This window comes from Nicotiana tomentosiformis, chromosome 1 (genome assembly GCF_000390325.3).
Source record: "Nicotiana tomentosiformis chromosome 1, ASM39032v3, whole genome shotgun sequence".
NCBI lineage: Eukaryota > Viridiplantae > Streptophyta > Magnoliopsida > Solanales > Solanaceae > Nicotiana > Nicotiana tomentosiformis.
Genome location: NC_090812.1, coordinates 45,847,390 through 45,919,478, shown reverse-complemented (window position 1 = coordinate 45,919,478; position 72,089 = coordinate 45,847,390). Strand labels below are relative to the sequence as shown.

Below are 72,089 nucleotides of genomic sequence, written 5' to 3'. Positions count from 1 at the left end.
GTCCAATAGGAAGTGTTATTGTCTCACATAGTGTCCTAGGTCACTAACTCTATTTACTCTTACTTTTCTCATTCAGGTATGGATCCACTTACTAGAGCTTGAGCATGACAGATACCCCAGGACCATCCCAGCCATGACTGTCGCATTCGAGAGCTTGTTTGAGAAGACGTTTTATGTTTTGAGTCTGTTTTTGTGGTTTTTTTTTACTTTCTAGTCCTGTCTAGTAGCATTGAGGCTTTTAGGTGGTGTCAGGGTCTGTCTTAGTCAGGTTGAGTTTGTTGAGTTTTTTGTTACCGTACTTCCTATTTTGTATTTTTAAAAAAGAAAAAAGAATTTATAAATGAAAAATCCAAAAAGATTTTTATTTTTAGTTTATTTTGTCAATTGCTTTTCTAGAACTACGCTTGGTCTGATTCATGTGAAACATGATACGTAGGCAACGTACATCGAGTTCAATAGAATCATTTTAGAAATTAAAAGGAAAAAAAAGAAGAAAAAAAGGGGATGAAGTGAACGGATGTGAGAAATGAGATGAAAGAAAAGAGTGATAATCAAAAAGAAAAGAGAAAAAAAAAAAGAGCAAACCAAGGAGCGCAAGAAAAAAAATGAAGAGGAAAAGGGTCAAGAAGAATGAACTTGGGATGATGCCAATATGACCTTCGTACCCTCGAAGTCATTTTAGAACTGATAATTGTGACTAGGTGCATTACATATAATGTGAGATTACCTTATGTTAAATGCCCTAATGCTAACGTGATGACTTCATTTTGTTCCTCTTTGTTATCTTCAATATAGCAGAAGGGTGGTTGGTTTGTGGTTCCTAAATTGGTAACTCTTCCCTACAACATAAAGTCAAAAGGCAATGGCAGACAACAACGGAATTGAGTTAGTTGATACTGGCGCCCAAAAGCAATTGGTTGAACAAGATACTGAGTTGGTTGAAGAGGTAAGGATGTTAAGACAATATATGGCGGACGTGTATCAGGCTTGGATGACTGGGAAGGCACCACTCTCGCCACCACCTAGCTTCCTAGATGCTACCCTCACCCAAGCTCCAGTCATTGTGTCAGATGATCCACCATATTCTCCTGATTTTTCCGATTATCATAGCTTTCCCAACCTCCCTAGTAGCTCCATTGTTCGTCCTCCAACTACATTTTCCAAAAATAGCCCTCATGTCATATCCACTATCCCTACTATCATAACTTCTCAACAACCTTTCCTTCATAGGTCCAACTGGGAACACCCGTTCAAATCTCATGATACCCAATACTGCTCCCCATAGTTGGCCCACCAGGTCCCGGACTACTATAATCGTAACCCCCGGAATGATCCTTATATTGAAAATGAAAAGTCCGCATGAAAAGAAGGGCGGGATAAGATATCCAGAAAGCTGAAGGGTATAGGACAATCCTTAAAGAACATGCAAGGGATGGAAAATCAGATTGACATGTCTTACAGTGACTTGTGTATGTTTCCTGATATTCATATGCCCGCGGAGTTTAAAATGCCAAAGTTTAACTTGTATGACGGGAGTGAAGATCCAGTGGCACATATGAAGGGTTATTGCAGTGAAATGAGAAGTATTGGCGGGAAAGATGAGTTGTTGATGGCGTATTTCAGTGAGAGTTTGAGTCTTGCAGCCTTGGAATGGTATACTCGTCAAGATGTCAGTAAGTGGCATACATGGGATGACATGGCTTAAGATTTTGTTCGACACTTTCAGTACAATAGAGACATTATCCCAGACTGTTACTCCCTAACTAAGATGGAAAAGAAACCCGAGAAAAGTTTTAGGGAGTTTGGGCTTAGATGGAGGGAACAAGCTGCTCGGGTCAGTCCCCCGATTAACGATGAAGAAATGGTTGCACTTTTCCTACAAGCCCACAGACCCACCTACTTCAGTAATTTGATCCAGGCTTTAGGTAAACCTTTCAATGATGTGGTAAAAATGGGGGAGATGATAGAAGAAGGAATCAAGTCAGGAAAAATCATGAGCTATTTTGCATTGAAGGATACTACGGAAGACATTCAGAACATCTTAGTAAGTTTGGTTGGAAGAAAGAGAAATAGAAAAGATGTTGTTGAGCCTCGCCAGTGACAAGATCCAGTGGGCGTTCCTGCTCAACTCTTTCAGCCTAATATCGACCTCATGAATATCCTCGTACTTCAGATAATCCTCCCCAATGCTACTTATCTCCACAAAATCCCCAAAGTCATACCTCACCTTCCCAGTACTTTATCCATAATGCATTGCCATATGATGGCCTGCACCACCTCCACAAATGTCTTACCCACCTCTACAAGCATATCAATCACCTACCCGCAAGAGGTTCTAACCGAGGCCGGAGTACAAAATGAAAAGGCTGCAACAAAAGGAAAAGTCTTTCACTCTTATTGGAGAATCATATGCATTCTGTTCCACAGGTTGAGGAAATTGGACATGTTGAAGCTGATTTGGATAAAAATGTTGAATCCCCTCCCAAAAGATTTTTGATTATTTTCAAAGGTGCGCATATTGCTCTAATGCCCGGGGCAGAGTATAGAAAAGTGTTGGCATCTGAAAAGAGCAGTCCAGAAGCTTATTGATGCAGGTGACATTATCGTGTAAAATCCAGATGCAGCGGATACTAGCCAAAGTCCATTACCTGTTCATAATAAGATGCATATGGTGGACATGATTTGTGTTGAAAAGGAATATAAGAACTCTTCTAAATCCCTTGGATGGCCACTTACTGCAAAGTTTTCAGCGCTATTAGTATCGGTTCCAGAAGTTGATCTTAAGAACGAGTTGGCAAAAGGGACCCAAAAGCTATTTGCTAAGGCCAACGTGATGGAAACTTGTGAAGGTCATAGTAATGTTGATGCGCGACTCAGTGGCTAAGATGTCGAGCTTGGTAATTAGAAAGACACTCCTTTCTTGGCTAGCCAGGGAGGAGTTTTGGTGATTTATTTTGTTGTCATTTCTGTTGTCCGGGTTAATTCTGGGTTGTAATTCGGATATTATCTTGTGACTCAAACCTTTCTTACTTTTATTTTTGCCTAGTTCGTTTAGTCGTAGTTACTCGTTTAGTGTTACCGAGGATTGTTCCAAGGTTGTAACCCAAGTTTATTTTGCTTGTTTTGTTGTTCAAACCCTTTCACCGTGTGTCTAATGCAATATCCTGTTTTCTGTTATTTCTTGTCAGTTCTTGTTTAGTTCTCTTTTCCTTTTATAGTTCTTTTCATGGTGACTCTAATGTCATGACATACACGTGGAATTCTTAGCCTGGTCTTAAAGGTTAGTCTAATCATGAAATAGTGAAACAAGGCTTGAAGATGACAGGGACATTTGAGGAAAATAAGTAAAGATTGAGAGTTTTTGATCATTTAAAACCTGAATTGTGTGAAACTAGGGCAGCTAGTTTGGGAAGTTAATAGGACGAGAAGAATTTGTTACAAGAGAGTGTATCCCGGACAATTTGAAGTGAGGAACTTTGTGTTCAAGTGCATCTCCCGTGATAAGATAATGCCAAGGTAAACTTGCCCAAACTGACGGAGGATACTCATTGTGGAAAAGAATTACCCAATAAGATTTCAACACTCGACAAGGCACTAAAGAAAAGATTAAGGCATATTAGTGGTATCGATGCCGAAGCTGCAAAATAAATGTTGTTCATGATCTTTATTTTTCATCCTCAAGTTTCATGTGTTGTACTTGGCATTTTCACAGATTGAGAGGCCCTCTTTCAGCTACCCAAATACTTTATACCCTTCGGTACCCTTTTGAGCCTGTGCTGATTTTTTTTTACCTCCCCTATTTTGGAAACAAGTTAGAGTTATTAAAAAAAATCATTTCCCATAAGGTTTGTTGTAGAAAGTTCATTCCAAAAGAAAAATTCAAAAAAAAGAAGAAGAACAAGAAAAAAAGAGAAAAAGAAGAAAAGGAAAAGTAGAAACAACAAAAAGTATTCCTTTGAACTGCGTTTGACCTGATTCTTGTGTCAACAAGATATGTAGGCAACCTTACTCTAGGATTCGGTCACACCAAGTCAAAAATTCTAAAATTCCTCACTTCAAAAGAAATTGGGGCAGAAGTTTTATTTTCTATAAAAGACGGTTCCAAAAGTTGAAAAGTTATGCCCCATTTGGTCTTAATTTGAATTTGAGCCTTCATACCTTTCTTTCTAACCCTATCCAAAAGCCACATTACGGTCCAAAAAAGACCTCCCAGATAATCTTTGAGAGTGGCGAGTTAGACATGCCAGGAGCATATGATATTTTTACCATGGTTAATGCCTTGTCATCTGTAGAATCAGAGAAAATAAGAAGAAAAGAACAAAATGAGAGAGTCTTATTGGTGAAAACCCTCACGGGCACCATAAGGCGACAGTGAGTTGAGAGAAAGAACAAGATGAGAGAGGCTTGATAGTGAAAACCCTTCAGGGCACTACAAGTCGACTGAGGATCGTGAATTAGATAGAACAATTAGAGCATTGAAGCCTAGTTTCATAGCTTAGAGGTATGACAAGAATGGAAGATTAGACTTGCTTGACAGATGAGGCCACTTAATCCAAGATGCACGTCATGGACATTAGAGTTGGTGTCACATCATATAAGTTTCTACTTGATAATTTTCTTGTTATATATCATCTCTTTCCATTGTCCCCTTACTCTTTTCCTCTTGCTTTGTTTAAGTCCTCTTTTGAGTCTGTTTCGTCAAAACAAGTGAGAAATGACTTCAAAATTTGCTACCAGCTTTCCAATTACACAAAGCGGAGTCTGGCTAGCACATCAAAGTGGCATAAGTTAGGAAAGTGTTGTATGCACACTAAGTTGGTGACCATTGACGTGCTTTGGGATTCATATGAAATGCAAAGGTTCGGTAAATATCAATTCATGTGCACAATGCAACAAATAAATGGTATAGGGATCGAATAGATCAGAGGTGTTTTCTGTGGTAAGGTTTGACAGAAAAGTGGTTAGTCAATAACAAGCAGGGTCTTCCAAGTTGAAATCAAAGTTATCATGGCAAGTGTAGGAGCAATCGCCCTCAAGATCAAGGCCACAAACCAACCACCATGTTTTAAACTCACAAGTTTTCTTTGTTTGAAACAGGGAAGAAGACTATGTCCAAATCAATGCTTGGAAGCTTGAATCTTTTAGTTGTCGTGCCCAAACTTTGTCAGCACAAAGGTTGTTTGAGAAGGTTTTTACCTGCTAGGCATTCTCCCCAGTTGGAATAGTTTTTAGCATTCCTTAAGTTCAGGGGTCCCGCTTGGAGAATAGGGTCCGTTTTAGTTTCCTTAAGTCGTTAATCTTTAGCATTCCTTAAGTTCAGGGGTCTCGCCTGGAGAATAGGGTCAGTTTTAGTTTCCTTAAGTCATTAATATTTAGATTTTCTTAAGTTCAGGGGTCCCATCTAGAGAATAAGATCAGTTTTAGTTTCCTTAAGTCGTTAATCTTTAGCTTTTCTTAAGTTCAAGGGTCCCGCCTGGAGAATAGGGTCAGTTTTTAGTTTCTTTAAGTTTCTAATCTTTAGCTTTCCTTTAGTTCAGGGGTTCCACCTATAGAATAGGGTCAATTCTAGTTTTCTTAAGCTGTTAATCTTTAGATTTTCTTAAGTTCAGGGGGACGCCTGGAGAATAGGGTCAATTTTTAATTTTCTTAAGTTATTAATCTTTAGTATTCCTTGAGTTCAGGGGTCCCACCTGGAGAATAGGGTCAGTTTTAGTTTCCTTAATGTTATTAATATTTAGTTTTCATTGAGTTTAGGGGTCCCACCTGGAGAATATAGTCAGTTTTTTGTTTTCTTAAGTTGTTAATCTTCAGTTTTCTTGAGTTCAAGGGTCCCGCCTGGAGAATAGGGTCAATTTTTAAGTTTAGTCAAGCTTAGTTTATAGTTTTCCTGAAGTTCAATCTCATAGGAGACACACATCCTAGACGATTCTCTAGTTTTACTTTCATATTTCATCAATAGCATAGGTGATCTACAGTTTTGCTAAAATTCACAAATCTTCCTAGTGCAAACTGCGACAGAAAATTTTGTTCGTTTTGTTTGTTTTGATTGCAGGCACCCACCTGGAGAATGAGGTCAATATTTCAGAAATTGGTTTTAAGTTCAAATCAGAAAAGCACCAGGAGCCCGCCTAAAGAACAGGGTCAACTTTCAGTTTCTTTCAAGATCAAGCAGGAGGATCCCACCTGAAGAACAAGGTCAACTTTCAATTTTCGAGTTTAAGAAGCAGGAGCTCACCTGAAAATACAGGTTTACAAGCAAAAGACTACTTCAAATTCAAGCTTATTTCAAGTTCAAGTTAGAAGCACCAGGAGCCCGCCTGAAGAACAGGGTCAACATTCAGTTTTCAAGTTCAAGTTAGAGAAGAATCAGGAGCCCTCCTGAAGAATATGGTCAACATTCAGTTTTCAAGTTCAAGTCAGAGGCAGCAGGATCCCTCCTGAATAATAGGGTTAACCTCCAGTTGTTTTAGTTCAAATCAGAAGTAGCACGAGCCTGCCTGAAGAACAAGGTTTGCAAGCTCAAGTCTACTCCAAGTTCAAGTTTATTTCAAGTGCTAGCAACAGGATGCCCGCCTGAAAAATAGGGCCAGCTTTCAGTTTTCTTCAAGTTCAAGTTAGCAGGAGCCCACCTGAAGAATAGGGTTGATTTTTAGTTTCATGTTGAAGGATCAAGCAGAGATTCAAGGAAGATTCAAGACAAGAAGTAGATAGGATCATGTATTTTTCTTTTATTTTTGCTGTAATTTTTGCTTTTATTTTTTATGTAAATAGCAGGAACCGCAGACCGGAACCTCGATGGCACTTCATTCGACTCTCCACCTTGGTATCCTTCTTTATCTTTCCTACTTCTAAACTACATGTGGCCTGATTCCTTTATAGCCAAGGATATGTAGGCAGCTCAGATACCAGGGCTCGGTCACAATCTTATATCCACCTTAGTTTTCATTTGAATAAGTGTCGGGTCAGAACTCAATTACGTTGCTTACTTAATTCTTTGCTCAAAAAACACTTTGTGTCTTCAAGCGAAGGAGGGCAACTGTAAGCATGTAATTTTTTACCCGCACATTAGGATTATCTTGAGTAGTCTTAGTATTTTTAGAATATTTATTTGAGTTTATTTCTATATGATTTCACTCTATTATTAATTTTAATTCTAGTTTTAAAGCATAAAAATTGAAAACTACAAAAATAGTTTCATCCTTATAATATTTCTCATTTTTATACATATATTTATTTAATGTCCTTAGTTTTCTTTTTGGAAGTGAAATTATTTTAATTTCGCTATGATTTTAACCTACTTCTATTTTTATTTTTAGTATGATATTTGAAAAATACCAAAAACAGTTTTATTTTAGTATTTAGTTTTATTTTAATAGTTTACTCTACTTACATAGGACTAATTAATATTTTGATAGTATTTTAATAGTTTAGGCTCATTATTTTATCTTGCTTTGGGACAAAAGAAGCCCAAAATAGCCAGCCCAGTTCCATTAGCCCACTAGACCTGCCGACCTGCCCAACACCCCTTTAAATCCTACCCCTTCATTTCTTTTAATCTAATTGCCCATGTAAATTCTTACACATATATAAAAAATCAAATTAAAAACCTAATTCCTATAACCTAAGGCAGCTGCACACAGACATAGATAGGGGACGGGCACGAACAGAGAGAACGGGAATAGCTAAAATCCCTAGCACCGCTGCCTTTCGTCCTCACCACAGTTAGCTATATAATTTCCTTCTCGATTCAATTTCTCCTGGAAGGCTCACCCTTAAACCAACATCATCCAACCACCATCGTTGTCGTCTACATGTGTCTCGTCATCTTTGTTGAATCATCTACAGTCCACCAGGATCCATAGCCATCGCCATAGATCTCTGTCACACCTTCATCCCAACGTCGAAAATAATCGAGCTCCACTATCCTTTACCAAAGCTTTGTTCAATAACTTTGAATTACCAAATTCCACCTGTTTCAGTTGAGGTTTTCCCGTCGAGGTCTTGTTCGTGTTTCTGGCTGAGGTTCGAGGTTATTTTCATGGTCCGCGGATCAATCTCCTATTGTTGTTACATTTTTCAGTTAGATTTCAATCGCCGGGTTCACTGTAACCGAATTCTCGTTAATAGAAAGGAAAGCTTGCCGAGGTCCATTTCTCTTCACTGATCCTACTTGATTTCTATTTGTGTTTTCTTATTTCTAATACTATCCGTTTTATCTTAATTGCTCCATCGTAGTTGCTGCGTAAATAATTCGTGATTTCCACTTGAGTGAGTGCAAATGATTTCACAATTTCGCTAGGAATTCAATTTGTTTAGATTTGAAAGTACTATTGTATTAGATAAATGGACAATTGTAAATTGATTACAACTTTGGATGATAACTGGACCGTAAGTGGTTGGGGTTAAAATACACAGAATCCAACCTTGGATATTTTATTGTTTCTGTTATTTCCTTATTACTTTTTTTAACCGCTAGGAGCATGTTTAGGCCGACCATACTTGATATTAAGTTGTTTATTTGTTTTTCTCTTTTGAGGCTAGAGGTCGTCCCCTTAGTTATTATGATTTTATCATGAGAATGCCCCGAATCACATGTAATTGAAGACTAAAGGCGGACATCTTTCGAGGAAGCATTAGTATAGGGTAGTTTAGGACTTTTAATTCATTTCTTTTCCTTTTTAGGCAGGGGACAACTGTAACGACCCGGCCGGTCATTTTGAGAGTAATAGCCCCGATCCCCTATTTATAGTTTTTCCCATACTTTTTTCTGCTTATGTGACTTGCTGGGAGGTCTTATTTTTGGTTTCGGAGTGTCTTGGGACACTTAGTCCCTAAAAACAGAAGCTTAAGTCTTAGGATTTTGACCGTAGTCAGAACTATGTGAAGACGACTCCGAAATAGAGTTCCGTCGATTCTGTTAGCTCCGTTGGGTGATTTTGGACTTAGGAGCGTGTCCGGACTGTGAATTCGAGGTATGTAGCTGATTAAGGCTTGAATTGGCGAAAGTCGAATTTTTGGAGATTTTGACCGGTCCGATTCAAGAAGTTGGAGTAGGTCCTTAATGTCGAATATCACTTGTGTGCAAAATTTGAGGTCAATCGGATGTGGTTTGATAGGTTTAGTCATCGGTTGTAGAAGTTCTAAACTTTGAAGTTCATTAAGTTTGAATTAGAGGGTGATTCGTATTTTTAGCATTTTTTTTATCTGATTTGAGGGCTTGACTAAGTGCGTATGGTGATTTAGGACTAGTAGGTATGTTTGGTTGAGGTCCCGGGAGCCTCGGGTTGATTTTAGATGGTTAACGGATCAAATTTAGTTTTGGAAGAATAGCTGAAGCTACTGCACCTTGTGTAATCGCACCGGCGCAACATTGACTGCAAGTGCGAGCCTGCATAAGCGAGCCAATGGACACATGTGCGGTTTGGAAGGAAGAGGCCAGAGGTTGCAGGTACGGAGGTATAACCGCATCTACGCATCCGCAGATGCGGAAGATAGAGCACAGAAGTGGAAGGGGCCAGGGCGTGAGGGATCGCAGAAGCGGAAGAATTCCACAGGAGCGGGTGCGTAGGTGTGGCCCATTGCTAGCAAATGCGGGCCCAGTCCCTTTAAGTCATTTTCGCGCATGCGATGGAAATTGCGCAGGTGCGGCGTCGCAGGTGCGACTATGGGCCGCACGTGCGAGATTTCTGGACATAACACTTAAATGCAAGGGTTCGCAATTTTTGCTCATTTTTAACATTTTGAGCTCGGGTTTGGCGATTTCTTGAGAGCATTTTTGATGGATTTCTTGAGGTAAGTCCCTTGTGCTTATTTTTGATCAATAATCTTGCTTCCCCATTTATTTTTCCACCTAGTTAGTGTGTATTTAGGGTGGAATTTGGGAGTTGAGACTAGGGATTTGGAGAGTTTGATTTGAGAATTTAAAGGACCATTTGGTGTCGGATTTTAGTAAATTTGATATGGTTAGACTCGAGAGTGAAGGAGTGTTCATATTTTGTGACTTTTACCCGATTCCGAGACGTGGGACCAGGTTGACCTTTTAGGGCGAATTTCAGAATTTTTGTTAAAGTATTGATTTCATTAAATAAATGAGCCTATTATAGTTGTATTTATGATATGCAATTGTGTTTGGCTAGATTTGGGCAGTTCAGAGTCGGATAATCGAGGAAAGGGCATTCTTATAGATTGATTGAGCTTGGCTCGAGGTTAGTGGCTTGCCTAACCTTGTGTGGGGGAAATCCCCTTAGGATTTGGTACTGTTGTGATATGTGAGCATCGTGTACGTGAGGTGACAAGTACGTACAAGGGCTATTTGTTATAAAACCCGATTTATTTTACTGAGTAGTAATATATTTTTCCTTTCATTTGAGTTATACCGTTTAAATGAGTATTACTCTGTTTTCATTCTTAATTGAGCTATTGAAACATGTGTAGCTATCATGTTTAGTCTAATATCGCAAGTCTACCTGCTTTAATTGCTTATTTGAATTCCGTGAAGCATGCCTAGTTGATTTCCTATTTTTCCTTGTTCTTTATCAGTATAACTGTAGAAATCTTGCTGTTAACTATGGTATTTATCGGTTTGAGTTGTGTGTTTACTTTGAGACTACGAGGTGGTTCCTCGGGAGTTCTCCCTGTAAATTTACTTTTGAGACTACGAGGCAGTATCTCGGAAGTTCTTCCTGCACATTTACTTTTGAGACTACGAGGCGGTTCCTCGAGAGTTCTCCCTGCATATTTACTTTTGGGACTACGAGACGGTATCTCGGAAGATCCCCTATCGAGTATTTACATTTGGGACTATGAGACAGTATCTCGGGAGATCCCCTGTCGAGTATTTACTTTTGGGACTACGAGACGTTATTTCGGGAGCACCCCTGTTGTTATCACATTGTTTGTGTGTTGTTATTTCTCTGTGAATTCCTCCTGTTAAATTCTCTGTTTTACTTCATTTTATTTTATCATCTGCCTTGTTATTATATCCAGTAGGGCCCGGACCTGACCTCGTCACTACTCTACCGAGGTTAGGCTTGGCACTTACTGGGTACCGTTGTGGTGTACTCATGCTACTCTTCTGCACATGTTTTGTGTGCAGATCCCGGTACTTCTTATCAGCCCCGCTATTAGCTGAGAGTGCTTGATGGTGTACGGAGACTTCAAAGTACATCTGCCGCGTCCGTAGACCTCGAAGTCCCCCTATATTCTCTCATATGTCATTTACCTTCCATACTTCTTTTGTTAGACTCAGGTGTATAAAGATACTAGTCTCTTTCTGTAGCTTGTGACTTATGATGTTCCGGGTTTTGGGAAGATTATGTATTTATAGAGTATTGGTTATAGTACATGCCGAGAGGCATTGTTACTAGTTATTCAGTTATCTACTGCTATTAGTTGCCAAGTTTTACTTTTGTTTGTTATTTTCTACAATTTGTTAGGCTTACCTAGTCGTAGAGACTAGGTGACGTCACGACGTTATATTAAGGGAGTTTGGGTCCTGACAAGTTGGTATCAGAACTCTAGGTTCATAGGTGTCGTGAGTCACAAGTCGGTTTATTAGAGTCTCGCGGATCGGTACGGAGACGTCTGTACTTAAATTCGGGAGGCTATGGAACTGTTAGGAAAAACTATACTTCTTTGATTCCTTGTCGTGCAAAATTGTTGACTTCGAAATTCTAAACTTCTGTATTCTATTCTCTCACAGATACTGAGGACACGTACAGGCTGATCTGATGACCAGGCACTCGTGCCCCTTACTAGAGCCGCGAGAGGCCGATGTCGGGGTAGAGGCCGAGGACAACCACGCGATGCAGCTAGAGCACCCACGCGTGCGGCGACAGAGGAGCTCCCAGTAGCTCCAACTGGAGGGCAGACACCTGAGATACCTGTTGCTGCACCAACTCTCCAGGAGACTCTACCCCAGTTTCTGAGCATGTTCAGCACCTTAGCTCAGGCTGGATTGATTCCACTTGCTCCTACCACATCTAAGGCTGGGGAAGGAGCATAGACTCCTGTCGCCGATACTCCAAAGCAGCGGGTTCAGGCCGACCAGGTTCCAGAGATTATAATGATACAACTGGTAGCTCCAGTTCAGCACGAGACTGGGACAACCACTTCTGAGGCGGAGCAGCTCAGACTTGAGAGGTACAAGAAGTACCACCCACCTACCTTCAATGGATTGGCTACGGATGATGCTCATGGTTTTCTGGAGGACTGTCATCGTATTCTCCGTACTAGGGGCGTAGCGGAGACGAGTAGGGTTTCTTTTACCACCTTCCAGCTTAGAGGAGCAGCTTATCAGTGGTGGCGCACTTATGAGTTGAGTAGTCCGGATGAGGAAGCTTCACTTACATGGACTCAGTTCTCGGACATGCTTTTGAGAGAGTATGTCCCTCAGAGCCTCAGGGACTCATAGCGCACGGAGTTTGAGCAGCTGCGCCAGGGTTCTATGACTGTGTCAGAGTATGCAGTCTGCTTCAGTGATTTGGCCCGACATGCACCGACCTTGGTTGCCACAGTTCGAGAGAGGGTTGGACGGTTTATTGAGGGACTCTACCCCAGTATCCGGATTAGTATGGCCAGGGAGTTGGAGATGGATATTTCTTATCAGCAGGTTGTGAGTATTGCCAGGAGATTGGAGGGTATACTTGCTCAGGATAGAGAGGAGAGGGAGGCCAAGAGGTCTCAAGAGTCTGGCACTTACAGCGGTACTCGTGCCCCAGCTATAGTTCGACATGGTAGAGGTTATGTGAGTCGCCCCGTTCATTCAGCTCTTCCAGCCGCCAGTGGAATTCCGGTCCTTTCTAGGCCCCAGGAGCCTTATAATGCACCTCCAGTATCTAGTATGCCTCCTGCTCGGGGTGCTTTTAGCGACCAGGCCAGCAAACCTGGACCGAGCCAATCACAGCAGTCACGCTCTCCGAGAGCTTGTTTTAAATGTGGCGACACTCGCCATATGGTGAGGGATTGCCCCCGATTTAGGAGGGGTGCACCTCCACAGACTTCTCAGCCACCACGTGCTCCACCGAGTCCTCAGGCTATGATTCCAGCACCAGCTACCACCCACCTACTTAGCCAGCATGAGGTAGAGGTGGGGGAGGTCGAGGTCGCCCTAAAGGGAGAGGACAGGCCAGATATTATGCTCTTCCAGCTCGTACAGAGGCCGTTTCTTCCGACTCTATCATTACAGGTATTGTTTCGGTCTGTCATAGAGATGCATCAGTATTATTTGACCCAGGTTGTACATATTCCTATGTGTCCTCTTATTTTGCCCCTTATTTGGGTGTATCTCGGGATTCTTTGAGTTCCCCTGTTTATGTGTCTACTCTTGTGGGAGATTCTCTTATTGTGGACCACGTGTATCGGCCGTGTTTGATTGCTCTTAGTGGTTTTGAGACCATAACCGATTTATTATTACTCAGCATGGTAGACTTTAATATTATCTTGGGCATGGACTGGTTGTCACTCCATTATGTTATTCTTGATTATCACGCTAAGATCGTGATGCTGGCTAGGCCAGGTTTACCGCGATTAGAGTAGAGAGGTACCTTAGAGTATACTCCCAGTAGAGTTATTTCATTTCTTAAAGCTCAACGAATGGTTGAGAAGGGGTGTGACGCGTATCTAGCTTATGTGAGAGATGTCAGTATTGATACCCCTACAGTTGAGTCAGTTCCAATAGTGAGGGACTTTCCAGATGTATTTCCATCTGATCTTCCGGGAATGCCGCCCGACAGAGATATTGATTATGGCATTGATTTGTTGCCGGGTACTTAGCCCATCTCTATTCCTCCATATCGTATGGCTCCTCCTGAATTGAAGGAGTTGAAAAAGTAGTTACAGGAGTTGCTTGATAAGGGCTTCATTCGGCCCAGTGTGTCACCTTGGGATAATCCTATCTTATTTGTGAAGAAGAAGGATGATTCTATGCGGATGTGTATTGATTACCGCTAGTTGAATAAAGTCATAGTTAAGAACAGGTATACATTGCCTCGTATTTATGACTTATTTGATCAGTTACAGGGTGCCAGAGTGTTTTCCAAGATTAACTTATGTTCAGGCTATCATCAATTAAAGATTCGGGAGCCAGATATCCCGAATACTGCTTTCAGGATTCGGTATGGTCACTACGATTTTCTTGTGATGTCATTTGGGCTGACCAATGCCCCAGCAGAGACTACAACCCCAGTATTGGTATTGCCTACAGGTTCGGGGTCTTATACTGTATATTGTGATACGTCGTAGATTAGTCTCGGCGCGGTGTTGATGTAGGACAGTAGGGTGATTGCCTATGCATCCAGACAACTAAAGGTGCATGAGAAGAACTATCCTGTCCACAACCTTGAGTTAGCAGCTATTGTTCATGCCTTGAAGATTTGGCTGCACTATTTGTACGGTGTTCCTTATGAGATTTACACCGACCATCGGAGTTTGCAGCATCTGTTCAAGCAGAAGGATCTTAATTTGCGTCAGCAGAGATGGTTGGAGTTGCTTAAGGATTGTGATATCACCATTTTGTACCATCCCGGGAAGGCCAATGTGGTGGCCGATACTTTGAGTCACCGGGCAGAGAGTTTAGGGAGCTTAGCATATCTACCAGCAGCAGAGAGGCCATTGGCATTGGATGTTCAAGCCTTAGCCAACCAGTTTGTTAGATTGAATATTTTTGAGCTGAGTCGAGTATTGGCTTGTGTGGTCTCTCGGTCTTCTCTTTATGATCGTATCAGGCAGAATCAGTATGATGACCCTCATTTGCTTGTCCTTAAGGACACGGTCCAGCACGGTGATGCTAAGGAGGTCACTATTGGATATAATGGTACATTGGGGATGCAGGGCAGGCTATGTGTGCCCAATGTAGATGGTTTGCATAAGTTGATTCTCCAGGAAGCTCATAGTTCGCGGTACTCTATTCATCCGGGTGTCGCAAAGATGTATCAGGACTTGAGATAGCATTACTGGTGGAGGAGAATGAAGAAAGACATAGTGGAATATGTAGCTCGGTGTCTGAATTGCCAGCAGGTAAAGTATGAGCATCAGCGGCCAGGTGGATTGCTTTAGAAGTTAGAGATTTCGGAGTGGAAATGGGAACAGATCACTATGGATTTCGTTGTTGGACTCCCACGGACTCAGCGGAGGTTTGATGCAGTCTGGGTGATTGTGGATAAGTTGACAAAGTCAGCTCATTTCATTCCTGTGATGACTACCTATTCTTCAGAGCAGTTGGCTCGAATTTATATCTGCGAGATTGTCAGGCTTTATGGCGTACCAGTATCTATCATCTCTAACCGAGGTACACAATTTACATCACGGTTCTGGAGGGTTGTACAGCAGGAGTTGGGTACTCAGGTTGCATTGAGCACAACGTTTCACCCTCAGACGGACGGGTAGTCCGAGCTCACTATTCAGATACTGGAGGATATGCTCCGCGCTTGTGTGATAGATTTTAGGGGTGCTTGGGATCAGTTCTTGCCACTTGCAGAGTTTGCCTACAATAACAGTTATTAGTCGAGCATTCAAATTGCACCGTATGAGGCTCTGTATGGTAGGCGATGTTGATCTCCAGTGGGTTGGTTCGAGCCGGGCGAGGCTAGATTATTGGGTATAGACTTGGTTCAGGATGCCCTGGATAAGGTGAAGGTGATTCAGGATCGACTTCACACAGCCTAGTCCAGACAGAAGATTTATGCGGATCAGAAGGTTGACGATGTTGCATTCATGGTTGGAGAGCGAGTCTTCCTTCGGGTTTCACCTATGAAGGGCGTTGTGAGGTTCGGAAAGAAGGGCAAGCTGAGCCCAAGGTTCATTTGTCCCTTTGAGATGTTGCGGAGAATTGGGGAGGTTGCTTATGAGGTTCCCTTACTTCCCAATCTAGCAGGAGTTCATCCATTATTCCATATTTCTATGCTCCGGAAGTATCAAGGTGACCCGGCTCATGTGTTGGATTTCAGCTCAGTCAAGTTAGACAAGGATCTATCTTATGCTAAGGAGCCAGTGGCTATTTTGGGCAGGAAGATTTGAAAGCTGAGGACAAAGAACATGGCTTCCGTGAAGGTTCGGTGGAGGGGTCAGCCGGTCGAGGAGGCGACTTGGGAGACCGAGCGGGATATGCGCAACCGTTATTCTCATCTTTTCACCACTTCAGGTATGTCTTTATGCTCGTTCGAGGATGAACGATTGTTTTAAGAGGGGAAGGATGTAACGACCCGGCCTGTCATTTTGAGAGTAATAGCCTTGACCCCCTGTTTACTATTTTCCCCGTACCTTTTTCTACTTATGTGACTTGCCGGGAGGTCTTGTTTTTGGTTTCGGAGTGTCTTGCGACACTTAGTCCCTAAAAACGGAAGCTTAAGTCTTAGGATTTTGACCGTAGTCAGAACTATGTGAAGACGACTCTGGAATGGAGTTTCATCAGTTTCGTTAGCTCCTTTGGGTAATTTTGGACTTAGGAGCGTGTCCGGCCTGTGAATTTGAGGTATGTAGCTCATTTAGGCTTGAATTGGCGAAAGTCGAATTTTTGGAGATTTTGACCGGTAGTGGACTTTTTGATATCGGGGTCAGATTCCGATTCCAGAAGTTGGAGTAGGTCTGTAATGTCGAATATGACTTGTGTGCAAAATTGGAGATCAATCGGACATTGTTTGATAAGTTTAGGCATCGGTTGTGGAAGTTCGAAACTTTGAAGTTCATTAAGTTTGAATTGGAGGGTGATTCGTGTTTTTAGCGTTGTTTGATGTGATTTGAGGGCAAGACTAAGTTCGTATGGTGATTTAGTACTAGTGGGTATGTTTGGTTTAGGTCGCGAGGGGCTCGGGTTGATTTCGGATGGCTAACGGATCAAATTTGATTTTGGAAGAATAGCTGAAGTTGCTGCACCTGGTGTAATTAAACCTACGCAAGATTGACCGCAAGTGCGAGCCCGCGGAATCGAGCCAATGGACGCAGGTACGGTTTGGAAGGAAGAGGCCAGAGGTCGTAGGTGCGGAGGTATAATCGCATCCGCGGATGCGGAAGGGTCCAGGGCATGAGGGATCGCAGAAGCGGAAGAATTCTGCAGTAGCGGGCGCGCAGGTGCGGTCCATTACACGCAGATGCGGACCCAGTCCCTTTAAATCATTTCCTCACCTGCGATGGAAATTCCGCAGGTGCAGCATCGCATGTGCGACTATGGGCCGCAGGTGCGAGATTTCTGGACAGAATACTTAAATGCAAGGGTTCGCAATTTTTGCTCATTTTTAACATTTTGAGCTCGGGTTTGGCAATTTTTTGAGAGAATTTTTGAGGGATTTCTTGAGGTAAGTCCCCTGTGCTTCTTTATGATCAATAATCTCGCTTCCCCATTAGTGAGATTATACGGGGTTGTTATTTTTGTTGTAATCTTGCTTCCTCATTTATTTTTCCACCTAGTTAGTGTGTATTTAAGATGGAATTTGGTAGTTGAGGCTAGGGATTTGGAGAGTTTGATTTGAGGATTTGAAGGACCATTTGGTGTCAGATTTTAGTAAATTTGATATGGTTAGACTCGTGAGTGAATGAGTGTTCATATTTTGTGACTTTTACCCGATTCCGAGACATGGGTTCGGGTCGACTTTTTAGGTTGAGTTTCGGAATTTTTATTAAAGTGTTGATTTCATTAATTAGATGAGCCTATTATAGTTGTATTTATGATATGCAATTATGTTTGGCTAGATTTGGGCAGTTCGGAGTTGGATAATCGAGGAAAGGGCATTCTTACGGATTGATTGAGCTTGGTTCGAAGTAAGTGGCTTGTCTAACCTTGTGTGGGGGAAATTCCCTTAGGATTTGGTACTGTTGTGATATGTGAGCGTCGTGTATGTGAGGTAACGAGTACGTACACGGTCTATTTGTTGTAAAACTCGATTTATTATACTGAGTAGTAATCTGTTTTTCCTTTAATATGAGTTATACCGTTTAAATGAGTATTAGTCTGTTTTCATTCTTAATTGAGCTATTCCAACATGTGTAGCTATCTTGTTTAGTCTAATATCGCATGTCTACGTGCTTTAATTTCTTATTTGAACTCCGTGAAGCATGCCTAGTTGATTTTCTATTTTTCCTTGTTCTTTATTAGTATAACTGTAGAAATCTTGTTGTTAACTATGGTATTTATCGGTTCGAGCTGTGTGTTTACTTTGAGAGTACGAGGTGGTTCCTCGGGAGTTCTCCCTATACATTTACTTTTGAGACTACGAGGCGGTTCCTCGGAAGTTCTCCCTGCACATTTACTTTTGAGACTACAAGGCGGTTCCTCGAGAGTTCTCCCTGCATATTTACTTTTGGGACTACGAGACGATATCTTGGGAGATCCCCTGTCGAGTATTTACATTTGGGACTATGAGACGGTATCTCGGGAGATCCCCTGTCGAGTATCTACTTTTGGGACTACGAGACGGTATTTCGGGAGCACCCCTGTTGTTATCACATTGTTTGTGTGTTGTTATTTCTCTGTGAATTCCTTCTGTTAAATTCTTTATTTTACTTCATTTTATTTTATCATCTGCCTTGTTATTATATCCAGTAGGGCCCGGACCTGACCTCGTCACTACTCTACCGAGGTTAGGCTTGGCACTTACTGGGTACCGTTATGGTATACTCATGCTACTCTTTTGCACATGTTTTGTGTACAGATCCAGGTACTTCTTATCAGCTCCGCTATTAGCTGAGAGTGCTTGCTGTTGTACAGAGACTTCAAGGTACATCTGCCGTGTCCGCAGACCTTGAAGTCCCCCTCTATTCTCTCCTATGTTATTTACCTTCCATACTTCTTTTGTTAGACTCTAGTGTATAGAGATACTAGTCTCTTTATGTAGCTTGTGACTTATGATGTTCCGGGTTTTGGGAAGACTGTGTATTTATAGAGTATTGGTTATCGTACATGTCGAGCGGCATTGTTACTAGTTATTCAGTTATCCACTGCTGTTAGTTGCCAAGTTTTACTTTCGTTTGTTATTTTCCGCAATTTGTTAGGCTTACCTAGTCGTAGAGACTAGGTGTCGTCACGATGTTATATGGAGGGAGTTTGGGTCGTGACAACAACCTTGAAACTCTTCGTGTTTGTTTTCTTTGTGTGTTTTGACTCAATTAGAATATTCTTAAAAGCCAATTTGATCAAGTATGCAACCGTACTAGTTACGAGTCTCGGGGAATGCCTAACACCCTCTCCCCGAGTCAAATGGACCCCCTTTCTCGGAATTTCTAGTGCAGTCAATTTTAGAGTTAAATGTGTTTTGAAAGAAAATTCTTATTTTTAAAAAATGGTGACCTGGCACACCGAAACCAAATTCAGGTGGCGACTCTGAAAAGTCCTTCGAAACACAATCTTTTGTCACTTTTCAAATTGAAACCCTTTTGAGCTTTAAAATCCTTTTATCTATTTTAAAGAGGGATAATGAGGTAAAAAAAAAAAGGGGGGTGTGACATTCATGCATGTGCGTATAAATGCCATAGCATGCATAGGTATATGCGTACATAACATCATCAAGCCTCTGAGGGCATGCCGTCATATCATCTCAGCCACTGTGGGCGAAATCATCAACGTATACTAGCTGATCAGGTGGTGGTGTGTATATAACGCCATAACCTTTTCTCATATCCCATATACATATAATATACGCATATATAACGCCATCTGGTTATGGGTCAATATATATGTATAAATTAATGTAATGCATAATGAAGTAAGTCGGTAAGTTTTCTCGGAATATCATAAGATCAATATGCCTTCAGACAAACTTTAGCAACTTACGTATTTTTCTAATACCCATGAACACAAGATATAATAATAGGACACATGGGGAATCAAGAACATAGTCACCCCTAGTATTTCTATGAATATAGTCATTTATGAAAGTTCTGCATTTGCACGTTTCGTTTGTATTATATGGATCGTGCCAAAAAGAAAGAATGGATAGCCTTAACATACCTTAACTCCATTGAGTCCTTAATACCTTCCAAGCAATTCTTCAAACAACTCAACCCAATCTACCATAGCATAAGGAGATTCAAAATCAGTATTGAGTAAAAGCTAAGTTCGCAACTTAAACTAGTAGCTCGTTTATGTAAATTTGGGCAGCATTTCCCCTGTAACAAGAGCCTCTTCCAATACTATATACCAACAACAATGACTAGAGAAATCCATCAATACATAATTATCAATAACAAGACACCATATAACAACAACAAGTCACAGCTACTTCACGATGAGCTACAATCCCAATTGGAATCCGTATACCACATATCACCCCTTATAGACTTCTTACTTTAACTTACTAGTATCATTAACATGATAATGAAGTCATTCATCAATGATTCCATCCTTATACCATATATTTATAATAAAGAAAATAATCTACAACACCAATTATCCTCAATTAGCAAGTTTATTCACTAGTTCATGTCTAGTCCATCCATTTAACTTAATCAATGTCAAGATAACCTTAAGCACATGCAAGAACACAATATACATACCTCCTACAGTAGCTTCAAGTCGAAATCCAAGTTATATTTAGCTTACAACATCCCTCAATGGCAATACAACACCATAGAAGTAACTTAAGCTTTACTTCTAATCTCAAGTTTCGTCACTACAACAAAAAGGGGCTTTAGCGATAATAACAAACAGCATTAGCGGCAATAACAGTAGCCACTATATCATTTACCGGCAATTGGTGTTTAGTCGCTAAAGCCGGGGTCGGTAAAGCCTTTAGCAGCGTTTCTAACAAAAGCTGGTAAAAGGTATGACTTATTGCCACTAAAACTCATTTGTTTTTACGGCAATTTGTTGCGGCATTAATTATGGATGCTAAACCCATTCTAAAAACGGCTAATAATGCTCCTTTAATATCCATTTTTATAGCCGCTAAATTCAAAATATTTGTCGCTAAAAGTCCATACTTTTAGCGGTAATTGTTTTGTGGTAATTAGAGTGGCAACAATATCTCTTCTAAAAACGTATTAGTATGCCCCTTTAGCGTCCATTTTAATGGCTAGTAAAGTCAATTAAATTACCACTAAAAATCATCTTTAATAGCAATATAATGGCTACAATATCCCTGTATAAACGTCTTAATTTATCCTTTTATTGTTATAGCCTGTATATCATGTTAAATTGGCGCTAAAAGTCACAAGCTATAACGGTAAGTTTAGCCACCATTAATAATAGCTACTACATTTGACCAAAATATAATGCAAATAACAAAACATATTAATATTAATTCATAAAACCATAGTATATCTCGTTAAATCTTAACAAACAAAGGAAGTACTAATCCAAAATATTAATATCACAATACCTTAAAAAATAAACTTATATTGTTTGAAGAAAATAGCTAATGTCATTATATAACTAATCTTAACGAATAACAATCTTCAAATAATTTCTGTAACTCTTCGTCATATTGAAATCTTTCACCCGCTAAATTATCGAATATCAGACTGTATGACCTGAAATTATAAAATAACTATGTCAATAGATGAAATATAATAATCCTCAATTCCAAGCTAGTTAAAGCTTGCTTGAAATTGGGATCAGATAAGTCCATTGTTCCATATAGTAAAAGAGAACATACAATGCTCATGCAATGTTGGGAAGAGAAACTGCAATAATAGTGAAGCATGTCACTTTAATCTGATCATAATACTAAATAGATTAGACAAAGAAAGTGTATGTAAGTTAATATGTGCTTTAAGTAATATGAGCATGGATCACAGAACACTAGGGAAAGAAAGGAAAAGAGTATACAGAGATGTTTACAAAATACTATTTTCATCTTTCCAGAAAAGGTCAGAAGTCATTGTCTAAGAACTTTACCCCCTAATACGTGGTGCATCAGGATGGAAGATTATGTATGGAGGGATTAGAGTTATCTATTGTTGTGTGTTGTGAATTTTTTTAGAAGGGCAGGCAAGTAGCAGCAGCATCACAAGTTTGACAAACTTCACATACAATCAGTTAAACACAACTAAGAAGGTTTGCGATGCACTGTAGATGTACACATAAGCAAGAAAATCTTCTTCTCCTACTAGCGTAACATTAAATATAAGAGGAATGCAAGACAGAGATGATCATACCAATTTAGACAGCAAAAACATGTACACTATATGCGAGACTTGGCAGGATTTCAGTAAAGAAGAAGCTGTAGTTCTTCTATAAACCTCAATTTTCCTGCTATCAGTATTTATTATTCATTTTGATCATATCTTAATTCCTATATTTGGTTTAATGTAGATGCTAAAATTTGATCATAACAAGAAAAATGTTTGAGCTTTTCTTCTACACTCACTACAAAACACTGCCCTAAGTTTTCACTGAAGAAACCAGCTTTCCAGATTCAAAGGGCACCTATTTTTCTATCCAGATAAGTAGGTTTGTTGATCAAAATCAAGTATACATTATTCTTTATTCTCTCAAGTTTAGATTTTCAAATACTCTCCATTTTTACACCTTTTGCCCAAAAAATAGTGTAAACAGGCAAAAGATATGCAAAATAATGGTTCACATAAAGAGACAGATCCACAGACAACTTTCCTTTGTTCACACCATGTCCAATGAAAAGCTTGGACTGGAAATCCTAAGCTTCAGAAAAAGCTTTTAGCTATGAGTTCTTTACTTCTTATTCCCTTTTACTAATACCATATCAAATCAAAGAACGTTGTGTATCAAACAGTCCCACCAATTATTGAAGATAAAGACAAATTCAAATCCAGATCTTGAAACATAACAAATCTAAAAAATCAAATCTCCAAAATCTTCTTCCAAATTTAGCCCGTTATGTTCATGTATCAATTCCATCCCTAGAACTAGGAGTTTCAGATATCTTTAGCAGTAAAACTAGCGACAATTCTGTGTCTGTTTTTGGGGATTCAAATCAAAGTCAAGCTTCAGCTGGTGATATTAAAAGCGTTAAAATCCAAAAGCAAAATATGCCTGGAAGTTGCTCCAGAATTTGATTCCCAAGTTGTTCTTTATTTACTCTAAATCTCGTGTTACGGGTGGAGGTAGGTCTTTTCTTTCCTTTAGCTGTTTATTAAGCCTGAGAAATATTAAAGAAGTTTCTAAGAGACCATAAAGGAGATGGTTATCATTAAGTAGCTGTCTAATTCACAGCACCATCAGACCAACCATCGGGGAAGTAAAAAAGATAAGCTATCACAGCTGCGAACCAACTACATATTAAATACCAGTCTGCACAAGTTCATAGACTTTCCCTGGCTAAAAGAACACCAAAATCTTGTTGCCACACTGAGGGTTGTAATGGATCAGACTTCCAGGGGAAATTGGAGAAAAAATTAGAAGAAAAAGGTGTATTCTGAAATTACAAGCAGTGACCGGAACAACAGCAACCACGTTAATTATGATGATGATAATTATAAGTACTGTCAAAACAAGAATCAAGTTGTGGGGTGGCCGCCGGTGTGCTCTTATCGGAAAAAGAACAGTTTTAAAATGTAGGTAAAAGTTAGGTACCCTCGAGGTTTATTTAGGCAAGTGAAGTTACTGCTATATTATCAATAAGTGAAAGCTGCAAGCTTTTGGTGTTTATGCTAACTCTTGCAAGTTGACATGAAAATTGAAGGAGGAAAATTCAAACAATAGAAAACTCAAATAGTAGCTTGCCGAAGGATAAAGATGAGTAGTACTGTGAGACATTGAAGTATTTTCAGCAACAGTGCAGTAGCTAAGCTTAAACTCAGCTTAGCTATATCAACTAAAGACAGTATACAAAACAGACTCTCTAGTTCCTATACAGCTTTACTATCTAAGCTACTGATCTTATTTACAAGTCTAGAAATAAAGATGTTGTAACTATCCTTTCACATTCATTCCATCTCTAAGGTTGCAGACACATACAATCTCACGTGCTAAACTTTCATAGTCTCGCGAAGTACCTTCAAATACCCCTCTGTTTCTCTTCATCCACAATGCATATATAGTTTCAGCATATGTCATTTTTAGTACTTGTGCATGCTTTTATTTTCCCTTTGTTTGCTCTATGATCCACTGAAGTTTTACAATGATGACGTTTTATTGCTCTATAAAATACTGAGGCAATAGTGAAGTTTAACTGCTCTATACAATACTGAAGTTTTACAATACTATACAATATTGAAGTTTTACAATACTGAAGTTTTACTTCTCTATACAATACTGAGGCAATCTACACAAAGTATGCATGGGGGAAAGGAAAGCTTACAGGAATAAGCAAACCAATACTTTAAAGAAAAGCTTTACTGCTATAATTTCTTGTCAGATTTTCTGTTATTTGAACAATACTTACATGAACTACTAACTAGTTTATTTTTCAAGTTTCTCTCTTAATTGTTCAAAAAGGTGTAAGAATCATTTTTTTTTGTTGGTTTTTAAATGGATATCCATTTGAAACACTTCAATTGCAGGCCACATTTAGAGACAACCAGGTGAAGCTGTCACGACCCAAAACCCAACTAGTCGTGATGGCACTTAACCCAACCCGCTAGGTAAGCCAATTATCAACTATCCAATTCCAATATAATTTAACAAGACAATTAAGCAAGAGAAATTATCTAAATCTTATACATTCCCCAAGGACTAGTAGTACAAATCATGAGCTTCTAAGATTAGAATTTACAAAGTTGGTATGAAGAAAATACATCATCTGTTTGAAAAGTACATAAATAGAGTTTTATGAATCTAAGGCTACCGTTAACAAGAGGCAGCTACCACCGGAACGCAGGTACATCTTCAGATCCAGCTCCCGACGAACACAGCAACATCAACAGCCAACATCTGCATGCAAGGTACAGAAGTGTAGTACGAGTACAACTGACCCCATGTACTCAATAAGTAACAAACCTAACCTTAGGTTAAAAGTAGTGGCGAGCTGGAACAAAGGTCAGGGTCCAACTCCAATAACCAACAACAGTTCATAACAACATAAAGCAAATAATAAAGAAGTAACTCAGAGATAAAATGCTCAACAAAATCATGATTTCTGAAAATAGTTCTGCCTTTCAAGTAAATCAGTGAAAACCCAAATCGTTTACTGAAGTTGCCAAAAATATGAATAAGTTTGAAAACAGAATTTTTTTTCAAAAATCCTTTCAATAATAATTAAGATGTTTTATTTTCTTTCCAGATATCCAGTGTAAAACAAATGCATCACTATGCCCATATATCAACATGTGTGAGAAGTCATGAATGAGTACAACATGAGGAAAATACATCTCTATGCATGTATGTCATGTGTGCATGTCAATGCAATGTATCTCAGAGATGAACTCATGTACACACACTCTCAGAGTACTCAATCTCACTTTCTCACATATTCCACTTATCATGCTCAATCACTCGATATTGTATATGGCCAATCCGGCCCAGGGAAGATCCATCCCGGAATATACACATCAACTAGTCATCAGTCACTCAGTATCGAGTAAGGACAATCCAGCTCGTGGAGAAGATCCATCTCCAGGTATATAATGCTTCGGACAAGATCCATGTCCAGGGAAGATCCATCCCTCAATAATATCAACCGTGCTCACTGGGTGTATGTGCATACTCCGAAGGGGCTCCTTCAGCCCAAGAGCTATCATAAATCAGTATAACTGTTGCGGCGTGTAGCCCGATCCTATAATGTCACTCATAATCAAGCCCTCGGCCTGACTCAGTCATCAATCTCTCCAGTCTCTCTCTCGCGGGCTCACAATGTCATGAAACTAGCCTGAAAATGATGATATGATGTATCAATAAATAACAACAGAGACTGAGATATGATATGCAATGAATGAATATGACTGAGTATGACATTGCAATGTAAACATATAACTCAACAGCAATAATGACCTCAATGGGTCCCAATAGAATAAGCATGTAGCCTAGGCATGGCTTCTAACATGAATCACAGCTTGATAACTCTAGTACTTAGAGATTTCATGATTACAGTTGAGTTCAGGTAACTACATAGTACCACAGAAATAACGGGGTCATAGTTCACACGGTGCACGCCCACACGCCCGTCACCTAGCATGTGCGTCACATCAACACCAAACGCATAACACGTATAATCAGGGTTCATACCCTCAGCTCCAAGATTAGAAGAGTTACATACCTCAAACAAAATGAATCCAATATTGAGCAAGCTAAACAATGCTCCAGAAATTCTATTCTGCGTGTAACAGCTTCTGAACGGCTCGAATCTAGTCACAATTAATTTGATTTCGCCCACACAATTTATAGGAATTAATTCCATATCAAAATACTAATATTTTCCCACAAAATCCGAAATTACACTCAAAAATCGCTCGTGGGGCCCACGTCTCGGAATCTGACGAAACTCACAAAATTCGATAACACATCCAATTACAAGTTCAACCATACTAAATTCACTCAAATCCGACTCCGAATCGGTATTCAAAACTTGAAATTTTATTTTATAAAATTATAGAAATTTCCTTCGATTTCTCTTGAAGATTCGATAATCTTACACCAAAACAGAAGATTAATTCATGAAATATAATCACAAGGGAGTCAAGAACACTTACCCCACCCCAAGTTGTGTGGAAAAATCCCTCTCCAAAATCGCCCAAACCGAGCTCCAAAATTCGAAAATGGGTGAAAAATCACGAACCCTCGAACTTAAAGGGTTCTGTCCAGTCATTCCGCATCTGCGGACAAGAGGCCGCATCTGCGACCTTCGCTTATGCGGGCGAAATTCGTACCTGCGACTGTGGTCGCTTCTGCGATGCGCAAACCACATTTACGGTCGCGCTTTTGCGGCCTTCGCTCATGTGACTTCTCTGTCGCTTCTGCAACCATCGCACCTGCGCAAATTCAACCGCAGGTGCGGTCACACCAGAACCAGCAGCATCCAGCAATAACAACATGAAGAAAATTGATGCAAAATCAATTCGAAACATGCTCGAGCCCCTCGGGACCCCGTCCGAACATACCAACAAGTCCCATAACATAATACGGACCTACTCGAGGCCTCAAATTACATAAAACACTGTCAAAATCATTAATCATACTCCAATTCAAGTCTAATGAACTTTGAGATTTTCAAATTCTACGAACAACGTTGAAACCTATCAAATCAAGTCCAATTGACCTCAAATTTTAAACACAAGTCACATTTCACATTACGGAACTATTCCAATTTTCAGAAGCAGATTCCGACCCCGATATCAAAAAGTCAACCCCCGGTTAAACTTTCCAAAATTCAACTTTCGCCATTTCAAGCCTAATTCCACTACGGACCTCCATATAATTTTCCGGACACGCTCCTAAGTCCAAAATCACCATACTGAGCTATTGAAATCATCAGAATTCAAATCCGAGGTCGTTTACACATAAGTCACCATCCGGCCAACTTTTCCAACTTAAGTTTTCAATTATGAGACTAAGGGTCTCATTTCACTCCGAAATCCTTCCGGACCCGAACCACTTACCCCGACAAGTCATACAACAACTGTAAAGCATAAATTGAGTTGTAAACAGGGGGAGTGGGGCTGTAATACTCAAAACGATCGGTCGGGTCGTTACATTCTCCCCCATTTAAATATTTGTCCGTCCTCGAACGTGCCAAGAATTGTTTCCAAGACATCAAATCATTATTCTATCTTACCAGGCACGAACCCGGGGGTTATCCCACGTCACCCTATTCTATATAGGCCTGACAACACAATACAACTAAAAATCATTAATTTAACCTTAGCCCAAAAATCTTGGAATTCAATTCCTAACATTCAGAATTTCTTACAAGACCCGAATGTCACAGTTACACATTGTATAAGTCTGAACAAGCTGCATTGAGCCATAACCATAACCACGGATATAATCACCTAACATATTACATAACTCGCATGCTCGTAGCACCATTCCTGATCACAGTAACTACTCCAAAACCAACACGGTATTGGTATTAAACCCTATATCAACAAAACCTCATTCCAAAACCTTCGTACACTGCTGATAATGAAAAAAACAAGCAGAAATCTCATGACCGCTTATCATATCAACAAGTCATAGAGCTATCTCACCCCATCCAGAACCATAATCACTTTCTAAGTTGAATTTCAATATTATCCTTCCGAATATATTGTAATCGAACCTGATAGTACCCATTATAGGTCCAATGACCTTATATTATTAAACATAACTATCCCACAGACATGTCACACCAATATAACTCAGAGCCATAAACTATGTCGTCCGTGCGCTAATACGCAACCATTCAAATGTACTTAGTCAGGGAAAATGACTCAAATGAGAGAATTGTCCCGCAAGATTAACAAGTACCACCACAACGAAATGCTGGAAATCCATCACACACCGTAGAACCATCACACGATTCCAACACAAGGTTCATACCTTAACATAACTCCACTGCAATGCGTGACCCCATCCAAACGCTGGTCCATATTATATACCTCAAGCCACCCTGCTCAAAATCAATAACTACGGAGAGGAAATGACATAATGCCACACAAAACCTAAAAGAAAATAACCAATATGCAATCGATCATACAATACCCAGATACTCATCTCGCTCGAATCCCGCCATGAGGCCCCCAATAGAACCGCACCATGTGTGCATATAACCAATGAATCACAACTCCTCGTAGCATAGAAGAGTGACTCACCGATCATTTCAGAACATGAATAAGCTCAACATCAACCGAATGGCACATCCCTCAACAATAGCAGTATGAAGCCAACCAATCCGACTCGGTGTAGAATACACATCCTAATTGGGCCTACCAATGGACCCCTAAATCAACTCTGGTTACCCACAAATAGATAAATAACCCTCCGAAAATCCACAATGACTGAATCATAGTACATACTATCATCTGGCTAGCTTCGGCCATGACTTCACAGTCCACAACCATGAAACAATCTGCTCCTGAATACTCCCAGTCTCCAAATCCATAGAACACACGAATCACCCTCTCTCATACACGATCATCCCACGAGGAATACTTCTTCCATTCTTTCATGCCACATAGCCACATCTTAAAATCAGTAGTCGATCAACCAGGAGAGTGCCACAATACCTATGAAATATCCATAATTCAAAACATAGTGCGCCGTCTAAAATGTACACTCTACTCCCGCAATACCAAATAGTTATATCATTCATGTAAACATCGAAAACCGGCTATACCATCTAAGAATTTATGACCTCCCCTTCAAAACTAAACTGTATACTTGCACATGCAATTCTCAGTCTCACTCCGCTCGCCGCCTCTATTAGGCCATTACATGAAAACACAAGAACCTCATTAACACTCCGAGTCACCAGCAATTTACATACCCGGTCAGTTAGAATCCTTCCTCTTGCTTCCTTCTAAGAGAAAATCACAATACACGACACATTTCCCACACCAGTAGGAAATATCCGGTTCAAACCATGGTAGAAACCATCAAGAACACTTTGAAACCAATTTGCACATAACCAAGTTATCCGAACTGAATTCCCCTAACTCGACCAAGCCACTCATGTCACCAAACTCAAGAATATTACCACCAAAACATCTGCAGAGCCTCACCAGATCCTAATCACCCAAAGCTCACTACAAGATATCCTAACATAAAACCACACCGCCCTAAGGCCCATAAGCCTTTGTATTCTCCTTAAGCACCCCATAAATACCACAACCGAGACATCTACTCTGAAAGACCTTATGTGAAATTTAAAAATGTTCCTCTTCTCTTTCTTATACTGAAATATAGAATCCATAGTTATACAGAATTATCGCAAGTCTCGACACCATCCAATGTAAATAACCGATTCTAGCGATATATGAATCAAAAAAAAATTCAATTATTACTTATACATTTTTGAATCCATTAGCACCTTCTCGAGAGTCACCCACTTCGTTCAAATCTAAATTGCACCGCCCAAACGGGCTGAAAGACATGTGCCCCATTAGCATAGCAACACTCAAAGAGGTAATCCTACCTTAACACCACTGATCAAATTCATACTTTGTGCGCACTACATCATTCACAAATAACAACTCACTCATCCCATGGTTTTTATATACTCATAAAGCGCAATATAACCCGTATTTAGGAATTTTAGTACTTGAGTCATCCTCGATCTCAATCTCTGCAAGTCATAACTAATCCACAAGTATGCCTCATACCAAAACTAAAATTTAACATATAACCATGAATTGAATTGTCAATAGCAGGCTCCCCCAGTTGGCTCAAAGCCATAGATTAAAACACTCGATAACTCACAATATCCATACTCTATTACTGTCATAATACCGCGGTCAGTACAACAAAAAAATTTCTCAATCTCGTACAACGCCATTCGTAAAAATACCTCAATCGTCCGCTAAGCTCACGTTCATTCTCTTAACACTCAAGTAAACTTTCTCAACCATATTCAAATTCAAATCTCAACACATACGCCCCGCTGGAAGAAAAGAAACTCTCCACTCACATTATAAGGAACACACCTATGTAGATTACCCCGCAGGAGATAACCCACCTGCTTAGTCTCAAATTGGTATCTTGTTATACCCTTTTGCAGTCATAATTACTATGCAATCACTTAGTCTATCTGAGTCTGAACTCAGTAACCAGACATGAGAATTTAATTTGTCCCAAAATTTAACAACGTGAAAAATCCTTCAAAATATTCATACTCAAGACTGTACATCACATCAAAATGAAAATCAAGCACCCAATGGTCCCTCCTTTACATTTCAAGGAAGCACTTCTCGTCGAATTCAAATCGTCTTAACACATCCCGCAGTCATATCATACTCATGTGTAACGACCCGATCGGTCGTTTTGAAAGTAATAGCCTTGATCCCCTATTAACTGCTTCTCCCATATCTATTTCTGCTATTGTGACTTGTCAGGGGGTTTTATTTTGGTTTATGGAGTGTTTTGGGACACTTAGTCCCTAAATGGAGGTTTAAGCCTTAGAATTTGGACAGTAGTCGGAACTATATGAAGACGACTTTGGAATAGAGTTCCGTCAATTCCGTTAGCTCCGTTAGGTGATTTCGGACTTAAGGGCATGTCTGGATAGTGTTTTGGAGGTCGATAGCTCATTTAGGCTTGAAATGGCAAAATTTGAAGTTTTGGAGATTTAGACCGGTAGTGAAATTTTGATATCAGGGTCAGATTCCGATTTCGGAAGTTGGAAGAGGTCTGTAGGGTTGAATATGACCTGTGTGCAAAATTTGGGGTCAATCGGACGTGGTTTGATAGGTTTCGGCATCGGTTGTCGAATTTAGAAGTTTTAAGTTCTTTAAGTTTGAATCAGAGGATGATTTGTGATTTTAGCATTGTTTGAGGTGGATTGAAGGCTCGACTAAGGTCATATGGTGTTTTGGGATTGGTTGGTATGTTTGGTTGAGGTCCCGGGGGCCTCGGGTGTGTTTCGGATGCTCAACAGGCCATTTTGGACTTAAGGAAGATAGCAGATTTTCCGGTGTTTTGTTGCAGACTTTTTCTTCATCGCGTTCGCGAGGGAGGTCTCGCAATCTCGTAAAGAAATCTAAGAGGCCAGCTAAAGTTGTTCTTCGCGTTCGCGAATTTGAGGACACGATCGTGTAGATTGGTCAAGCTGTGCATCGCGAACGCGCGGGCTAGGCCGCGTTCGCGAAGAAGAAGTAAAGCAGTAGTGGACTTTAAGGGTTGTTCTTCGCGAACGCGTGGTGTTGTTCGCGATTGCGTAAGTATGAGAGCCAGTGAATCGCGTTCGCATAGGGTTAAATTCTGGGGTAGAGAAGTTGTGCTTCACGATCGCGAAGCTATTTCCGCGATCGCGATTAAGGAATCACTGGGCAGCATTAAACATTTCAAAAACAAGGGTTTGGCCATTTTTATCAAAACTTGAGTTTGGGAGCTAGGATTTGGACGAGATTTTGGGGGATTTTCAGAGACATCGATTGGGTAATGATTCTACACTTGATTTTGGTTATATCCCATTAATCTATCATTAATTGCATCATTAAATTTTGGATTTGGGTTGAAAAATGGGAAAAAATGGGAAGAAGTTCTTTAACTAAGATTTTGGATTTTGATTGGGATTTTTACATCGAATTTGGATAATTTTGATACGAGTGAACTCGTGAGTGAATCAGTGTTCATATTTAGTGAATTTTACTCGATTCCGAGACGTGGGCCTAGGGAGGCTTTTTAGGGCGATTTTCTAATTTCTTTCTTTAGCTTTGATTTCATTAATTAGAATAATTCTTATAGTTGTATTTATGGTATGTAATTGATTTTGGCTAGATTTAGGCCATTCGGAGCCGGATATTCATGGAAAGAGCATTGTTACGGATTGATTGAGCTTGGTTTGAGGTAAGTGGCTTGCCTAACCTTGTGTGGGGGAATTCTTCTTAGGATTTGGTGTTGTTATGATATGTGAGCGCTGTGTACGCGAGGTGACGAGTGCGTACACGGGCTATTTGTGGAAAAACCTAATTTTTACCGAGTAATAGCCTGTTCTCATCTTATCTAAGTATACTAGCATGTGTAGTTATCCTGTTAGCTTAGAATAGCATGTCTACGTGTCCTAATTGCCTATTTGAACTCTTTGCAGCATGTTTAGAAGAATCCTACTTCTTTCTTGACTTGTACTTAGTCTAAATTATAGGTTACGTGTTGTAACTGTTATATTCATTCGTTTGAGCTGCGTATTTAGTCTGGGACTACGGGACGGTATCCCGGGAAATCCCCCTGTATATTTACTCTTGAGACTACGAATTGGTTCCTTGGGAGTTCTCCCTACACATTTACTTTTGAAACTACGAGGCGGTTCCTCGGGAGTTCTCCCTGCATATTTACTTTTGAGACTACGAGGTGGTACCTTGGGAGATCTCCCTGCACCTTTATTTTTGGGACTACGAGACGGTATCTCGGAAGATCCCCTATTGTTTATCCTTGTGTTTTGCATGCTACTTTGCTATGTTCTCTTTGTTTAAATTCCAGTCTCTTAATATATTGTTATACTCTCCTGCTTATTTATTATATACCAGTAGGTTCTTGACCTGACCTCATCACTACTTGGCCGGGGTTAGGCTTGGCAGTTACTAGGTACCGCTGTGGTATACTCACGCCCTTTCTTGCACATGTTTTTCGTGTGCAGATCCAGGGTCTTTTTACCAGCCTCGTCCTTAGTTGCAGTCGCTGCTATTTTCGGAGAACTTCAAGGTACATCTACCCGCGTCCGCAGATCCTCGGAGTCCCCCTCTATCCCCCTATGTTGATTCTTTTCTTATTTCTATAGACATTGATGTATAGAACAGTTAGAACTTCATAGAAGCTTGTGACTTACGGTGTTCCGGGTCTTGGGAGTGTCATGTATATTTCGAGAGTTGATTATTGTCTATGCCGAGTGGCATCTCAATTGCTTATTAAAAATATCTGTTACTGTTAGTTGTTAACTTTTCATGTTTTTCATTTCATTTCCGCAAGTGTTAGGCTTACCTAGTCGTAGAGACTAGGTGCCGTCACGACATTTCACATAGGGAGAATTTGGGTCGTGACAAGTTGGTATCAGAGCTCTAGGTTCATAGGTGTCGTGAGTTACAAGCCGGTTCATTAGAGTTTCGCGGATCGGTACGGAGACATCTGTACTTATCTTCGGGAGGCTATGGAACTGTTAGGAACAATCATACTTTTTTTGATTCCTTGTCGTGCGAGTTATTGGCATCAAAGTCTCAAAATTCTCTATTCTATTGTTTCTCACATATGGTGAGGACCCATACCGGAGGATCTGATGACCAGGCACTCGCGCCCCCAGCTAGAGCCACCAGATGCCGGGGTCAGGGTAGAGTACGGCCATGCGGTGCATCCAGAGCACTCGCGCGAGCTGCGACAGAGGAGCCCCCAGCAGTTCCAGCTGGAGGGCAGGCACCGGAGATTCCTATTACTGCACCAGCCCTCCAAGAGACTCTATCCCAGTTCATGAGCATATTCAGCACCTTAGCTTAGGCTGGATTGATTCCATTAGCTTCCGCCACATCTTAGGCCGGGGGAGGAGCATAGACTCCCGCAGCCCGCACTCCTGAGCAGAGGGTCTAGGTTGATCAGGCCCCAGAGTTCATTCTTATGCCGCCGGTAGCCCTGGTTTAACATGAGACTAGGACAGCCGCTTCTGAGGTGGAGCAGCTCAGACTTGAGAGGTACAAGAAGTATCACCCACCTACATTCATTAGATTGGCTACAGATGATGCTCAGGGTTTTCTGGAGGAGTGTCATCGTATTCTCCGTACTATGGGTGTAGCGGAGACGAGTGGGGTTTCTTTTAGCACCTTTCAACTTAGAGGAGCAGCCTATCAGTGGTGGTGTGCTTATGAGTTGAGTAGTCCGGATGAGGTAGCTTCACTTACATGGACTCAGTTCTCGAACATGTTTTTGAGAGAGTATTTCCCTCAGAGCCTCATGGACTCATGGCGTGCGGAGTTTGATCAGCTATGCTAGGGTGCTACAACTGTGTTAGAGTATGCAGTCCGCTTCAGTGATTTGGCCCGACATGCACTGGCCTTGGTTGCCACAGTTCGAGAGAGGGTTCATCGGTTTATTGAGGGACTCCACCCCAGTATCAGGATTAGTATGGTCAGGGAGCTGGAGATGGATATTCCTTACCGGCAGGTTGTGAGTATTGCTAAGAGATTGGAGGGCATGCTTTCCTGGGACCGAGAGGAGAGAGAGGCCAAGAGGTCTCGAGAGACTGGTTCTTATTCTGGAGCTCGTTCCCCAGCATCTCGCCATGGTAGGGGTTATGTGGGTCACCCCATTCATTCAGCTCTTCCAGCCGCTAGTGGTGTTCCAGCCCCTTCTAGGCCCCAAGAGCCTTATTATGCACCGCCAGTATCTAGTGTGCCTCTTGCTCGGGGTACTTTTAGCGGCCAGTCCAGCAGACCTGGTCCTAGTCAGTCACATCAGCCACGCCCTCTAAGGGGTTGTTTTGAGTATGGCGACACCCACCATATGGTGAGGGATTGCCCCAGACTTAGGAGGGTTGCACCTCCAAAGACTTCTCAGCCACCACGTACTCCACCGGATCCTCGGGCTATGATTCCAGCACCATCTACCACCCCACCTGCTCAGCCAGCTCAAGGTAGAAGTCGGAGAGGTCGAGGTCACACTAGAGAGGGAGGCCAGGCCAGGTATTATGCTCTCCCGGCTCGTACAGAGGTAGTTACTTCCGACTCTGTCATTACAGGTATTGTTCCAGTCTATCATACAGATGCGTCGGTATTATTTGACTCAGGCTCTATGTATTCATATGTGTCCTCTTTATTTTCCCTACATTTGGGCGTATCTCGGGATTCTTTGAGTTCCCATGTGTATGTGTCTACTCCTGTGGGAGATTCTCTTATTGTGGACTGCGTGCATAGGTCATGCTTGATTGCTCTTAGTGGTTTTGAGACCAGAGCCAATTTATTATTACTCACCATGGTAGACTTTGATGTTATCTTGGGCATGGACTGGTTGTCGCCCCATTATGTTATTCTTGATTGTCACGCTAAGACCATAACGCTGGCTATGCTAGGTTTACCATGATTAGAGTGGAGAGGTACCTTAGAGTATACTCCCAGCCGAGTCATTTCATTTGTTAAAGCTCAACGAATGGTTGAGAAGGGGTGTGACGCGTATCTAGCTTATGTGAGAGATGTCAGTATTGATACCCCTACAATTGAGTCAGTTCCAGTAGTGAGGGACTATCCAGATGTGTTCCCAGCTGATCTTCCGGGCATGCCGCCCGACAGAGATATTGATTTAGGCATTGATTTATTATCGGGCACTCAGCCCATCTCTATTCCTCCATATCGTATGGCTCATCCTGAATTAAAGGAGTTGATGGAGCAGTCACAGGAGTTGCTTGATAAGGGCTTCATTCGGTCCAGTGTGTCACCTTGGGGTGCTCCTGTCTTGTTTGTGAAGAAAAAGGATGGTTCTATGCGTATGTGTATTGATTATCGCCAGCTGAACAAAGTTATAGTGAAGAACAGGTATCTATTGTCTCGTATTGATGATTTATTTGATCAGCTACAGGGTGCCAAAGTGTTCTCCAAGATTGACTTACGTTCAAGCTATCATCAGTTAAAGATTCGGGAGCCAGATATTCCGAAGACTGCTTTCAGGACCCGATATGGTCACTTTAAGTTTCTTGTCATGTCTTTCGAGCTGGCCAATGCCCCAGCAGCCTTTATGCATTTGATGCACAATGTGTTCCCGCCCCATCTTGACTCCTTCGTTATTGTGTTCATTGAAGACATTCTAGTGTATTCCCGGACTCGGGAGGAACATGAGCAGCACCTGAGGACTGTGCTTCAGACCTTGAGAGAAAAGAAGTTATATGCAAAATTTTCTAAGTGTGAGTTTTGTCTAGACTCGGTGGCATTCTTGGGCCATGTAGTATCGAGTGATGGGATCAAGGTGGATCGAAAGAAGGTGGAAGCAGTGCAGTGTTGGCCTAGACCGTCATCGGCTACGGAGATCCATAGTTTTTTGGGTTTGGCGGGGTATTACCATTGCTTTGTAGAGGTATTCTTATCCATTGCAGTGCCTATGACCAGGCTGACCCAGAAGGGTGCTCCGTTCAAGTGGGCAGAGGAGTGTCAGGAGAGCTTCCAGAAGCTCAAGACAGCTTTGACTACAGCCCCAGTTTTAGTATTGCCTACAGGTTCGGGGTCCTACACTGTATATTGTGATGCGTCGCGGATTGGTCTTGGCGCGGTGTTGATGCAGGACGCTAGGGTGATTACCTACGCGTCCAGACAGCTGAAGGTGCATGAGAAGAACTATCTTATCCACGACCTTGAGTTAGCAGCTATTGTTCATGCCTTGAAGATTTAGCGGCACTATTTGTACGGTGTCCTTTGTGAGATTTACACCGATCATCGGAGTTTGCAGCATCTGTTCAAGCAAAAGGATCTTAACTTGCGTCAGCGGAGGTGGTTGGAGCTACTTAAGGATTATGATATCACCATTTTGTACCACTCGGGGAAGGCCAATGTGGTGGCCGATGCTTTGAGTCGCCGGGCAGAGAGTTTGGGGAGTTTAGCATATCTTCCAGCAGCAGAGAGACCCTTAGCATTGGATGTTCAGGCCTTAGCCAGCCAGTTTGTGAGATTGGATATTTCTGAGCCGAGTCGAGTATTGGCTTGTGTGGTCTCTCGGTCTTCTCTTTATGATCGTATCAGGGAGCGTCGGTATGATGACCTGCACCTGCTTGTCCTTAAGGACACGGTTCAGCACAGCGATGCTAAGGAGGTCACTATTGGGGATGATGGCATATTGAGGATGCAGGTTAGGCTATGTATGCCTAATGTAGATTGTTTGCGTGAGCTGATTCTTCAGGAGGCTCATAGCTCGCGGTACTCTATTTATCCGGGTGCCGCGAAGATGTATCAGGACTTGAGGCAGCATTACTGGTGGAGGAGGATGAAGAAGGAAATAGTGGAGTATGTGGCTCGGTGCCTAAATTGGCAGTAGGTGAAGTATGAGCATCAGCGGTCGGGTGGGTTGCTTCAGAAGTTAGAGATTCCGGAGTGGAAATGGGAGCGGATCACTATGGATTTCGTTGTTGGACTCCCACGGACTCAACGGAGGTTTGATGTAGTTTGGGTAATTATGGATAGGCTGACCAAGTCAGCTCATTTCATTCCTGTGATGACTACATATTCTTCCGAGCAGTTGGCTCAAATTTACATCCGCAAGATCGTCAGGCTTCATGGCATACCGGTATCTATCATCTCTGACCGGGATACGCAATTTACATCATGGTTCTGGAGAGCTGTACAACAGGAGCTGGGTACTCGGGTTGAGTTGAGCACAGTATTTCACTCTCAGACGGACGGACAGTCCGAGCGCACTATTCAGATACTGGAGGATATGCTCCGCGCTTGTGTGATAGATTTTGGGGGTGCTTGGGATCAGGTCTTGCCACTTGCAGAGTTTTCCTACAACAACAGTTATCAGTCAAGCATCCAGATAGAACCGTATGAGGCTCTGTATGGTAGGCGGTGTCGGTCCCTAGTGGGTTGGTTCGAGCCAGGCGAGGCCAAATTATTGGGTACAGACTTGGTCCAGGATGCCTTGGATAAAGTGAAGGTGATTCAGGATCGACTTCACAAAGCCTAGTCCAGACAGAAGATCTATGCGGACTGGAAGGTTCGCGATGTTGCATTCATGGTTGGAGAGCGGGTCTTCCTCCGGGTTTCTCCTATGAAGGGCGTTATGAGGTTCGGAAAGAAGGGAAAGTTGAGCCCGCGGTTTATCGGCCCATTTGAGGTATTGCGACGCATTTGGGAGGTTGCTTATGAGCTTGCCTTACCTCCCAGTCTTGCAGGGGTCCACCCAGTATTTCATGTTTTTATGCTCCGGAAGTATCACGGCGATCCGGCTCATGTGTTGGATTTCAGCTCAGTCTAGTTGGACAAGGATCTATCTTATGTCGAGGAGCCAGTGGCTATTTTGGACATGCAGGTTCGAAAGCTGAGGTCAAAGAACATTGCTTCCGTGAAGGTTCAGTGGAGGGGTTAGTCGGTCGAGGAGGCGACTTGGGAGACCGAACATGTTATGCGTAGCCGTTATCCTCATCTTTTCACCACTTCAGGTATGTCTTTATGCTCGTTCGAGGACGAATGATTGTTCTAAGAGGGGAAGGATGTAACGACCCGACCGGTCATTTTGAGAGTTATAGCCCTGATCCCCTATTAACTGCTTCTCCCATATCTATTTTTGCTATTGTGACTTGTCAGGAGGTTTCGTTTTGGTTTATGGAGTATTTTGGGACACTTAGTCCCTAAATGGAGGTCTAAGCCTTAGGATTTGGACTGTAGTCAAAACTGTATGAAGATGACTCCGTAATGTAGTTTCGTCGGTTCCGTTAGCTCTATTAGGTGATTTCGGACTTAGGAGCGTGTCCGGATAATGTTTTGGAGGTCTATAGCTCATTTAGGGTTGAAATGGCGAAAGTCAAAGTTTTGGAGATTTGGACCGGTAGTAGAATTTTGATGCCGGAATCGGATTCTGATTCCGAAAGTTGGAAGATGTCCGTAGGGTTGAATATGACCTGTGCGCAAAATTTGGGGTCAATCGGATGTGGTTTGATAGGTTTTGGCATCGGTTGTCGAATTTGGAAGTTTCAAGTTCTTTAAGTTTGAATCGGAGGATGATTCGTGATTTTAGTGTCGTTTGAGGCGGTTTGAAGGCTCGACTAAGTTCATATGGTATTTTGGGATTAGTTGGTATGTTTGGTTGAGGTCTCAGGGGCCTCGTGTGTGTTTCGGATGCTCAACAGGCCATTTTGGACTTAAGGAAGATAGTAGATTTTCTGGTATTTTGTTGCAGACTTTTTCTTCATCGCATTCGCAAGAGAGGTCTCGCGATCGCGTAAGGCAATCTGAGAGGCCAGCTAACGTTGTTCTTCGCCTTCGCGAATTTGAGGACGCGGTCGCGTAGATTGGTTAGGCTGTGCATCGTGAACGCGCGGGCTAGGCCGCGTTCGCGAAGAGGAAGTAAAGCAGCAGTGGAATTTAAGGGTTGTTCTTCGCGAACGCGTGGGGTTGTTCGCGATCGCGTAAGCATGAGAGCCAGTGAATCGCATTCGCATTGAGTTTTTTGCATTCGCGTAGGGTTAAATTCTGGGGCAGCGAAGTTGTGCTTCGCGATCGCGATTAAAGAATCACTGGGCAGTATTAAATATTTCAAAAATGAGGGTTTGGCCATTTTTGTCAAAACTTGAGTTTGGGAGCTCGGATTTGGACGGGATTTTGGGGGACTTTTAGAGATATCGATTGGGTAATGATTCTACACTTGATTTTGGTTATATCCCATTAATCTATCATTAATTTCATCAGTAAATTCCATATTTGGGTTGAAAATTGGGAAAAAATAGGAAGAAGTTCTTCAACTACGATTTTGGGTTTTGATTAGGATTTTTACATCGGATTTGGATAATTTTGGTACGAGTGAACTCGTGAGTGAATGGGTGTTCATATTTGGTGACTTTTACTAGATTCTGAGACGTGGGCCTGGGGAGGCTTTTTAGGGCGATTTTCTTATTTCTTTCTTTAGCTTTGATTTCATTAATTAGAATAATTCTTATAGTTGTGTTTATGGTATGTAATTGATTTTGGCTAGATTTGGGCCATTCGGAGCCACATATTCGTGGAAAGAGCATTGTTACGGATTGATTGAGCTTGGTTTGAGGTAAGTGGCTTGCCTAACCTTGTGTGGAGAAAATCCCCTTAGGATTTGGTGTTGTTAGAATATGTAAGCGCCGTGTACGCGAGGTGATGAGTGCGTACATGAGATATTTGTGGAAAAACCTGATTTTTACTGAGTAATAGCCTGTTCTCATCTTATCTGAGTATACTATCATGTGTAGTTATCCTGTTAGCCTAGAATAGCATGTCTATGTGTCCTAATTGCCTATTTGAACTCTTTGCAGCATGTTTAGAAGAATCCTTCTTCTTTCTTGACTTGTACTTAGTCTAAATTATAGGTTACGTGCTGTAACTTTTATATTCATTCGTTTGAGCTGCGTATTTACTTTGGGACTACGGGACGGTATCCCGGGAGATCCCCCTGCATATTTACTTTTGAGACTATGAGGCTGTTCCTCCGGAGTCTCCCTACACATTTACTTTTGAAACTACGAGGCGGTTCCTCGGGAGTTCTCCCTGCATATTTACTTTTGAGACTACGAGGTGGTACCTTGGGAGATCTCCCTGCACCTTTATTTTTGGGACTACGAGACAGTATCTTGGAAGATCCCCTATTGTTTATCCTTGTGTTTTGCATGCTACTTTGCTATGTTCTCTTTGTTTAAATTCCAGTCTCTTAATATATTGTTATACTCTCCTGCTTATTTATTATATACCAGTAGGTTCTTGACCTGACCTCATCACTACTTGGCAGGGGTTAGGCTTGGCAGTTACTAGGTACCGCTGTGGTATACTCACGCCCTTTCTTGCACATGTTTTTCGTGTGCAGATCCAGGGTCTTTTTACCAGCCTCGTCCTTAGTTGCAGTCGCTGCTATTTTCGGAGAACTTCAAGGTACATCTGCCCGCGCCTGCAGATCCTCGGAGTCCCCCTCTATCCCCCTATGTTGATTCTTTTCTTATTTCTATAGACACTGATGTATAGAACAGTTAGAACTTCGTAAAAGCTTGTGACTTACGGTGTTCCGGGTCTTGGGAGCGTCATGTATATTTCGAGAGTTGATTATTGTATATGCCGAGTGGCATCTCAATTGCTTATTAAAAATATCTGTTACTGTTAGTTGTTAAATTTTTATGTTTTTTATTTCATTTCCGCAAGTGTAAGGCTTACCTAGTCGTAGAGACTAGGTGCCGTCACGACGTTTTATGGAGGAAGAATTTGGGTGTTGATAATACTCATCACAAACCCATTCTACCGCTCATCGAGCCACAAATTATCACTCGTAGGGACATTACCGGACACATGAGTCCAAATGTACAAGTTACAACTGAAGCTACCGAGCTTAAGTTGCGGTCTAACCCTGGCCTCAAGTACTCCAGACTGGCCTGTCACCAAAACACAGAATACTCATCTTGAACCTCGTTCATAGAATCACAAGCCTATAATCGGGGAGAAAAAAGCTGATAGTTGAAACTTTTTGTCACACCCCAAAATCGGGGAGTGTGACCGGCGTTCAACCGAGTAAACCCGGCCGAGCAAGCCTATTATATTTCCTTCTACCTAAAATCATCCATGAATAAATAGGATACACATTTTCATTAATTAGACAATAAGATGATCATGTCTGCAATACCAATTTCTTACCATAAGTTACTTTATTTTAAAGTTTCGAATTTCACACACATTCTCTTAGTCTGAAGTGAAAATAGTAATTCAAACACAACATAACTAGTTTGACTTCCCCAGCACCAATACACAACCCACACTATATCTACAGAGCTTCTAATAGATACAAAAGAGTACTATGATAATGCCGGCAACAAGGCCCCGGCTATACCTCGAACACAATACATGAGGAATAAAAGATACATGACCTCGAAATGAAGTGGGGCTCACCAAGTCAGCTGGGAAGAGGATGTACCGCTATCACTTATCAATGTCTCCTGCTGTGGAACCACCTGCATCCATTGAAGATGCAGACCCCCGGTAAAAGGCACGTTAGTACATATGGAATAGTAATAGTATGAATGACAAAATACCCTCTCAGTAGAATGATAAATAATACAAACAAGAATATTATAATATCAATGGAAGCCTTAAACAACATCAAACCTCAATTTAGGATCAAGACAGTGTTCAAATTAATTTCCATATTCTTAAGTTGGAGATTCTTAGTACCGATATACCACCGTTCACAATACCATTATTCACAATAACAATACCACAGTACTCTTAGCACGGAGTCCGATCACGAGCCGATAGGCTAGGCTATCTCATTAGAGACATCAACCACCATCACTCTTAATATCAATACCACCATCTTTAACACATAGTCCAATCATGACCCGATCGGCTAGGCTATCTCATTAGGGACATCGACCATAATCACAATTTCAATTATAATTTCTAGCACAATCACCACTATGTGTGCTTCATGGTGTCCGATCACGACCCGATCGGCTAGGCTGTCTTATTGGAGACATCCTTCTTTTATATTAATCATCGCATTTCATACTTCTTTCACACTTTTTATTTTATTGGCACTAATGACCATAATTATAAAATTATTCTTGGCACGTTGGCCGTATTTAGTATTTCATGCTCACCTTTTTTACTTTCAAACATCAACATCATCATCGCCAACAACAACAATTCAAATCAAGGTGCGTAGTACACATGTGAGCAATTAAGAGTTTAAGACACATAGAGATTCTTCATAAAATTTGGCATAATAGCCTTCATTTGAATTTGACTTGAAGTCGAATATTTTTAATACACAAACCATATTTTTAATACATCCTCAATTGAAAACATAACATAAATAAAGCATTTGGGATACTTGTTGAACATATATCTTTCAACCCAATCTTACTCGGAATAGCCAATTTTATAATGAACCACTCGGGACTTACATAAATTACATGAATATCGTGGGATTCAATTCTAAAAGAAGAGTTTAGCCAACATACCTCAATGGAGCTTCCTTAAACTCTAAAATATTCCGGAATTCTTAGCAACTTCAATATATTTTAGAAATATAACAAATTGAACCAAAATTAGAAAGAATCATGGTTCTAGCTCCTTTGAGCATTTTATCAAACACTAGGTGTGCATTAAGGTTTCAAGGTCTTTTTATGGATGATTCCATCATCCCACAACCCATCCTTTACCATTTCTATCTCAACAATCTTCCTACACCCTTTGATAACACATGCATGTAAGATGGACAACTCCCATGCTCAAAAATTATCTTACGCTGCCATTTTTTTCCTTTACTTTCCAGTGCATTGTTCAACCCAAAAAGTCCAAGCCACGGCGAGCTTGAATTTGTACAATCCTCAAATACGTAAGCCTAGTCCGACACCATGAAATATTATTTTTTCTTTGCAAAATTTTACGGGGCCTTACACTTTTCTCATGGGTCCAACTTCTTTCTTCACTTCACAAATTATTTAATCTTTCGATAATTTTTCTTAACTTCAATGTTTTGCCACCCTCATAGAGAAAATTGAAGTGTAGATTGTTAGATGAATTAAAAAACTTTCTGATTAGTAAAACCAACAATCTAGCGGAGAAACAGTTAGAGCAAAAGGATCAAATTAGTCAAACTGAGCATATGCTTATTTCGTACAGAGGCATCAGATTTATGAAAATTAGAAAAGATCGCATCAATTAACAAAAATAATAAATAGTATATATGTCGACTAGTGGATTCATATCTCGACTAGTGGTAGATTCAATGAAAACATCAATATGCATCGACGACACTTAGAAAATTTCTGAATAGTCACAGGAATAACAGTAGCCTTAGAAAACATACAGAGGAACCAATTCATAAAACACTAGAGGAACAGAGGAGGTATAAACTCAATCAATCGCACATCAATTTAACAGCAGCCGGTTATCACAAATGACTTAGCAAATGCAGAAAAACTATACTTTCACAAATCTCAAAACGCAATAGTTGGATAGCAAAAATTATAAATTTGTACCTGGTAAGCAAAATTTTTTTGACGATAAAGACAAGAAAGAGAAGGAGAAGAATGATTTCTGCAACAATCTTGAACCTACACAAAACGAAAAGTTGGAGACGGATGAAATGGAGAATACTGACGATGAAGATTGAGCATAATCGAGAAGCACCAATCCAAACTCAATTGTAAATCGCACTTGCTGGGTAAGAAGAGAAGTTATACCTGGGGAAGAAGAGGATTTATCTGTGGAAAAAGATGACGGAGACCTGATCAATGTAGGCTTGCAGAGGAGTTATCACAACTTTGTTAATCATGTCGTTCCATGTAGGCTACGGCGCGATTCTGTATCCGTTCAACTAAGGGAATAGGTTTTCCTCTTATTTTCTAATTGGAGGGAATAATTCATTGTTGTCCAAAAAAATTGGAGGGAAAGATTATTATTTTTCGGGTATGGATGGAAAGTTAAAATAATAAAAATTGATTTTAATTAGTAATTTTTAGTGGCAATTTATTTTTATTGTCGGTAAAAGGATATATTTTACTGACTAATGGTCATGTTCCGCTAATATTTCAGCTTAAAGAATCTATTAGCGGCAATTACATTATTGCCACTAAATAATTGCCGCCAAAGGTCCTTTTTGTAGTAGTGCGTATGCTTCTTTCACCAATTCACTTGATAAACATATAGACATGTATAACAACATAAACCATATCATAATCAAGTTATTTTAACCATTTTGCAGCCATTTATAGTTCATGGAACGAACCTTTCCAAAACAGTCCATTAAAACTCATAATATCTCAAACTATTCCAAGTCTCCTCTTGTAGTATTTTGCACAAATAATGCAACCAACACACAAACAACTTTAAGTACATATAGTAGGATTTTATACTCACCTTAAACAGTAGAAACAATACGAAATCTCAGCCAAGCACAACCCACAACTATCCTCAATAATACCACAACACTATAGGTGTTATATTCTCTTCTTGAATCAACTTTTGGTGTTCAAGTTGGTGTGTAAACACTTATAGTTCACCTTGAAAATCTAGTATATATGAAGGATGGACTGATTATTATCTTAATCAACAAGAACAACACAAAATTTGAGGTTACTTACCTTTGAAGAACCCTCCAAAACAGCCACAAGACGAAGAACTACGATCTAGCATGCACCACGGGATTTCTAGCATTGGATTCATGTTTTCATCTTAGGTTATCACCCTAGAATCATGGAAGAACCATTGGAGAGCATTTAGGAGGATTTAGAAACTGTTTTGGACCAGAAAAATTAGTTAAAATGATGGAGAATTGACTTTAATACAAGCTGGAATTCTTTCCCCGACTTTGGGGGTCCTATGGATGTTGCTTACGTAGTCTCGCAAAAATATGAATATCTATCTTCTCTGATATCGTATCGACGAACGGTTAAATGAGTTAGAAACTAGACTCAAAGACCTTCAATTTGGTATATAATATGTCCTAAAAAGACATCATAAAGATCATGAAATGTATTGCTCAAAAAGCTTCATTACAAGGCAAATCTTTAGTTGGTTTTTCCGCAACTTAAATCCGATTTTTCCCAAACTTTATATTTCATATCCAAACATCATATATAGTCATGTCATGATTTTAAATTTATTTAAATCATGATTAACAAATCCCATATTCATCTTAACTTACTTAAGACTTCGGTAAACCTTTCTTATGTCCTTTTTGAGCTTACATTAGATAATCCTATAATGACAGTAACGTCTGAAGAACGGGGTGTAACAACATGTCCCCTTAGAAATATTTGTCCCCGAATGATAACTCTTAAAGGCTTGCGAAAATAGGACATAACATTATTAAATCACTTTATATACTTTCAAAGAGGATCTCATTTTCAAGCTTACATTAATTGACTTACGACGTACTTTCACGCATAAAAATATGGGGTGTAACACAAAGCATGTCGAGCTCGACTGTCACTTTGTCCGTCAATAATATCTTTCTGGCTTAATATCACTTTCGTTCGTTCCCTCTCCTCACACAGAAAATTTTGGGCAAGTTGGGTCTGCATACTGCCCCTCTCAACTTGAGAGGGGGCGGTATTGGAAATAATAATGGGCTTATTTTTGGAAATCGCTCTAAAGGTTCTGATGACAAACCTAGGCCCAAATGTATAATGGATCAAATTCATACAAAGTTGAATCTAGGCCCAAATATGTTTGATCCAAGTGAAAGAAACGTGGCACCACATGTGGACATTGATAAGCATACGATCAAAGGGACAATATTTGGGAATAATGTTGCCTAAATTTCCATCTGGATAGTTCTATTTTTTGTATACTTGTATAGTCCATTATTTTGTATTTTTCTCCAGCTACAATTGTAAAGTTAGTTATGGAAGAAGCCAATAGGAAATACACATAAGATAGTGAGGCAGTACTACTTGTATAAATACCGGTGTACAATGATCAATGAATATACAGAAACAAAGATTTTCCCTGAAGCTTTCAAATTTACTGCATTCTTTCAATCTACACATTTTCCATCTCCGAATTGGCACTCAACCATTTTGCAAGAAACTTTGCTTCATTGGGTGTTCTTTTATAATCTACACATTAGTGAAGAATTAACACAAATAGCCGGTCATCTAATCTCTTAAACGAAAAAAAGCTCGTGAATATATCTATTAATTCCTATTTAATAGACGTAAAATTATGTATAATTAATGTAATCTATGTATACCGGCTAGAAAAAGTAAATATTAAATATAGCCAACTATTTGTTTATTATTTTTATCTTTACGTATTAACTCCATATTTAAATTTCAGGCATTGATGATTAATTGCCAAAGATATTATAAAGGAATTTTTTCGTTCCTATACACTATTTGAAAGCTTATTATGAAAGATGTCCAAGTTTTTGTATTTACCCTGCCTAAACACGTTTTAGCTACAAAATATATACAATCCACCTTAAAAAGCTCTCAATCCATTATTAGTGCCTTCAATCAAGGGATTTAGTTATACCCTTTTCCTTTTTTCTCTCCTCTCTCCCCTCTTCTCTCCAGATCTTTGTTTGCTAATTGTTTCAGTTTTTTTTTTAATCCTTAAAAATTGTATTATAAAGTCTCTAACATAAAATATGAGAATAGATGGATCTTCAGGTGATATTAAATTTTGAGCTTTGAATGTCATCTTTCCTTTGATCTCACGGAGCCTATTTTATTGGATATTTAAAGTATGAAATTTTACTGGTTACTACTTAATTGACACTATTTCTTGTGTATTTGCATGTTTTTCTTTTCCTTGAATTTTTTTTAATTTCCATTATCTTTGTGATTCAACAAACTGTGTGTTCTCTATATAAGTACATATACATAGAGTAGACATTATATTGAATCATAAAGATAATGAAAATTGAGTAAACACACATATATTTCAGGGGAAACACACACACACAAAGACCTATATAGTTAGTCATTCATGAAACAGAGACATACAGACACAAGAGTAGAAACGGACCATTAACGGCAAGCATTTCTGATATTCGTGTAGTTGAGAGAAGTGTAGGGTCGTTTTTCTTCATTTTCTACAAAGCGACCCTACAATTCTACTCAACCACATGAATGTTGAAAACGACGATGAAAGCTAGTAAATGAGTAGGCGTCTTTGCTTTTCCGTTTCTGCTGCTATTGTCTTCACCTAACATTGTTTGCAAAGAAGGAAGAATAGTGTATTTAGTTTTAATAAGGATGAAGGATCTGGAAGGGAAATAGCAGAAGAGAAATATAAATATATAGAGGAAAATTCCAACCAAGGGGAGATAGAAAGGGTAATGCATTAATTGGTAGAAGAACTATGTATTTTTTCAGGCTAAAAGGCAAAAATAATTGAGAGAGTTTGATCATTTTCAATGACATGATTAAATACATTCAGCCTCGCCTATTCCCAAAGCTTGAAAAAAAAATCATTGTTGTAGAAGCATCAGCAAAGAGGATTCCTATACCATAAGAAGTAAGAGAGAATGAGAGAATTAAGTTGGGAATTACTTATTTACAACTTATCTACAACTTTCATATATTATTTCTACCCAATTAAATATAACTACAATTTCATACAACATAAATACAATTTTTATACAAATTTTATACAATATGTCTTTTGTATATTTTGTATCTGATTTATACATAGTAAAACAAAATTCATACAACTAATTATATATTATACAACTTATTTATAACTTATCTACAACTTTCATACATTATTTCTACCCAGTTATATACAACTACAATATCATACAACTTAAATATAAATTTTATACAATATATTTTTGTATATATTTTGTATCTGATTTGTATATATTTTTATCTGTGGTGTGTGCTTCTTCTTCTCTAAAATTTCAATCAAAACTTACTCTCTTAGTACAATTTTGATACATATCAATAACTTTATGTAAAATGATTGTATTGATAACTTAAATACAAATTGTATACAACGATTCATACATTATACAACTATTGTTTGACTTTAATACAATATTCAAATAAAAAAAATATATAACTACATGTCACGACCCGAAATCTCACCTGTCGTGATGGTGCCTATCTCAATACAAGGCAAGCCGACAACATCAATAACCCACAATTTTTTTTAAATATGAAAAAATATAATAATTGAGTTTAAGAGAAAATCTCACAAATACTAGATATAAATACACTCCCAAAACCCGGTGTCACTGAGTACATGAGCATCTATACATTATAAGTCTGGAAAATACGATCTATAATAGTCTGAGACCAAATACAGTAAACAAGGAGATAGGAAAGGAGAGACAAGGTCTGTGAAATACGGCAGCTACCTCTAAATCTCCGAAAAATCAACTGTGCAAAAGAATCAACACTTGTTGTGTCCGGGATCACCTGGATCTGCACACGAAGTGCAGGGTGTAGTATGAGTACAACCAACTCAGTAAGTAACAATAATAAATTAGGACTGAAAGTAGTGACGAGTTTAGCTAAGTCCAAATATAATAATTTTTAACACAAAAAGGGTAGGCATGATCTCAAGTTCAACATTTGAAATTCCACAGTAATTCTATATCAACTTCGACTGAAACAGAAGATAGTATCTTTCAGAAATTTCCAAAACAGTGATATATGCCAGCTAAAATGCACCAATAATAAAATCAATGCATCCTCTCAGAGTAATAGTCACTCAGTCCTGCCATTCACTCCAACCTCATAGTCACTATTTCCTCACAATCACTCATTCCTCACCGTCACTCATTTCTCTCAATCACTCAACACTCGGTACTCGGCACTCGGCACTCGCACTCAGTAGGTACCTGCACTCACTGGGGGTATGTACATACTCCAGAGGGGCTCCTTCAGTCCAAGCGCTATAACAAGCCAATCATGGCATAAATCAATAAAATATGTTGCGGCGTGCAGTCCGATCCCATAAATATCCTCACAATTAGGCCCTAGGGCTCACTCAGTCATCAACCTCTCCAATCTCTCGGGCTCTCAGAAAGCATGATAAGCAGCCCAACAACAGTGATATGATGCATCAATAATGAACAAGAGAGACTTAGATGTAATATGCAAGTAAAATCGCGAATGAGTATAAAATAGTAATTTAATAGATAATTCAACATGTACACGACCTCTGTGGGTCCCAATAGTGTCAACACATGGTTTAAACATGATTTATAGTTCAATTTCCCTAATACGTGGAAAAATATACGGGTAACAACAACTTATTCAACTACACAGATCCATGGAATTGACCAAGTCAAAATTTCTACGGTGCATGCCCACACGCCCGTCACCTAGTATGTGCGTCACCTCAAAACTAATCACATAACACATAATCCGGGGTTTCATACCCTCAGGACCAAATTTAGAATTGTTACTTACCTCAAACCGTGTAATTCTTCATTTTGCTATGATTGCCACGAGAATTGGTCTCTGAAAGCCTCGAATCTAGCCACAATTAATTTGATTCAGTCAATACCAATTATTATAATTAATTCCATAAGGAAATACTAATTTTTTCAATAAAATCTGAAATTTAACTCAAACATTGCCCGTGGGCCTCATGTCTCAGAACTCGACAAAAGTTACAAAATATGAGCGCTCATCCAACCACGAGTCCAACCATATAAATTTCACACAATTCCGGCATCAACTCGACCCTCAAATCTTCAATTAAAATCTTGGAAGATTTCTACCATTTTCAACACAATCTTTACCCATTTGAACTCAACAATCTTTTCACAAACCTTATTGGTATGTGTATATATAAATAATACTCTCACACCCAAGAATCATACTCCCAATGACCAATCTTTACCCAAACTCGAAATTGAAGACTAGTGTTAGAAATTCTTACCTCTTTGAAGCCCTAGCAAGATCCTTGTGAAATCTTCAAACCTTGAACAAGAATTGATGGACAGATGACTAGGTCTTTACTTTCTCTCTCTAAGATGCTCTCACCTCTCTCTAAAATATCAGATGAAACCCTTCAAAATGACCCCCAATAGTGTTTTATAAGAATGGGGTCAGGTTTATAAAATAAAAAAAATAAAGCTCTGAAACACACTTTGCGGTTGCATATGCGACGGCATAATGCTCTTGTGGCCCGCATAATAGGTCACAAAAATGGCCTCCGGAACTGGGCAACGCTGCCTTAGTCTGCGGTCGTTATGCGATCCGCATACCTATTCTGCGATCGCATAATGCATCACAGAACTGATCTGCGGTCGCATAATGCGCTGCAGACTTTCGTCCATACTTGCCCCATTCCTGATTCACTCTGCGGCCATTATGCGGTCCGCAAAGTGATTTTGCGACCGTAGAGTGGGACGCAGAAATGACCTTTTTCGGTAAAAAGTTTTCCTTTACTCATCGACGCATTGTTCAACCCAAAAAGTCCCAGCCACGGCGAGCAAGTGTGGACTAATTAATCTTCCTCGACACCATAAAACCTTAATTTTTATAGCAAAAGTTCTCCGGGGGTCGTTACACATAAGTCAACATTCGGTCACCCTTTTTAACTTAAGTTCTAAACCTTGGAACTAAGTGTTTCAAACCTCACCGGACCCGGACCAATTACCTCGGCAAGTCAAATAACAACTGAAAAGCACAATTTGAGCAGTAAATAGGGAGACGAGGTTGTAATACTCAAAACGACCGGTCGGGTCGTTACACTATAAAGAGAATACAATTTATATACAATTATACTACAACTTTAGATAAGACTGGGTTGCTATAGTGGTGAGCACCCTCCACTTCTAACCAAGAGGTTGTGAGTTCGAGTCACCCCAAGAGCAAGGTGGGGAATTCTTGGAGGGAGAGAGCCGAGGGTCTATCGGAAATAGCCTCTCTACTCCAGGATAGGGGTAAGGTCTGCGTACACACTACCCTCCCCAGACCCCACTAGTGGGATTATACTGGGTTGTTGTTATTGTTGTTGTTGTATACTACAACTTTACTACAACTTCGTTAGTATATTGTATGCCATGTCGTCTTCTTCTTCTTCTTCTTTTTCTTTTTCTTCTTCTTCTTCTTCATCGAGTTTCAATCTGAAATTCAGCCAAAATCAAGTCTAATCTTCACCAAACACCCTCAAAATTGAGATATAAACTCCAAACAATGTTTTCAATAGTTTGCAACAACACCCAATCAAAACAAATAATGATTATTGAAAACCCAAATTCGAATTCAAAGCTTCAAAATTTTTTAATAGCTGTCAATGGTGGAGAATCAAACACCTTCAAAATTTATTGATTGACAATTTCAATTTGAACACCAATTGTGCAACATGAAAGAAAATTGCTAAGTTAAAACTCTATAGTAAAACGATTGAAATCCATTGATAAATTCCATTAAAAATATATACAACATAAAAGGATAAAAAATAGAGGACATCAGAGGAAGAAAAATTGGGAAAAGAACAGAGAATGGGAGATTGAGAGAGAGAGAGAGAGAGAGAGAGAGAGAGAGAGAGAGACGGGGAGAGAGAGCGCAGGAGGGGGAGAGAATAAGGATGGAAAATAATTGATTTCTTATTCAATTCCTAATATAAAAGGGATACTTATTTAATTCCTAAAGTGTATAGAATTGATAAATTGTATATGCCTATGTAATTAAATTGAAACTTGAGTAGGGGGTAATAAAGTTTCAAATAGTGTATAGGAAGGTAAAAATTCATATTATAAACAAGATGATTATAGTTCTATCAGTAGACGGAAGCATAATTCCTGATCCATATCAATTGATGGACGACCTTGAACAATCTCTACAGTTTATCAAGAATGATGTGTTGACAATGGCGGATCTAGAGTATAGTAAATAGATTTTTGGAAATCCAGTAATTTTTGTGTAGATCATGTATTTGTATTAAAATATTTACTAAATATCTATAAATATATAATTGTGAACCCAATTATTATTATATATTAATTTAAAATTACTATATAGTTCCTATAAATTTCAAATTCTAGATCCACCTCTGTGGGCAGAAAGAGGCCTTTTCTATGAATAAAAAATATTTAACAAGAGAACATATCCTTAGTTTGATCTTGTGGTTTTATAGACTCAAATGTTACGATTCTTAGTTTTTAATCTTATACAGTTATAACAGTCTTGTTTGTTGCGATACTTTTTGGATGCTATAGTGAAGTAGTGTTCTAGAGAACATATATTATAAAATAACATGAAAAAATAGTTCCTAAAAACAGAATTTTATTGACAATAATATTGGTACACAAGTACAATGCTTATCAACGTCACAACAACATTAACAAAATATAATATTTTCTTTATATCCTATATAAGGAAAAATCTTCTTGACAATAATATTGGTATACAAGTACAAAGCTTATCAACGTCACAACAACAACAACCAAATATAATAATTTGAGCAATAAGGGATACATATGATAAATGCATGAATCATCAAATAAGGACTAAATCTTAAGATTCATTGAGTTCTTAAATGTGTAAGCTAGCCAACTTTGGTTCTGAATTTTGAGAGGGCATCCTCTTTGATAAGCCTGAATGATTCGACAAAATCATCTCCAAGTTGGTTCGGATCTGGAATTATTCCTTCATCAACTGCTACTGCAAATGTTAACTTCTTGGCATAACTACACCCATGAACCATCAATATGCATTTGAATTTAGCGAATGTTGACTTGAGTAGTTTTGTTTTTCAATTATATAACTGATCTCAACTAGTTTGTGATTGAAAAACAGTTGCTTGATTAATTGAAGAAACTTACAGTGGGTTGTCCATAACATGTTGGAGCAATGAATGTCAATGGGTGGCCTGAGCAAGAAACTTCTTCTAGCGGACCGGCTACGTTTGAAAAGAATATTGTCGTATGAGATAGAACTCTTGCAGCAAGAGTTGTCGCACCCTATGTGCGAAGCAATAATTAAGCAAAAAACGAGTTAGGTCTAGATTTCAAGTTTCAACGACAATTAAAAAACATCTCTATTTTGATTGATAATTTTAGGGCTTTTTTCACTTTTAGCTCGCGCCAGAAACTATTTACATTCGGTAGCCGAAAAGTATATAATTTTTGTATATAACATACAGAATGTATATATACACAAAAAATATATATTTTTTTCGGCTATATTTTGAGGGCGGCTATACAATGTCATTTTCTCATAATTCTTTTTAAGATGTAAAGAAAAAGAATGGAGTACTACCTTAAATCCAAATAACTTGATTATGAGTTGTGAGAGATAAAAGGTGCATAGAGACCCAAGCGAATGCTTCGTTCGATCCATTGTTGTCTTAGCTTTGCGAACATAGTCGAGAGGATTATCTAATTGGGATATAGATAAGGGAATTATGTAAAAGCCAAAACAATTTCCTTGTATCACTACAGCATTCTTCTCAATCATTTCAGCTATAGCCTGCCATAACAATCATGTGAAATCAATTGATAATTAGGCACATATGTTTGCCATAGTAGTAACACAGTTATCAATCTTTAAGCAAAATATTATTGCATCAATATCTTGTGAATACTAACTATAAGTAACCTTGGATGATTTTCGGTTTTACATGCGGTAGATGAAGAAATACTCACTTGGACTCCTAAAGCTGGTCTCAGATTCACTACAACACTGGCTCTGCATCTCATTTTTTGTGGTGAAAACTTCCTCTTCCCTTCAATTTCTAGATATGGTCATGTTAAGAATAAACACAATAAAAGTTAGGCAGCATGGTCTTTATGTCATTGTTACACACAACCACAGATATATGACTTTTATATCCCCCTCCCCCCAAAAAAAATATGACTTTCTATTTTAATTCATTAGCCAAAAGAAAAAAAAAAGAGTAATTCCTTTGCAAAAGGAACCATATGAGTTGCACCTAACATGATTAATTCATAGATTATGAGGGCAAAAAAATTCTATTTCTATTTATTCACTTGTTTCCTTGGTTGATGTTTGTGATGAAATACCTATACGCCCTTAACAGTATGTTATTGTGGTACTTCCATGTAAAAATTGCGTATCAAAATTCTTTACAAGTACACGATGAGAAGTTTAAATACCGTATCTTCGGTGGATATAACGAGACAGAGCTGCTTGTGTTATCCCCATAATAACGTCATTAACAGTCTAAATTCACAATAGCAAAAATAAAGAAGAGCTTAGGTCAGAGATAAAGGCAACAACAGTGAAAAAAAGTTCAAATTAGCATAAACAGGTGAAAAGATAGAGAAATACACACAAATCCAGCCCATCTGAAGGAAAATTCTACTAGACAAGTGTGTTTATAATAATACGAAATTCATTTTCTTGTTGGAAAATACTTTTTCGTTAGAAGGTCAAGATTTGCTAGTGTTTAGTTATCAGAAAATATTTTTCATCAGATATGTAGAATGTTTGCAATACTAAGTTATTACTACTTTTTGTTTTAAATAAGGTTCCCAGTATGTTCTGGGCTTTCATAACATATCAGAAAGTTACATCTGAGCAGGGTATAGCCTAAGGTCAGCGTCCACAAAAGAACCTGTACACAAGATTTCATGCAAGCAAATATCTCTGTCTATGGTTACAATTCGATTAGTAATTAAGTGGGTTTGGGTCTAGCACTAGTAAGTTTGTCGATCAAATTTAATACGCAAAAAGATGATATAAGGAAGTGTCATGATCTGAGCTGGACCTCTAATATAGTTGCTAATTAACATTGCATATAGTTTAAATCTCTTTCAAGCTAAGGAGCTAACAAGAAATGACATTATCCTAGTTTAATTTCAATCTTTTTATGAATCTTGTATACCCTCACGCCTCGACAAGCTAAAAATCTGGTTTAGCTTATTACGGCATGTAGGACAAGAACTCTATTTGTTCAATCGGATGTGCTTTCCTAGTTTAAGAAATCAATAAAAAGAGAATATTAAAAGCAATTACGAAATAAAATAAAGTTTCTCTGACGAGATTAAATCCATGAAAAGGGATTAATGCTGTCCAACCTTGGATTTTAGGTTTATAATATACTGTACTTACAGAGTTCGTTAAATTCTTTATGAATTTAATGTCGTTCAAGCTAACAGTCCGATAGATAAATCTCCGACGAGTAGACGACTTAAATCCTTGTGCAACTGTGAAAGGTGACTGAGAGTCTTTCAAGAAGAGAGCAGTCGCTACAAACAACAAAACATCAACAACTGTATTGAACAAAAGTCGGATGCACGACCACAACTTTACGAGGTACTGCCACATCAAAGACCGAATACTTGTTCTGTTGTTTGATAAATTTGATTTGCCCTTGGAAGATGAAGAAGAAGAAACCAGGAGTGTGGGCAAAGAAGTAGGATCCGAACTTTTCCGAAAACAAGAGAGTAAAAGCGAAACAAGGGAAACTCCATCGCCAAGAGAATGATGAAGACGGAAAATACAAGTAGCCTCGGCATGGGAGGTTTTCGCGTTAAGGATGTGAAGATCCCATAGAGGTTTCGACATGTCAATATTGGCCGTGCTTAGGTTTGATATATACTCTTCTACCAACTTGTCCGTATCCATATTATTGGGGTTTGATTTAATAAGGTCAGGGACTGTAACATGATCATCTATATTGACTGTCGTGGGAACCCATTTCATCTTTCGGCTGTCATCACTCTCATCAATAACCTGTTGATGTTACAACACAAACTAAAAGCATCAGATTTTATTCAAAACTTGTATAGACTTTACACTACTGTGGTATTAAACATAATTACGAGAAATTGTCTTTATATGAAATGTGAGTTAGTCTAATTTTTTATTAACTTGCTACGTACTATAATTAATTTATAGTGTAAAAGCTGTTATACATACAATTTTATCTAAATTAAGTGCCATATACCCAAAACTACGTACATGAGATATGGAATATTTTCCTCCATAAGCTGTAAGCTGGCTAAGACAATGCCAAGTTACTTATAAATTAATGATGACCCAATATGTCTCAAACATCTTTTCTATATGTATGTACCTTATTATTAATTCTAACTAATTAATAGGTATTCCAATGCACCATTGAGTTAATTACCTGCAAACTCGAAAACCGCGGATGTTTAAGCAACTTGCCTTGAATTTCAGCTTTCATGGCATCAACATTAATTGGTACTTTCCAACCCATGATTGCTAAGATGTAAAGATTGTAGTTTGGTTCATGAAACATTCGAGAGGTTGGACTCATAAGTAATGCTTCTTCTTCTCCTCCATTTTCATCTAATTTCTTTGTTGTTCGTATAGGTTTCATGACAACCATATTGTTTTCACCACGCTCCATATCTTAGAACAAATATTAAGTGATGTTGACTTATTTATCTACGAAGCAAATATTGCTGATAAAAGGCTCCAATTATATAGAGAAGAACCAAAGCTTTATTGGGTGCACAGATAGATTTCAACCGTACGACGAAGCTTTCATCATTGAAAGCACACAACTGTCTTGATAATCTAGTTTTGGAAGTCTAGACACAGTAATTTAGACTACTTTTAGTGAAATGTTTAAAGGGGTAAATTGGATTACTGACTTCACTCACATGAAGAAAGGAAATAGTTACTACCAAATTGACAGCTATCTATAAGCTACCTATTTTATTTAGGGAATAGGGCCTAAACTACCCTGACCTATTGGACTATATACCCTTAGTCCACCTATTGAGTTAAATACCCCGCAGTTTTCTTTTGCCTTAAAAATACCCTTAAACACTAACTGACCATTTAAATAAAATTGGAAAAGGCCAAAATTGCCCTGGTATATTGAATTTAAAAATGCCCTTCGTTAATTAACCATATATATATATATATATATATATATATATGAATACCCATCTCCAAAGATCCAAATCCAAATTTAATACTAAAATCCATATCTAATCTCCTTCCGTCTTTTCCAATGAGTTTTATCTTCTTTTTGGAAAATTATATGTCCAAAAAAGTTATTTTGTATTTATTTTAAACTAGGTACAATAGACATGCTAGGTATGTTGTACTGTTTGGTTGCATTTTTTGTGTGCAGAGTACATATTAACTTCTTACATTATCTGCGCGCTTGAGGTGTGTTTAATATTTTCAGCATTAAACTTTAGTGAATTTTTCAGTTCTTAGCATCAAATTTAGCCTCTGCACTGTAGTTAAATTTGATAGTTCTCTTGTTTTGAATTATAATTATTGGATAAGTATGCAATTTTGGAACCGTAGGTGAGCCAGTCTAGTGAATTTAAATAGTTCTAGAGTTCATCAGACATAATAACCATAAATTAAATTTCATAATAAGAATATACCAAAAGAATGATAAAACTCATTGGAAAAGAAAGAAAGACACCAGATGTCGAATTTTATTATTAAGTTTTAATGTGGATCTTATGGGTAGTTGAATCTTTATAGACCGGTGAGTCATATTTGATAGGTAGTTAACAGAGGGCTTTTTAAACCAAATCAGATAGATCAGGGACAGTTTTGGCCTTTTTCTATTTTGTCTTAAATGGTTTGTTAGTTTTTAGGGCATTTCTTTTGGCACAAAAAAGTAGCAGCAATATTTTTGGCTCAATATATAGTCGGAGAACATTTTTATACCAATTTTAATTGGCTATGGGCATTGTGGCCCTTTTCCGATCTGTTTATTGCTCTTCAAGGCAAATAAACATAATCAACAGTTTTGCATTTGCACTTGTTATCTGGAGCTTAGATCATAAGTATATAGTTGAAAATTTTAATATACTAAAAAAGTCATCAAGAGTCATATAAAAGAATGATGAGCAGTGATAATATAAACTTACCTCTTAAATCCTCATGCCTATCTGAAATGGAATAAACGTGTTAAATCAGCATTTAAAAGTGAGTGGTTGGTGTACTTAAACCTTTAATTTAAGTTCAACGTTATCCTCGTGCCATTTGCGCTCTGATTAAAACACAGTGAGAGTTGATGCTGACTGTTGAGGAAATTGTTCACCTTTTTTTTAAGAAACTTTTTGAAACGTATGGTCATAAAAGTTTAAGGGACAACGGTTTTGTAGAGTCGTGATATTTGTATGGTAAAAATTAAACAAAAAATATATTTGGCCACACTAATAATGGCCCAAATGTCTAGAATAGGGGTATTATGGTAACTTCGCATGGCTTTTGAGGGCATAATGGGTAATTATGCATTTTTGTTTTCCATCTATACCCTTTAGCAATTTTTTATTTTAATTTAATTTTTTCATACAACTCTTTCTCATTATTTTAATTGTATTACATTCCCTAGGCTTCTTTCACATACACATGCATGGCTACATCATTTTTCATAAAGTACTCAATACACATATACACATATTATACTAAACAAAATACATTGAAATATACACATAGTATACTAGAGGAAATACGACCTCTCTATATATAGATAGAGGAGCCTTACAAGACTTAGAAAGCTTCGAGAAGACTCCGTATACATTTCAACTACTACACTCATCTTGCATTGATCACTTTCTAACCCTAAACTCTTAAATATATAGTGCTTCACCTAAGAAGCTTTTTCGGCCACCATTTTCCTATCTTTATTTTCTCCTTCTTCATCTTTTATCTTTCTTTTAGAGTTAAAGGTTAGATTAAGAAATCGGGGACAAGAAAAGGAATAATGCTTCGAGAGTCTATGTTGTATTTCGTGGTAAGAGGCATGGATTATACAACTCTTGGCGTCAGTGTGATCCTATGATTACTGATGTCAAGGGTAGCATCTTCAAGATTTTTAAATCGTATGATGAAGTCATAGCAGCATTCAATTAGTTCAGAAAAAGTTCTCAAGCTGATAATATATCGGCATCGAAGGTGCATGTGGTATTTCGTGGTAAAAAGCCCAGATTATACAACTTTTGGTGTGAGTGTTCTCCTATAGTTATAGGTTTCAAAGGAAGCATCTTCCAGTCTTACAAATCTTATGGTGAACCCATAACAGCATTCAATGAATTTCAAGAAGCAAATGCTGACAGTGAAGAACCATCTTCAAGTTCGTTTGTAGATGAAAGTGGTGTAGGGGTTGAAGGTGACAATGGAACAAGTGTTATTTCATCTGTGTTTTTAGCTGGAATGTTTGTAAGGTTGAAGATATCAAAAAATTGTTCAGTTTGATTATTAATAAAACTATATTTCCCCTTATGAACTGAATATTGTGTCTATATTGTTGGATCTTAATTGAAAAGTTTGCTGCATAAGTACTTCTTCTATTCTCAACTATCTTCAAGTTTTTTACATATTTCTTGACAATATATTTTTCTACTGTCCAAAGTTGATGCCATAAGTTCATTGTGCTATCTTTATTTGGAAAAACATTGACCACATTTAGAGAACTTAATTAATCTTTACAAATACTGCTCTTATTTCTTTCATTGCATTAGGCATCAAATGAACAATTGCACTTTTGAAGACAATTTGACTTTTTTGTTAACTGGCATCAAACGATCATTTAAGTAAAAAAATTGATTCAAAGACATAATAAAATGATTCAAAGACCCTATGCAACCATTACACTTCTCAGTAGCCACCTCCACTCCTCCATGCGGACATTATACTTCCGAGCAACCACTTTTACTCCTCCATGCGTCCATTACACTTTCCAGTAGCCGCTTCCACTCCTTCATACAACCATTACACTTCCTAGTAGTCAATTTCACTCCTCCATGCACCATTACACTCCTTCATGCAACAATTACTCTTCTACATGACCACAATTAATTATCAAAACTTGTCTTTATCCATCCGCCTATACATATTTTGGATAAAAAAAAGTTTTAACTTCTGTCATATAGTGGCAGTGCCCTACATAAATTTTATCTCATTGTCTTAACCTTATATTTATCAGACTTGAGTAAACCATATAAAGAATACTTATTTGACCTTTGTTTAGGTTTAGGTTTAGGTTTAGGTTTAGGTTTAGGTTTTGGTGGTTGAATTCTATTAATAACGGATAGGTCTCCAAAATTTTGTATTGGTAAATACAATTTTTGATTTTTCGTGTTGATTTTTCCACTTCTCTATGAGCAAACTATTGTCGATTTTTAGACTTTTTTTTAAGATAAGCTTCCCAATCTTGTTCTTGGTTGTAAAAGGATAGAAAAGACGAGGGGGACTTGGCCTAAAACTATTAAATATAGTTCCAGTTTAGTCATTTTTTGCACTAAATACATTAAATAATTTTCAGTTTAAATAAACTTTTTTTAATCGAGTAGTCTTCTTAAAATAAATAAATATAACAATAATAATTTAAAAAAACACAAACAATATTATAAGGAACAATCATATTAATCCAGAAATATATTCTTACAATACTACTTTGATCCATATGAAGTCACTACATATAACTAAAAGCACATATGACGAGCGAAGCATAAGGTGTTCCTTGCACTTCAACAAAGTATATCGCAGTCCCTAATGTAGCCCCAACTAGTTCAAAGAAAAGAACACTCCCTTTCTTCATATTATTTTCGACAGTAAATTATTTCCACCCCTTAACGAGTCTTCTCCAAACACCACTTGTGAGAGTCGCAACCCACTCCTTCCTATTATATAGAAGAATTATTTTAGCCGAAACAGGAGGAAACAGGACGAAGATAGTCACAGATGCTCTTTGGAAGAAACTACAAAAATATAATATAAAGATAGGGTTCATGATTCATTGCTAATTGGGATAATCAATAGCAATCATGTCATGAAATATTTTTAAAAAAATTACCAAATCAACATGCTTAATGTACGATCTAGGCACGTTCATCCTAAACTATGGATAAAAATCATCTTCAATCCATCTGTTAGCATTCATATTTAGAGTATTTATTTTGTTTGGAGAGTTGAAAATATTGTTTAACACTTTAAATTGTGTTTAAGAGATATATAAAGAGTCAAAACTTTTAATTTTCCTCAAATCATATTTTTACTTTTTCCTTTGTTTTCCTCCGAAAATTTTATTTGAAATTTTAGTCCAAATATGTTATCTTGTTTTTCCTCCTAATAAAGAAGCTAGAATACATTTTAGTCCTAAATTTTAATCATGTTTTCCCTTTTATTATAATTAAGATTAACCAATAGAAATATATAGAATTATATATTGACTATTATATAAACGATCAATATGACCTTAATGAATGAAATTATATATTGGCTATGTATAACATAGGCCATATGATTATAACCTTAGTCAATGGACTTATGAATAACTATAGGCCGATACGTATGACCTTAATGAATGGAATTGTATATTGGCTATTATATAAATGGTCAATATAACTATGAATCACAACTATATAATTAGCATAGTCCATATGAATAAAATCTTAGTCAATAAAATTATATGGTTGCTATGAATAACTAGTGGCCGATACATATGACCTTAATGAATGAAATTATATATTGGCTATTATATAAACGATCAATATAACTATGAATCACAACAATGTAATTAGCATAGGCCATATGAATAAAACCTTAGTCAATGGACTTATATGGTTGCTATGAATAACTAGTGGCTGATACGTATGACCTTAATGAATGAAATTATATATTGGCTATTATATAAACAGTCAATATAACTATGAATCACAACGATGTAATTAGCATAGGCCATATGAATAAAACCTTAGTCAATGGACTTATATGGTTGCTATGAATAACTAGTGGCCGATACGTATGACCTTAATGAATGAAATTATAAATTGGCTATTATATAAACGGTCAATATAACTATCAATCACAATGATGTAATTAGTATAGGCCATATGACTTTAACCTTAGTCAATGGACTTATATGGTTGCTATGAATAACTAGAGGCCGATACGTATGATCTTAATGAATAAAATTATAAATTGGTTATTATATAAACAATCAATATAACTATGAATCACAATGTTGTAATTAGCATAGGCATATGACTATAACCTTAGTCAAAGGACTTATATGGTTGCTATGAATAACTAGTGGCCGATACGTATAACCTTAATAAATGAAATTATATATTGGCTATTATATAAACGGTCAATATAACTATGAATCACAACGATGTAATTAGCATAGGCCATATGACTATAACCTTAGCTAATGGACTTATATGGTTGCTATGAATAACTAGTATGACCTTAATGAATGAAATTATTAATTGGCTATTATATAAACGGTCAATATAACTATGAATCACAACGATGCAATTAGCATAGGGCATATGACTATAACCTTAGTCAATAGCTATTGATTATTAAAAGGGGACTAAATATACAAAATACATAACGTAATTCATTAATATTTCATAACCAAAATTGCTACTTAGGATTCAAGGTTACTCGAATTTATATACCGTATAAATTTTCGAAAAACAATATACGTATACATACGAAGGCTTTGATCTTTCCATCCATATAAATTTTATTTTGAAAAACATATATAACAGTATACGTATATATGCGAAGACTTTTGATCTTCCCATGAGAGAATGATGATTTTATGGGATCAATATTTTGGGATAATCAATAGTTATTAGTTTATTTGGGAGGAAAATATTTTGGAGGGAAATATTAAGCCAAATGTGAAGTGTTTTAAGGGTATTTCATTGGTTTGGCCATTATGAGTGTGGCCAAATAGCATCACCCAAAGTTAAATTGCTTTAGAATAGACTAATAAGAAAAGTGTGTCATTTGAATTGAAACGGAAGAAATACTTCCTTTTTTTCCAATCTTATCTTTATACTAAATAATTTGGAAGTTAGCTGGGGAGTCACGATCCAACTGAACAGACTTCACAACTAAATGTCACGTCTGAAATAATGTAGATTAATTGGTTCTTATTTCTGAATGGTTAATTTCGAACTATACAATAAATGGCGATGTTAACAATTAACAACTGATGAAAGGCATCCAATTTGCGTATTTGGTTGTGTACCAGGCATTTGATTAAGAGAATCTTAAGGAAATGTTCAAAATACCGTAAACTTACCAACTCTAATCATTAATTACAGATTTATCAAAATTAGTCATTAATTATAAATTTACATAAACTAGCCAAATATATAAAAAAAAAATGAAAATCCAATTGTTTTACCCGAAAAACGGAAAGAGTTAAATTTGTACGTAGTTCTAAGGATATGTGGTATAGCTTAATACAAACCGTAAGGACAAATAGAAATATCAAATATGGATTGCAAAGGGTACAAAGTAAACACGGTTGTAAAGAAGATGATTTTTTAGGACTAAACAGGTTGAACCAATTTATGAACCTTAGAAGAACAACTCTTCTCTATATAGAATAGAATGCTTGAATTACAATGTAAAAATAACTGCCCCTTACAGAAATCATAACCATTCCCTTTATAGTAGAGGGACCTTACTTTAAATATAATTAAAAATACATAGTGGGAGACCCATGATATATCAGTTTTTCCATAATTCCTGCCAGGATTCTCTCCTCTAGTGGGATTGCAATGGCTCTTGTCTGTAAGCTCGATATTGACTCGAGTGTTTGGTCTCGACTCGAACTCTCGATCTTGACTTGAGCTCGATTCTGACTCGGATCCTTGCATTGGTTCGGGGTCAGGGTTGGTCGGTCTCTGAATCATAAGTTCGATAACTTTACTTTGCATCATAGTTCGATTTGGATTCGAACCTGATAATGATATCAAGTTCGACATTGACCGGTCTCTCGGGCTCGAAGGTTGTTTGTACCATCTTCAGAACCCATTTTGAAGTCTTACTCTGATCTATTACGTTTTGACCTCGACCGATCGTACGAAGGCCGAAAATCTATTTCAACCGTATACAGATAGTCCCCTCGTTTCTCGGGAAGGATGTAGTGAGAAATGATATGATTTTTCAACGGTTCGATCGGATTATAAGCTGACGTTTACATTGGGTTCGACTATGACGTACGTGATAGTTGTCCCGTCGATTTAGTCTTTCAAGACATTTAATGCTTGTCAGACGGTGGTCGGCCACTGCTGATACTGAACCGCCATTGCTTTAATCTATAAATAGCCCTTCCTTTTATCATTTACCACTTTTACATCTTCAATCTTCCAAATTTCCTAAGTTCTTTTTCGTTATCTCTCAGTTTATTCGCAAATCTGTGATTTTTCTTTGTAAGATTCTTCTTCTAAACCACCAAATCTTTGTTACCTTTTTGTTTTAAATCCAAAATGGTGAAGACATCAAAGATCATCCCCCAAAAAGACAAAGCTTCTTCTTCCCAATCCGCCGCCGACAAAACACCGGTGGATTCACGGCCTGAGGAGTGCATTCCGGCGGCGTGTGTTCTTACCTCTGATTTTAAACTCGATAAAGGTTCACCGGTCCCTGGCCGGTGTGAGCCCGTATCAAGATATATTTGTCCGATAACCCGGGAGCACATCTATCGGATAAAAAAATATTATAACTGGGAGAACAAAGAAGTGGTAGTGTCGTCTCTCGAAGAGAATATTACTACTCACGTGAGAGGGTTTTTAAGCATGTATACTTACCCTTTCACGTTAGATCCCCTCGACCCCGTTATCATAGATTTTTGTCGCAAATACCTAATAACCCTAGGCCAGATACATCCTTCCTTCTGGCGATGTGAGTAAAATCGAGGGGATGCCTTTCACCCTCGATCACCTTGTCCGATTATACCGTCCTCGCATTTTTCGAGGAGGGTTAATAAAACTCCAATGTCGAGCTACCAAGGCTCTGTTCTCGAGTATACACGAGGATAAGGATCGAGGCTGGATGGGCAGATTCGTTCGAGTAAGGACTTCGGACCTGATTCTGATCGAAAAGATGACTTTTCCCGAGGAGAGGAACATGAAGCGTAAGTGTAATTCTGCTATTATCTCCTACTATTTTATCCTTTCATTTCCTTCACTAATATTCTCCTTTTGTGATGTAGCGGTTCCCTGGATGCCCGGCACAGTGCCCGATCTCCAGAACTGGGTACGTGATCTGGTTTCAACCTCCTCCTATGTCGAGCGCTCATGGCGCGACTTGTCAAAGGGCCGATGGGAGGCTAAAAATCACGGTAAGCACCTTTTTCGTATCTTTTGATAATTTGAATAAAATGCTTTTCAAAGATTTTAATAAAATTTTCCGTGTGTAGGTATGGGCAAAGATGCGGTTTTGAGGCCTTCATCCGTCGAGGAAGAGGCTTCGGCCTCTGTCCCAAAGCCGGTGACAGATAACAAGAGGAAAAGAGCCCTCGTCCTCGAAGATCAGAAACTGAAGAAAAGGACGGCTCATAAACCGAACAAGAATATCATTCCTTTGACCGTAGAATCAGTTCTGCGTCTGAGGGATAAAGAAGAAGAGGATGACGGGTTCGCACTGGCGGCCCGAACGAAGAAGGCCACCGACGTTCCACAGGCAGCTGGATCGATGGTGGTTCATAAGGCTCCGCCTCGAACTGAGGATATATCGGAGAAAGATTCGGGCAGAGTCCCCGAGTTGTTGGAGATCGAACACGCTTCACATTGAAGCCAACGGATGGGGGATATGTCTGAAGGGACTCTTCTTGAATCTTTTCGAACCGAAGAAAATCCCCCAGGTGATTCACTTGGGGTAGTAGCAATCGAAGACTCGCCCACCTTTCCTGCTTTTTTCGCAGGGGCGATTCGGGAGGCCCAAGCTTTAGGGGCCCTTGAATTAGATAGGCCTCATGATGAAGAGGATCCTTTTCGTGACCTATTTATCTATGTCGAGGACACTACCGGTACGAGTGACAGATCGGATCTTTTTCACGGAATGTAGCAGGCTTTGAATCAGGTAAGCCTTAAATTATATGGTGTTACCTTTAAATTTGCTTTTCTTTTCTAACTTCGTTTCTTCTTTCTTTGTAGGCAGTGGCAGTTCATCGAGAATCATGTTCTCGGTCCCAAACCGAGTTGCGTCGATACGAGGCCGAGCTTCAACGGGTTACGGAGGAGAGGAACTCCCTAAAACTCCTCTTAGGCAAAAGGGGGGGAAAAAATAAAAGACCTCCGAGCTGAGTCGGCCAAGGCTCACCAAGATCAGATCGATCTGTCCGAGAAGGTAATAATACTTTTAAAAGCCTATGGGCTCGATACAAGAATGATGGCTAATCTTTCGGTCTCACAGCTGCAGCAGAAAATTGAGATGATCGGAAAACTCCGTGAAGAAGTCGATGTGATAAAAGCGGAGTCTTTGGAGTGGAAAGAAGGAATGGACCGCTTTGCTGCAAAGAAAGAAACTGCTCGAGCCCAATTGTCATCGGCCGAAAACCAACTCCAAAAAATAAAAGAGAAAGGCTCGGTCCAAGCGAGAAGAATAAAGGAGCTCGAGGCTCGGTTGGCCTCTGAACTTGCAAAGGCCGAATCTGACGCCGAAAAGGCAAAGGCCGATATGGATGCGCTCGTGGCCGTCTATCGGGCCGATGATGAAGCTGCCCAAGTCCAAGCAAGAAAGGCAGCCGATACTGCTGATACTCGAGCACATTGGGTTGCTGAACTTGCTAAGTGCCGATCTCGGAGGGAGACCCTCGAGGAGATCCATGCTCGAGGTTTCGACCTCGCTGAAGAGATTAAAAGGGCCAAAGAACTCGAAGCCGAAGCTGAAGCCTTGGTTTTCGATGACGATGATGATTATAATGATGATGATGATGGGAGTAAGAGAAGGTCCGAGAATAGAGGGAGCCCGATAGAGAAGAGACCGCTCCTGGGGATAACCAAAGAGCTTAGTCCTTGATTTTTATGTTGTAATCAATTTTGTAAATAATCTTGTATTAAAATATCCCTTTTTGCCGACTTGATTCTGTTCTATTTCCTGTCTTATGAAGATTTTATTTACGCCTTATGAATATTTTCACAAGGATTTAGGCAACTTGATCAAATTTGGATTTCGTAGCCTTTGTAACCGAGTGAGCGCTTACTCAGATTTGAAGTGATGTAGCCCTTAAGCCTAGTAGTCGATTGAATGATTCGAACTCGAAATAATGTAGCCCGTAGGCGTAATGATCGAGTGAGTGCCTGCTTGAACTCGAAATAAAAATAGCCCGTAGGCATAATGTTCGAGTGAGTGCTTGCTCGAACTCGAAATAAAAGTAGCCCGTAGGCGTAATGGTCGAGTGAATGATTCAAACTCGAAGTAGTGTAGCCCGTAGGCATAATAGTCGAGTGAATGATTCGAACTCGAAGTAGTGTAGCCCGTAGGCGTAATGGTCGAGTGAGTGCTTGCTCGAAGTCGAAATAAAAATAGCCCATAGGCGTTATGGTCGAGTGAATGATTCAAACTCGAAGTAATGTAGCCCGTAGGAGTAATGGTCGAGTGAGTGCTTTCTCGAACTCGAAATAAAAATAGCATGTAGGCGTAATGGTCGAGTGAATGATTCAAACTCGAAGTAATGTAGCCCATAGGCGTAATGGTCGAGTGAGTGCTTGCTCGAACTCGAAAATAAAAGTAGCCTGTATGCATAATGGTCGAGTGAATGATTCAAACTCGAAGTAATATAGCTCGTAGGCGTAATGATCGTGTGAGTGCTTGCTCGAACTCGAAAAAAAAAGTAGCCCGTAGTCTTAGTAGTCGAGTAAATGATTCGAACTCGATCCTGTTTGCATAATAAATCTCGAAATAGAGGAGTTTTTCTTGGATATAAGATATCAGTATAGAAGAGAACTTTTCTTTGCAACTCATTACACATGTGTTCATGTTTTGCGTCAGGGCTCGGGCCAACTACATGAGCATGGTTCGTTTTGACCATTTGGCTCTTATAACCTTTCCTATTGGAACCCTGTTGTTACAAAATATCTTTCGTGCCTTAGAACTTGATATATTTGAGGGCTAATGCCCCCCCCCCTCCCGGTATTCAAGGTTGATTATGAAGAAGCCTCGGATACTATTGAATATCCCTCACGTAGCACATGGTTGTTGCCTCATTAAAAACCTCGCCGGGAAAACCCATTTGGGATAAAAGCCAATCTAAGGGAAAAAGAGTGCAACACGTACTTTAAAACCTTAGGTCTCAATGTCTTTGATCAAACTCCTGCGATGTGTTAGCTTTGAATATGTATATATGGGCGAAAGGAAAAAGAGAATCATACCTTAACAATAATATCGTTTGAGGAGTTAGATGTTCCAGTTGTTCGATAATGGCTTGCCATCCATCGTTCCGAGTTTATAAGATCCTTTTCTGACTATATCGAGGACCTGATAGGGTCCTTCCCAATTTGGGTCGAGCTTCCCTTCATTAGGATCTCGAGTATTTATGGTGACCTTCCTTAGGACTTAGTTCCCGATCCTGAAGTGGCGGAGGTTGGTTCTTCTATTGTAGTACCTTTCGATTCATTGTTTTTGTGCAGCCATTCGAACGAGTGTCGCTTCTCATTTTTTATCTAATAATTCGAGGCTAGTGCTCATTGCCTCATGGTTTGATTCCATCGATGCATGTCGAAACCTTGCACTGGGTTCTCCGACTTCGACTAGAACTAAGGCTTCGGAGCCATACACTAAAGAAAACGGAGTTGCTCCTATACTGGACTTCGATGTTGTTCGATATGCCCATAAGACTTCGGGCAGAATTTCTCTCCATTTGCCTTTGGCTTCGTTCAATCTTTTCTTCAAGTTTTGGATGATAGTCTTGTTCGTTGATTCAGCTTTTCCATTCCCACTCGGGTGATACGGTGTCGATAATATCCTTTTTATTTTATGATCTTCGAGAAATTTTGTTACTTTACTATCGATAAATTGCTTACCATTATCGCATGTTATTTCTGCGGGTATCCCGAATCGACATACGATGTGATCCCAGATGAAATCTATAACCACTTTTTCTCTTACTTTCTCGAATGCTTGTTCTTCAATCCATTTAGAGAAATAGTCAGTCATAAATAAAATAAATTTAGCTTTACCTGGGGCCCATGGTAGGGGGCCGACGATATCCATCCCCTATTTCATGAATGGCCATGGGTATAGGACTGAATGAAGTTGTTCCCCGGGTTGATGGATCATCGGTGCAAACCTTTGACATTTATCGCATCTTCGAACAAACTCCTTAGTATCACTTTCCATGCTATCCCAGTAATATCCTGCTTTGATGATTTTGTGAATCAATGATTCGGCGCCAGAGTGGTTCCCACAAGTGCCTTCATGGACCTCTCGTAAAACATAATCGGTATCTCCTGGGCCCAAGCATACTGCCAATGGTCCATCGAGAGTCCTTCTGTACAATGTTCCATCTTCAGCCAACGTGAATCGAGCAGCTTTGGTTCGTAGGGCCCTTGACTCTTTAGGGTTCGATGGGAGTTTTCCATTTCCCATATATTCAATATGCTTATTTCTCCAATCCCAGGTTAATCTTGTGGATTTCATCTCGGCGTGCCCCTCCTCGATTACGGACCTCTAGAGTTGAATGACAGTCCCTGAATTGATCTCATCTTCCTCGACCGATGACCCCAAATTTACGAGTGCATCGGCCTCGCCGTTTTGTTCTCGAGGCACATGCTGCAAAGTCCATTCCTTAAAATGGTGAAAAGTTACCTGTAACTTGTCCAAATACCTATGCATTCTGCCTTCTCGAACCTCAAGTGTTTTGTTTACTTGGTTTACTACCAGCAAAGAGTCACATTTAGCTTCAATCATTTCTGCTCCCAGGCTTTTTGCGAGCTCGAGACCTGCAATCATGGCCTCGTACTCGGCCTCATTGTTAGTTAACCTAGAAGTTTTGATAGACTGCTTAATAATGCCACCCGTGGGGGGTTTCAACACGATGCCAAGCCCGGACCCCTTCACATTCAAAGCACCATCTGTGAAGAGGGTCCAAACCCCCAATTATGTACCCGATTTTAACAAGAGTTCTTTTTAAACTTCGGGTACGAGGGCTGGCGTGAAATCGGCCACGAAGTCTGCTAAAATTTGAGACTTGATGGTTGTATGGGGTTGATATTTGATATCGTACCCCCTGAGCTCGACGACTCATTTGGCCAATCGGCCCGATAGTTCGGGCTTGTGTAAAATATTACAAAGTGGGTACGTTGTCAACATGCATATGGGGTGACATTGGAAGTATGGTCTTAATTTCCTAGAAGCGCTTATCAGTGCGAGTGCTAATTTCTCTAAGTGTGGATATCTAGTCTCTGCTTCTCCTAAGGTCCGACTTACGTAATAAACTGGAAATTATATACCTTGCTCTTCTCTAACTAGGACTCCACTTACTGCGATTCTGATACGGCCAAGTATAAGTAAAGTCTTTCATCTGCCTTCGAAGTGTGAAGCAGTGGCGGGCTCGACAGGTATTGCTTCAATTTTTCTAAAGCTAGTTGGCATTCCGGGGTCCAAGCGAAGTCGTTCTTCTTTTTGAGTAGAGAGAAAAATACGTGGCTTCGATCCGATGACCTTGAAATGAATCGACCTAGGGCAGCTATCCGTCTGATTAGCTTTTGCGCCACTTTAACACTATCCACGATAGTGATATCTTCGATGGCCTTGATTTTATCGGGGTTGATCTCGATTCCCCAATTTGATACCATGAAGCCAAGAAATTTGCCCGAGCTAACCCCGAAAGCACATTTCTCGGGGTTGAGCTTCATGTTTTATTTCCTTAAAATCTCTAACGTCTCCTGCAAATGAGTTAAATAGTCCTCTGCGCGTAAGGACTTGACTAGCATGTCATAAATATAAACTTCGATCGACTCACCTATTTGTTTTTCGAACATTTTATTCACTAGGCGTTGATAAGTAGCTCCTGCATTTTTTAGCCCGAAAGGCATTACACTATAGCAATATGTTCCATACTTGGTGATAAATGAAGTTTTTTCTTGGTCCTCCGGGTTCATTCGAATTTGATTGTACCTGGAATAGGCATCAAGAAAAGTAAGGATTTTGTGGTCGGATATGGCATCGATCATCCGATCGATGTTAGGCAGTGGAAAAGAATCTTTGGGGCATGCTTTATTTAGATCTTTATAGTCTACACACATTCTGAGTTTGTTCCCTTTTTTAGGGACTACAACTACATTAGCTAACCATTCGGGATACTTTACTTCCCGAATCGGCCCTATTTTGAGAAGTTTACTTACCTCGTCCTTCACGAACGCATGCTTTAACTGAGACTTAGGTCTTATTTTTTGCTTCACCGATATGAACCTAGGGTCCAAGCTCAGCCGGTGTGTTCTTATCGACAGTGGGATCCCTGTCATGTCTACATGGGACCAAGCAAAGCAATCTATGTAATCAATAAGAAATTGAATAAGTTTTTTCCTGAGTTCGGGGGTCAATCTCGTTCCTAGGTATACCTTTCTTTCTGGCAGATATTCGATCAATATAACCTATTCTAGCTCTTCGACCGTCGATTTGGTGGTGTCAGAATTCTCGGGGATGATAAAAGTTCGGGGGTTCAGGAAATCTTCCTCGTCATCTTCTGTTTCCTGTTTCACCGATTTGGTCGAGACTGGCGGCTGTGATTGCTATTTGGCCTCTCGTACATTTCTAATGTTCGATCTTTCTCAGGCTGATAATGTTGATATC

General features: G+C 39.1%; 1 protein-coding gene and 1 long non-coding RNA gene across 3 annotated transcripts; both read right to left on the bottom strand.

Annotated features, from left to right (window-relative positions):
• Positions 1–21,199: 21,199 nt before the first annotated feature.
• LOC108948868 (uncharacterized) lies at positions 21,200–44,480 on the bottom strand. Its single transcript, XR_011410096.1, has 2 exons — positions 44,139–44,480; positions 21,200–21,456 (listed from the first exon to the last, which is right to left on the bottom strand). It is a non-coding gene; the product is annotated as an uncharacterized lncRNA (long non-coding RNA).
• An 8,397-nt stretch (positions 44,481–52,877) lies between these two features.
• Positions 52,878–56,973, bottom strand: LOC104118220 (wax ester synthase/diacylglycerol acyltransferase 5-like). 2 transcript variants are annotated; one of them, XM_009629426.4, is made up of 7 exons: positions 56,674–56,973; positions 55,650–56,273; positions 54,692–54,758; positions 54,221–54,309; positions 53,835–54,044; positions 53,399–53,536; positions 52,878–53,237 (listed from the first exon to the last, which is right to left on the bottom strand). In XM_009629426.4, the coding sequence occupies exons 1-7, from the start codon at positions 56,914–56,916 to the stop codon at positions 53,235–53,237; spliced, it is 1,374 nt and encodes a 457-aa protein (XP_009627721.1). In that variant the 5' UTR covers positions 56,917–56,973; the 3' UTR covers positions 52,878–53,234. The 2 variants fall into 2 exon arrangements, with proteins under 2 accessions (XP_009627721.1, XP_009627720.1); XM_009629425.4 differs by having other exon boundaries at positions 52,918–53,263.
• Positions 56,974–72,089: the final 15,116 nt, after the last annotated feature.

What these genes read in the sequence shown, in the direction of transcription:
- LOC104118220 (XM_009629425.4), bottom strand. Translation starts at nt 56,916, where the DNA reads ATGGAGCGTGGTGAAAACAATATGGTTGTCATGAAACCTATACGAACA. An exon ending in TTATATCCACCGAAGATACG is followed by an intron (nt 54,310 to 54,691) that starts GTATTTAAACTT and finishes GACCATATCTAG; the next exon opens with AAATTGAAGGGAAGAGGAAG. An exon ending in CATGTTATGGACAACCCACT is followed by an intron (nt 53,264 to 53,398) that starts GTAAGTTTCTTC and finishes TCATGGGTGTAG; the next exon opens with TTATGCCAAGAAGTTAACAT.